Here is a 72,089-nt window from a genome sequence, read left to right on the forward strand (position 1 = left end):
CATCAGCAGTCAGAGGCACTCGCGGCGGCGTAGAAATAATGTTTTCCACAGAGAGGAAAGGCCCCATGCCAAGTCGAGACCAGACCGGGACAACATGACAGTAGGCAGCGAACAAGTGATCTGACGTTTCGTGGTCCTGACAGGAGGCACAGGTTGGCGAAGGAGCACAATTCTTGGTGAAAAAATTAGCCTGAGTGCTCAGCCAGTTGCCGACTAGCAGACAAGCAAAGATCTTGATTTGTTGGGGAGGCGGGACCCCCAAATGTCGACGGAAGACTGATCCACGACACTATTAGGTGACAATACATGGCCCTAGGGCCAGGGTCCACTGTACCTCCATGGTCCTAAAGCCATCGAAGACGGGACAGACCGGTGACAACGTTAACGGGAGGCAGGAAACCCTAAGCTTCTTTCTTTCTTTGAGAGGAGGCGGCGGCTACATTGCGTGTGTTAGGAATATCTTGTTATTAGAGATAAGACTAAAAAACAACATGTTGTACATCAGCTTTTATTGTCTTCTCTTGATTATATGATGGGTTTAAGACAAGATGGTCTTCCCGACCATTATACATGCCTTTAGCAATGGCCGGCGTATGTTTTTTTCCTTCATTATAAAAGCCTTCCAACTTTATTTTACTCCTGCAACTTCACACCATCTATTCGTCCACCTCTTCTCCATCTTAGCTCTTCCTCGTATTCAGAGACTTCTCTGCAGCATGAAAATCTCCCATCGCCATCTGCATCTTCCAGGGGCGGAATTGGGCCTGGGGCAACTGGGGCTATAGCCCCAGGCATGGCCCATCTAATAGGTTATATATACAGCAAGTCTTCCATTTTCGAAGACTTGGAGAGGCCCAGCCCTAGGCCTCAGCCCACCGAGCTCTTCAGCGCCACAAGCCCAGTTTGGTCGATGGCTGCAGAAATTGGTAGCGCCTCGACCGGATCGCTCCATAAATCGCCACCAGGCTCTAAAAAAAATCGCCACCAAGCACGATGCACGATCGCTCCCATCCTCTAACGCCTGTCTCTCCATATCTACCCCCAAAAAATTTCTCATGCTGCGCCGCCAACTCTCCCTGTCTCATCGACTACTCGATCCACTAGACGCGCGCGGAGGCGGCCGGTGCTGCGAACCACGGATCTCTCGCATTGTTGGAGTAGCCCGCTTCACGCTCCTGTTCTGCTCTGTGTTCCATCAGTACATCTCCAGATCTCCACAACCGGCTGAAAGGTAGTACTAACATTTTCCCATAGTTCTTTTTGTCAGCCAAAACCAACGACTTCGTAATTGCATTGCTTTAGTCAATTTGTTTCGTTGTTATTTGTTAGCAGAAAAAAAATAGAAAATCAAGATGAAGAGGACCTGGACAGTTCATATGGTCTTGTTTTCCAAAATGGCAAATGAACAGTCGACTTGGTTTATCTCTATTTCTTGATTTTAAATACTGATTTTTATGTTTAGAACTCCAGGTCCTTCTACTATTGCCGATGAAGAAATTATCTGTCTCAAATGAAGCAAGCCTTCATTTATTTGGTATCACGGTTTGCAATGATGCACTTTGTTAGATCGATGGCATGTTTATTGAAATTGCTCTTGTGGCAATAAGGAATTAATGTTTTACTCTTTATCAGAATTTATGGTGTACTTCTAACATTCAATTGTATGTGTTATTTTCGGCGATTTTTTGTAGGTTGTGGTATTGATGTTATTTATAGCCGCTTAGCTTTAGCCCTAGGCTTCGAGAAATCCTAATTCCGCCTCTGGCATCTTCCGTTCAAGCGCGCGACAACCAACTCTGGTCACGGTCCTGACAACCATTATGTTGTCCCCCTGATGACAATCCAGGAGAGTACACATTGTTGATGAGAAGTGTAAAGATTAGGTTTGTGGGAAAACTGCACGACACCATAATGCGGGTGTGGCTTTTTGTATATATAAAGGTACATATTGTACACAAATACAATATACAGATATACACAGAAGCTTTATACAAAATATAGTCTAACATCCTTCCTCAATCTTAACTGTGGCCTGAAGTACAAAGCAAGTTAAGATTGTGCCTACAACCTTCAAACTGAGGTTGTGGAAGTGGCTTCGTGAAGATGTCAGCAAGTTGGTCTTTGGAGGAGATAAACTTGACATGGAAAAGTTTTTGTGCAACACGTTCCCTCACAAAATGATAGTTAAATTCGATGTGCTTGGTACGAGCATGGAAAACTGGATTAGATGAAAGATATGTCACATCAATATTATCACACCAAAGAACCGGTGGCTGCTCTTGAGAGACTCCCAACTCTTTCAAGAGAGACTGTACCCAAATGAGCTCAGCCGTGGCACTGGCAAACTGCCTTATACTCTGCTTCAGTGCTACTCCGAGAGACTGTGGCCTGCTTGCGCGCACTCCAGGCGATCAAGTTGTGACCAAAGAAGACATCATAGCCCCCCGTTGATCGCCGGTCATCTAGGCTCCCAGCCCAATCAGTATCAGAGAACACCGAGAGAGCATAGCCCCCCGCTGACCACTAACAGAGGTTTATTGACTACACGACTTGACGCAGAAAAAGGAAGCTGATGACTCTAGCCTTGCTGACAGGCATCACAAACTGCATCAACATATTTATTTGACACTACTGGAAGCTCATGACGATGAAGTACATGGCGAACGATGGAAGTGGCAGGATGACCAAGGAGCGCATGCGAATGTGATGGAGACACACAAACACCTCTGAAAACACTAGGAGCTGGTGGCACATCAAGTGCATAGAGACCATTATTACACAGTCGACCTCTAAGGAGTACGTCCCTCGTGTCTCGTTCCTTAACAAAAAAAGGATGAAATTCAGCAAGAACATTATTATCACGAGTAAGTTTAGGAACTAAAAGCAAACTACATGAAACCGTGGGAACACGAAGGACATTAAGAAGACGTAATTGTGTGGATCGACGTGTAAGAAGTGATGCCTAACCAATATGTGAGATGTGCATACCTTCCCCATTAGCAGTGCGAACCTGATCATGTCCACGGTACGGCTCCTGTGTAGAGAGCTTGCCCATGTCACTCGTCAGGTGATTGGTAGCTCCCGTATCCATGTACCAAGATGCATCAACTGGATAGGAAGGAGTATGCCCCTGCTCATGACTCGCATGGGCAACCTGCTTCTCATTAACCTTGCCATTGTTCCCGATCCCCAAGAAATCCTGATCGAAGCGACGATGACATCGGGAGGCAAGGTGACCATCAAGTCCACATAGCTGGCAGGGGACCTGAGCATCACATGAAGGACAGCAGGCACGGACTCGATCTCCCGTCGAGGTAGTGGTGTTCCGTGAGTTAGGCGTGGTCGGCGGAGGTTTGTCACCAGTTGGTGGCTTGTAGGGCTTGCCCTTCCCACACGTTGCAGCGTTGGTGGAAGAGAAACTCGGCGTAGAGCGAGGAGTCTGGATGCGCTGCTCCGTAGCGAGGAGACGTGCGTACAACTCACATGGCTGAATGGGAGTGGCACGACCATTGATATTCTCCACCAAATTATCATAGTCGTCACTCAGTCTATTGAGCACATAGGATGTGAACTCCTCCGGACCAAGCGCCTTGCCAATGGAGGCAAGTGTGTCAGCTATACCCATCACCTTGTTGAAGTAGACGATGACGGTGAGATCATGAAGGTTCACCTCCCCAAGCGCAGTGCGAATGGCGTGAGCCCACGTCTGAAACTGCGAAGCAAAGCTGGTATGAAGGGCCGTCCACGCGTCCCGAGACGTAGCGGCGAAGATGATCAGTGACGAGGCCCTCACATAAAAAGAGGACTGGATAACAGAGAGGATGGCTTGATCCTGAGCCACCAAACATGATACGCCGGATGATATGGCGGAGGGCACGACAGTGTGCCGTCAACATAACCCTCCAAATAGTGATTGCGGAGAAGCGGCAACACCTGCGCCCGCCACCACACATAGTTATCCCTCGTGAGTTTCACCGGGATGAGGTGCGCGAAGTAGAACGGTGCAGCGGCGGCGGCATTGATCTGGCAGAGGCGGCGCGTGGTAGCCCTGATGCGGGACCACCACCAGGCGTCGGCGAGACGTGGGCCAGCTCCGTCGAAGAAGCCACAGCCGGCAGAGGATACGGTGTCGGGGAAACACCATAGGACGGAGCAGACGCGGAGGAGCCGGCTGGTACCCACTGTTCGCCGGTGCATTGGATGGCGTCGCAGGTATGTTGCAGAGAGCCGCGGACGGCGTACTGGACGAAGCCCCAGGCGCGACCACGTAGTGCCCCGTTGGTGACGCGGCGTAGTGCCCAGCTGCGCCCCCGCGGGCGACACGCCGTATTGCATGGCGCCGTAGGCCTGCGGCCGTGGCCATGCAGTGGCGGCGGGGCAAAACCAGCTGACGAAGCAGCGCTGTGGGTCACCAAATGCGGGAAGGCATCGTAGGAGGCTAGGAGGCGGGAGTTGGAGCTGCTCTGTAGGGCGCTTGCTGAGCGGAGGCGTCGTACAAGCCTGGATGAGGTTGGGCGGATTGAATACTTGGGGCGACCTCTTGTGCAGCAGCAACCATGGAAGCGCCGGACATGGAAGCCAGCGGCCGCGATGCCAAGAACGGGGAGGCCGGGGCGGCATGAGCGGCGGCTGCAGCCGGTACAGAGGCCATCGTGTGATCGGGACAGATGCGGAAGCGGACGATCGTAGACCTAAACTGATACTACCATGTAAAAATTAGGACACCCTAATATGGGTATGGTTTTTTGTATATTTAAGGATACATATTATACACAAATACAATATACGGATATACACGTAAGCTTTATACAAAATACAGTCTAACAAGAAGGCGGTCGCCATTCGCCAGTGAGACTGTTGTGCATGGGTCGCAAGTGGTCGCGAATGGCGTTGCATCACCGGGGTTGCACCGCTCAACCGCCGCCAATGGTCCCACAGCTCGCATGTTCGTGCATTTTAGCTTGAATTTTAAAGCTTTTGATCCAACTTCTTAAAGCCTTTTATTTCGAAAATAGGAATCCCGTGTAACAGTTATTTGTAAGCCTTACTCCAATTTCTGGAAATCCAGGTCTAGATTTGAATTTCTGAAATTTCTCCAAAGATACGTTTGAGCTTGGCACATGTAGTTTTGAAAGCTCACGCATATTTAACTCTGATCCCTGCAAAATGTAAAATTTAACTCTGATCGGATGGCCTCCAATCATCCAAAGCTAGAGCATGTGTTGTTGTTGTCTGACTCGGCATCTCTATTAAAAATTGTAGGGGATCTCAGTCCGTCTCCCCTTGCTCCTTTCATGCGTTGACGGCCCATGGGTCTTGTTGATTTGGACCCTTTTGTTGACGCAAGGTGACGAGCCGGTCGGCCTCGTGGATGGATGTACTAGAAAATACACGAACTTTGGGCGCCCCGGATGATACGTCTCGCTACACTTGTAACTTTGCAGGCGATAGGCAGATGGATGTATCTCCCCCTACACCGTACAAGTCTGCTTTTTTTTTTGGCTTTGCGGGAAACCATACAACTTTGCTGACATGCATCGACATTTTCAAATTTACAACTAATAGAATAAGAAAAGGTAATCGTGCACTTAATAGTTTGGGCTAATCAAATAGCTCTGTCACATCAAAGATAGCGACATATATTGGCCGGCACAGTCCATAATTCACCTACTCTATTCCTAAGCAGATAGTGGCTGGCCGCACTTCGAAATTTCAACGCCTCTTTCAACCCGCGAGTATTTTACCGGGTTTGCTAGCTATAGCACGTGCAACTGAATTCTTTTTGGCGATCAGTCGATTTCGGCAGAAGAAAGGAGCCAACACGAAAGAGACGGCGAGGAGACAGAGGTCACAGGTTTTAAGAGCATCTAAACCCGGACCTCTCAAAGCCCCTTCATACGATTCGGGCGAGCTGCTCGGTCACTTTTTTCGATCTAGACGGACGCCTCAAACGTCCGAGCTGATCGGCATCCCATATCTAACCTAAATATGGGGCGAATATAGAGTGGTCCGGGCACACCGAGCGCGTCCGCCTGATAAGTCTAACCCACCATCGACCCCACGGATATTTCATAAAAAACCTCATCGGCCTCGTCGGCCCAAAACCCTAACTTACTCACTTTCCTTTCTCGCTTCGTTCTCTCCTGTCCTCTCACCGATTCCGATCGAATCCAGCGCAATGTCGAGCTCCGGCGGCCGCTCCGACGACGAGGTGGATCCGGAGTATGAGCTTGCCTCCCGCATCGCCTTGGAGCGGTCCAAGGTGGACACCGGGGGCAGCTCCGGATCTGCAGCTTCGCCGCATCCACCGCTTCCCCGTCGGCGCATCTCGGATGCCGGCGTTAGCCCCTCCCGGCGCATGGGAAACTCTGATAAGCGGCCAGCGCAATCGGCACCTCCCCCATGCCGTCCCATCGCCCCGCCGGCTGTTGCTTCCCCACGCCATCCTCTCGCCCCGTCGGCACCTCGTGGGCAGCGATGGGTGCTTGTGCCCGCCCCGCCGGCCTAGATGCGCACGCCGGAGTCGGAGGCGAGCGCCGCCCGCCGCGAGAGACAACGGGTAAGGGAGAGGGAGGCTATGGAGAGCTCTGTCCGCCGCTGGTGTGAGTTACCGACTGAGCCCGACGAGGACCAGCGGCTCCTCGCGTCGGTCTACCGCCGGTCGCTTACGACGGCGGAGACGGACGCTCGGTGGCTCCGCCGGAGGAACGACAAGGCTCTTCGGCTTGCCATTGAGCAGTCCGAGCGGGAGGCGTTGGAGAAGGCGAAGGGGGCGACTCGGCTGGCCAAGCTTAGGCGGCAGCAGGACCGGGCCGTCCAGCGCCTCAAGGGCCTCGTCATCGTCCACTCCCCCTCCTCCGATGAATCGGACGCTCCTCCACCAGCCGATGACGAGTACAGCTACGCCAGCGACCGAAAGGGGAAAGGGCCAGCCCAAAAGTGGTGAAGTTGATTTTAATTTTAAGTTTTAAATGTAGTATATAGTTGTCTGTCGTTTGTATGAACTTTGATAGATCTTTTGGAGAACTATTGTGCAATTTCTAGGTCCAAAGCTGATCTATATAGTTTGACTGATGTTGCATGCTATAATATAAATATAGAGGTTCGGATATGAACGACGTGATTTGAGGCGTGCCGATCAGTGCCCGCGGACGCAGCATGCGCGGGCATTTGAGGGGCCGGCGGCTATAGATGCTCTAACAAATACAAATTTGGGCGGGAGGCCTCTTCATAGCGACTACCGCTCGGAGATTAGACGAAGCCCATCTGAATTGATCTTGCATCAGATTCGCAACCGAACAAATACATTTATTTTCAAGGGATCCATATCGTCATCATGCAGCTGTTGAATTCACATCAAATGGCTCAGACAGAATCGATTGGAACCTAAAAAACGTTCTCAGTCGCATGCATGTTACTACTACTCCATTGGTTGTACCTTATTCTGCTCATGCAAGTCTGCTCTCGATTAACTAACAACCTCCCTCAAGAGTCAATCAAGACAGATAGTGGTCGGTAGAAGTAGAGACGCTCACACCAGTCGCGCCAGCAGTATGTGCTCCGTTGGTCATGACTCGGCGGGTTGGTTTCGAAGCAACCTCGCTCTTGTCCTTTTTGGATTTGGATGGCACTTTCTCCGTTTCCCTCTCGTCCTCCTCCTTGGCCGCATCCTGCACGTCGTCTTCCTCGGCGTCGGCGGCCTCTGATTCCTTGTCTTCCTCGGCCGCTTTTCTTTCCTTGAGCTGGTCGATCAGGCGAGCGAGGCAGGCGTCGGCGTCGCGCGCGCTGCGCTTGGACGGCATCAGGCACTCGGCCACGTCCGCCGGCGTCATCTCCACGTCGCGCAGCAGCTCCTCCACGGCCCCGAACAGCGGGTGCGCCTCCACTTCCAGGTAGTTATTCGCCAGCGTCTTGAACGCCTTGAAGCCGCAGTAGGACATCTCGATGTGCATGTCCATGCGGCCCCGCCGGATGAGCGCCGGGTCCAGCTTGTCCAGGTGGTTGGTGGTGAAGACGATGATGCGCTCGCCGCTGTGCGCCGACCAGAGCCCGTCGATGAAGTTGAGCAGGCCGGAGAGCGTCAGGATGTTGCGCCTATTGCCGCGCGACTTGTCGTAGCCTGCCTCGGCGGCGTCGTCGAGCGCGGGCGGCGGCGGCAGCATGGTGGCGCGGCTGCCGGTGAGGTCGAGGGAGCAGTCGATGTCCTCGATGACGATGATGGACTTGCCGGTGGTCTCGATGAAGAGCTTGCGCAGGTCGCTGTTGGTCTCCAGGGTGGTGAGCTCGATGTCGTAGATGTCGTACTTGAGGTAGTTGGCCATAGCGGCGATCATGGTGGACTTGCCCGTCCCCGGCGGGCCGTGGAGGAGGTAGCCGCGCTTCCACGCCTTGCCGATCCGGCGGTAGTAGTCCCTGCTGTTGCTGAAGTCGTCGAGGTCGTCCTTTATCATCTGCTTCTTGGCCGGGTCCATGGCCAGGGTGTCGAAGGTGGTTGGGTGGTCGAAGTCGATGTAGCTCCACACCTCGTCCCTCGTAGAGCTGATCAGTCGCCATTAGAAGCTAGAATCAGTGATCTTCTGAACATAAACCAGAGTAGGTAATTTCTTTCTAGCAAGATGAAAGGAGAAATGCTTCACCAGACTACGTAATTTCTAGCAAAACAAAACAACAAAAAAGTTTCACATTTCAGTAGATCGATCGTTCAGAATACAGATGCGCGTTTGCTTTCAGATTATCAGAATAGAAATGAGGAAAATTAAGATGAAGCTAATTGCAGAGGTAATTGATTCATTGATTGATTACGTACTGGTAGCTGAGCTCCTTCTTGTTGGAGTAGAGCCTGCGGGGCCGGTTGCCGAACATGACCTCCTCCCCGGCGCGGCGGACGTGCGGCAGGTACTCGTCGACGACGAGCCGCCGGTGCCGCTCGTGGAACGTGAGGCGGCAGCACCGCCCCGACCCCCGCCACGTCGTCTTCTCCTCCGCCACCGCGGACCACGACATGGTGACGCCCTTGAAGTCGTCCGCCACCACCTGCCCCTCCCGGAGGCTGAGCACGAAGGTGTGGCCCTCGACGGCGCCCTCCGCGCGCAGCTCCCGCGCGTCCCGCGAGCACACCGCGCTCAGGTACGCCAGCACCTCCGCGTACGCGTCGCTCGACTTCACCTTGCCCTGGTACGAGAAGGAGTAGTCCTCCGGCTTGGCCGCGATGTCGATGGTGACGAACGGGTCCAGGAACGGGAGGAGCCGCCGCACGGGCCGCCGGAGGTACTGGTTGAAGTAGGTCCGGAACACCCCGACGGGGGCGCACGCCAGCACCGGCGTCAGGTAGTACCACGCCGACGACCGGAAGTGGTCCAGCACTGCCCCCATCATCTGCATCTCTGCCTCTGCTTCTCCCTCTCTGCTGCGTTACTCTCTTCAGTTCATGCCGCGCTTGGTGTCTTCCCGTTGGCTATATACGTCTTGAAACGGAAGAAAGGAACGGATGATAAGAATGGTGTGAGTGCAAAGAAATTTCTCGGAAATCCACCCCTGGCATCTTTTATTTCACATTCCAGTGACACAATCATTCAAAGAGAATTTCAACAAATCACTTCCACTTTTACTAAAAATTGTAACCAGCGAATACTCGCTCCGTGTATCCCGCTCGCGACTCAATCTACGACAAAAGTCGCCAAGTGCTAATCTCATAGCATCCAAACCGTGCACGAACCAGGCAGCGGTGCAAGGAGCCATGATTACATCTTTTCTCCCATCTACTGTCTATCTCGGAATAATTCCTCCCAGAACCCAATGTCGCAATCAACGCCTCCGCCACGAGCTATCTCTCTCGCGCCACCATCGCCACCTCTATCGCACCTCTTCCGTCAAGATAGACACCACCGCGCACATGGCATAGGGTTGAGTCATCGCCACGGTCTCTGTCCCCTCCTCCATCCAACAACACATGACGTGACGGGCGGCACGGTGTGCGGTTTCTCGTGCTTCGACGCTCCGGTGAGGCACATCACATCCATGTTGACACGTCCACATATTTTTGGGCCGACAATTTCACATGTAAAAAGTGTTATGCATTCGACAATTTATTTATGTTTTGCAATTCTTTCCCACCCCACTAGATGTCATCTTGTTCATAACACAAAACAGACTTTGTGCACATACCATGTGTGTGTGTGTGTTGGTTGGTAACTTTGTACATGACAATCGACCTTCGACCTTTTCAACGCTCTTTGTACATGACGAATGTGTCGAGAAACGGAAGGAGCCGCCCCACAGGCCCCAAAGGTGCTGGTTGAGATACGTCCAGAGCACCCCGATGGGGGTGCACGTTGCGACGATCGGTGTTAGGTAGAACCACGCCAAGGAGCGGAAGTGCTCGAACACTCTCCCCATCATGTGTGCCTTCGTGGTGCGTTCCTCTTCCTTTGTTCATACTGCGTTTGGTGTCTCCATGTCTTTTGTCAATACGGCGGAAAAGGAAGCGACAGAGGTTCATATGGTAACAATGGTGTGAGTACAAAGAATTTTCGAAAATCCATCTGTGGCATCCTTTTATTTCACAGTCTAGTTACACAATCATTCGAAAACAATTTCAACCCTTGGCTCCTTTTATAAAATATTGTAATCAACGAATGCTCGCTCCGTGTATCCCGCTCGCGACTCAATCTGCGACACTAGTTGCCAAGTGCTAATCTCAGAGCGTCCAAACCATGCACGAACCGGGCAGCGGTGCAAGGAGGCATGACTACATCTTTTCTCCCCACTACTGTCTATCTCGGAATAATTCCTCCTAGAACTCAATGTCACAATCAACGCCTCCGCCGCAAGCTATCTCTCTCGTGCCACCATCGCCACCTCTGTCGCAAGCTTCTCTAGGCCGTGCCCTCACCTCTTCCGTCAAGATGGACACCACCGTGCCAAGGCATAGGGCCGAGTCATCGCATCGGTCTTTGTCCCCTCCTCCATCCACAACACATGACGTGATGGGCGGCCCAGCGTGCCGTGTCTCGTGCTTCGACGCTCCGATGAGGCACATCACATCCATGTTGACACGTCCATATATTTTTGGGCCGACAATTTCACATGTAGAAAGTGTTATGCATTCGACAATTTATTTATGTTTTGCAATTCTTTCCCACCCCACTAGATGGCATCTTGTTCATAACACAAAACAGACTTTGTGCACATAACCCCCGCGCGTGCGCGTGTGTGTGTGTGCGTGTGTGTGTGTGTGTGTGTGTTTTGATTGGTAACTTTGTACATGGCGATCGACCTTTTCAACGCTCTTTGTACATGTCGAATGTGTAGAGGAACGGAAGGAGCCGCCGCACAGGCCGCGGAGGTGCTGGTTGAGATACGTCCAGAGCACCCCGATGGGGGCGCACGTCACGACAATCGGTGTTAGGTAGAAGCATGCCAAGGAGCGGAAGTGGTCGAACGCTCTCCCCATCGCGTGTGCCTTCGTGATGCGTTCCTCTTCCTTTGTTTATACTGCGCTTGGTGTCTCAACGTCTTTTGTCATATACGGCGAAAAAGGAAGCGATAGAGGGACATATGGTAATAATGGTGTGAGTGCAAATAATTTTCTCAGAAATCCACCCTGGCATCCTTCTATTTCACTGTCTAGTGACACAATCATTCAAATACAATTTCAACCCTCGGCTCCTTTATATATAAAATTTGTAATCAGCGAATGCTCGCTCCGTGTATCCCGTGCGCGACTCAGTCTAAGCCACTAGTTGCCAAGCGCTAACCTCAGAGCCTCCAACCTCGTGCACCGACCACGCAACATTGCAAGGAGGCATGACCACATCCTTTCCATCCTCGTGTGTCTATCTCAAAACAGTTCCTCCCAGACCCCGACGCCGCAAACTCCGCCTCCACCACGAGCTCATCTCTCTCACGTGGCCACCGCCACCTCCGTCGCAAGCATACCTATGTTGCGCCCCCATCTTTGTCGCCAAGCTGGACACCACTGCGTCGAGATAGTCCGCCAGGGCATAGGGTTGAGTTGTTGCGCCCCCACATCTGTCGCCAAGCTGGACACCACTGCGTCAAGAAAGTTTGCTAGGGCATAGGGCTGAGTCGTCGTCATGTTCTTTGTCTCCTCCTCCATCCAACAACACATGACATGGTGGGCGGCCTAGCATGTTGCACCCCATGCTTCAACGTTCCAATGAGGCACCTGTGTGGTCGATGGCCTAATATATGATGTGTGTTCTTTCTCACCATTGTACAGACGGGGGGAGGGGGGTTCATCGGAGAAAGCAAGATATGGAAAGTTTATGTACGAGAAACACAAAGTAAGTTTAGATAATGTTTACTTTAAAATTGTTGATTGGTAAGTTTGCCAACTTGGAATAAATAGCATGGTTTATCCCTAGCTGGTAAAATTGGATTATTTTTTAGTGGCAACTTATGTACAAGCATAAGGATGATTCATAGAAAGAATGTTAGGTATGATGCCCTACAAATTGTCTTAAAGCAGAAATAAAATTATCCACCTTAAGGTACCAGGGATGAGTGAAAGGTGAAGTTTATCCTCGGGTTGTTTATATGTGCAACAATTTTTGCTAATATGCGGGGAGAACCTGCTAGCTCTCATGTCAGTGGGAAGAGCCTTTCTAAGGAGTTACCAAGCAAATGTTTGCACTCTGGGTGCCATGAGTTTCTACTTCCATACCTAATTAGGAATATTCTTAACCTATGTGGAAACCTGTCTTGGTTGATTGCTACGATTAGCCTCAACATCCTGCAAACAAAGCTTGTAAGTACTTTTATAGTTGCACTTGCCATTATGAGTGAGATCCCAGCACAAAATAGCATTGCTTTCATCCTTGATGAAAAGAGTGTTAATAATAACAGAAGCAATGGGTTCATAAAAGTGTGGTAGATTAGATCATAATTCCACTCTTTTTGGTTAGGTATCCAAAGATCATTTACCTTTACCAGATAGATGAAGTTGGCATCCTGCAAGATAAGATGGTCATACATAGCAGCCTAGGCAGAACAGCAGGGTGAGCTCCAGATAGAAATGCCCCCCATTAATATGATAGAAGGAACGAACTTTTTAATTTAGGCAACATTTTAATAACTGAGGTCCAAAAACTAGATTTTTTGGGATATTACTTGTAGCAGTCCAAATAGAAGAATCCCAAAAATATTTAGCATTAATAATGAAATGAAGATTGGAAGAAGGTGTTGGGGAACGCGGTAATTTCAACAAAATTCCTACGAACACGCAAGATCATGGTGATGCATAGCAACGAGAGGGGAGAGTGTTGTCCACGTACCCTCGTAGACCGTAAGCGGAAGCGTTATGACAACGCAGTTGATGTTGTCGTATGTCTTCATGATTGACCGATCCTAGTACCCAAAGTACGGCACCTCCGCGATCTGCACATGTTCGGCTCGGTGACGTCCCACGAACTCACGATCCAGCAGAGTGTCGAGGGAGAGCTTCGTCAGGACGATGGCGTGATGATGGTGATGATGATGCTACCGGAACAGGGCTTCGCCTAAGCACCTCTACGATATGACCGAGGTGGATTGTGGTGGAGGGGATCAATGATCAACTTGTGGGTTCTAGGGTGCTCCCCTGCTCCCGCATATAAAGGAGCAAGGGGGAGGCCGGCCGGCCTTGGGGCGCGCCAAGAAGGGGGAGTATTCCTCCTCCTAGTAGGAGTAGGACTCCCTCTTTCCTAGTCCAACTAGGAGAAGGGAGGGGAAAGGAAGGAGAGGAAGGGAAAATGGGGCGCCGCCCCCCTCCTTGTCCAATTTGGACTCCCAAGGGGGGGCGTGGCCAGCCCTATGGTGAAGGAAATATGCCCTAGAGGCAATAATAAAGTTATTATTTATTTCCTTATTTCATGATAAATGTTTATTATTCATGCTAGAATTATATTAACCGGAAACATAATACATGTGTGAATACATAGACAAACAGAGCGTCACTAGTATGTCTCTACTTGACTAGCTCGTTGAATCAAAGATGGTTAAGTTTCCTAGCCATAGACATGAGTTGTCATTTGATTAACGGGGTCACATCATTAGAGAATGATGTGATTGACTTGACCCATTCCGTTAGCATAGCACTTGATCGTTTAGTTTGTTGCCATTGCTTTCTTCATGACTTATACATGTTCCTATGACTATGAGATTATGCAACTCCCGTTTACCGGAGGAACACTTTGTGTGCTACCAAATGTCACAACGTAACTGGGTGATTATAAAGGTGCTCTACAGGTGTCTCCGAAGGTACTTGTTGGGTTGGCGTATTTCGAGATTAGGATTTGTCACTCCGATTGTGGGAGAGGTATCTCTAGGCCCACTCGGTAATGCACATCACTTAAGCCTTGCAAGCATTGCAACTAATGAGTTGGTTGCGGGATGATGTATTACAGAACGAGTAAAGAGACTTGCCGGTAATGAGATTGAACTAGGTATTGAGATACCGACGATCGAATCTCGGACAAGTAACATACCGATGACAAAGGGAACAATGTATGTTGTTATGCGGTCTGACCGATAAAGATCTTCGTAGAATATGTGGGAGCCAATATGAGCATCCAGGTTCCGCTATTGGTTATTGACCAGAGACATGTCTCGGTCATGTCTACATAGTTCTCGAACCCGTAGGGTCCGCACGCTTAAAGTTTCGATGACAGTTATATTATGAGTTTATGAGTTTTGATGTACCGAAGGAGTTCGGAGTCCCGGATGAGATCGGGGACATGACGAGGAGTCTTAAAATGGTCGAGACGTAAAGATCGATATATTGGACAGCTATATTCGGACATCGGAAAGGTTCCGAGTGATTCGGGTATTTTTCGAAGTACCGGAGAGTTACGGGAATACGTATTAGGCCTTATTGGGCCATACGGGAAAGAAGGAAAAGGGCCTCAAGAGTGGCCGCACCCCTCCCCTTGGTCTGGTTCGAATTGGACTAGGGAAAGGGGGCGCCCCCTTCCTTCCTTCTCCTTTTCCCTTCCTCTTTTCCTATTCCATATGGGAGGTGGAATCCTACTAGGACTAGGGAGTCCTAGTAGGACTCCACACTTGGCGCGCCCCCTCCTAGGGCCGGCCTCCTCCTCCCTTGCTCCTTTATATACGGGGGCAGGGGGGCACCCCAAAGACACAACAATTGATCATTGATCTCTTAGCCGTGTGCGGTGCCCCCCTCCACCATAATCCTCGATAATATTGTAGCAGTGCTTAGGCGAAGCCCTGCGACGGTAGAACATCAAGATCGTCACCACGCCATCGTGCTGACGAAACTCTTCTCCGACATTCTGCTGGATCGGAGTCCGGGGATCGTCATCGAGCTGAACGTGTGCTAGAACTCGGAGGTGACGTAGTTTCGGTGCTTGATCGGTCGGGCCGTGAAGACGTACGACTACATCAACCGCGTTGTGCTAACGCTTCCGCTTTCGGTCTACGAGGGTACGTAGACAACACTCTCCTCTCTCGTTGCTATGCATCACCATAATTTTGCGTGTTCGTAGGAATTTTTTTGAAATTACTACGTTCCCCAACAGTGGCATCCGAGCCAGGTTTTATGTGTTGATGTAATATGCACGAGTAGAACACAAGTGAGTTGTGGGTGATATAAGTCATACTGCTTACCAGCATGTCACACTTTGGTTCAGCGGTATTGTTGGATGAAGCGGTCCGGACCGACATTACGCGTACGCTTACGCGAGACTGATTTTACCGTCGTGCTATGCACACAGGTGACTAGCGGGTGTCAGTTTCTCCAACTTTAGTTGAACCGAGTGTGGCTACGCCCGGTCCTTGAGAAGGTTAAAACAGCACTAACTTGACAAACTATCGTTATGGTTTTCGATGCGTAGGTAAGAACGGTTCTTGCTCAGCCCATAGCAGCCACGTAAAACTTGCAACAACAAAGTAGAGGACGTCTAACTTGTTTTTGCAGGGCATGTTGTGATGTGATATGGTCAAGACGTGATGAGATATAAGTTGTTGTATAAGATGATCATGTTGTGTTGAAGTTATCGGCAACTGGCAGAAGCCTTATGGTTGTCCCTTTATTGCATAAGATGCAAGCGCCAAATAATTGCTTTACAATTATCGCTACGCGATAGCAATAGTTGCAAGAGCAATAGTTGGCGAGACGACCATGTGACGACACATTGATATAGATCAAGATGATGGAGATCATGGTGTCATGCCGGTGACGATGGAAATCATGACGATGTTTTGGAGATGGAGATCAAAGGCACAAGATGATGATGGCCATATCATGTCACATATTTTGATTGCATGTGATGTTTATCTTTTATGCATCTTATCTTGCTTTAATTGACGGTAGCATTATAAGATGATCTCTCACTAATTTTCAAGATAAAAGTGTTCTCCCTAAGTATGCACCGTTGCCAAAGTTCATCGTGCCCAGACACCACGTGATGATCGGGTGTGATAAGCTCTACGTCCATCTACAACGGGTGCAAGCCAGTTTTGCACATGCAGAAATACTCGGGTTAAACTTGACAAGCCTAGCATATGCAGATATGGCCTCGGAACACTGGAGACCGAAAGGTCGAGCGTGAATCATATAGTAGATATGATCAACATAATGATGTTCACCATTGAAAACTACTCCATTTCACGTGATGATCGGTTATGGTTTAGTTGATATGGATCACGTGATCACTTATATGATTAGAGGGATGTCTATCTAAGTGGGAGTTCTTAAGTAATATGATTAATTGAACTATAATTTATCACGAACTTAGTCTTGGCTGTATTAGCATATCTATGTTGTAGATCAATAGCTCGCGTTTAGCTCCCCTGTTTTATTTTTGATATGTTCCTAGAGAAAACTAAGTTGAAAAATGTTAGTAGCAATGATGCGGATTGGATCCGTGATCTGAGGTTTATCCTCATTGCTGCATAGAAGAATTATGTCCTTAATGCACCGCTAGGTGACAGACATATTGCAGGAGCAGATGCAGACGTTATGAACGTTTGGCTAGCTCAATATGATGACTACTTGATAGTTTAGTTCACCATGCTTAACGACTTAGAATCGGGACTTCAAAGACGTTTTGAACGTCATGGACCATATGATATGTTCCAGGAGTTGAAGTTAATATTTCAAGGAAATACCCGAGTTGAGAGATATGAAATCTCCAACAATTTCTATAGCTAAAAGATGGAGGAGAATAGCTCAAGCAGTGAGCATGTGCTCAGATTGTTTGGGTACTACAATCACTTGAATCAAGTGGGAGTTAATCTTCCAGATAAAATAGTGATTGACAGAATTCTCTAGTCGCCATCACCAAGTTAGTAGAACTTCGTGATGAACTATAGTATGCAAGGGATGATGAAAACGATTCCCGAGCTTTTCATGATGATGAAATCGATGAAGGTAGAAATCAAGAAAGAGCATCAAGTGTTGATGATTAACAAGACCACTAGTTTCAAGTAAAGGGCAAAGGGAAAGAAAGGGAACTTCAAGAAGAACGGGAAGCAAGTTGCTGCTCAAGTGAAGAAGCCCAAGTCTGGATCTAAGTCTAAGACTAAGTGCTTCTACGGCAAAGGGACTGGTCACTAGAAGCGGAAACACCCCAAGTATTTGGCGGATAAGAAGGATGGCAAAGTGAACAAGCTATATTTGATATACATGTTATTGATGTGTACCTTACTAGTGTTTATAGTATCCCCTGGGTATTTGATACTTGTTCGGTTGCTAAAAATTAGTAACTCGAAACAGGAGTTACAGAATGAACAGAGACTAGTTAAGGGTGAAGTGACGATGTGTGTTGGAATTGGTTCCAAGATTGATATGATCATCATCGCACACTCCCTATACTTTCGGGATTAGTGTTGAACCTAAATAAGTGTTATTTGGTGTTTGCGTTGAGCATGAATATGATTTGATCATGTTTATTGCAATACGGTTATTCATTTAAGTAAGAGAATAAATTGTTGTTCTGTTTACATGAATAAAACCTTCTATGGTCATACACCCAATGAAAATGGTTCGTTGGATCTCGATCGTAGTGATACACATATTCATAATATTGAAGCCAAAAAGATGCAAAGTTAATAATGATAGTGCAACTTATTTGTGGCACTGCCGTTTAGGTCATATTGGTGTAAAGCGCATGAAGAAAATCCATGTTGATGGGCTTTTGGAATCACTTGATTATGAATCAGTTGATGCTTGTGAACCATGCCTCATTGGAAAGATGACTAAGACACCATTCTCCAGAACAATGGAGTGAGCGACAGATTTGTTGGAAATCATACATACTGATGTATGTGGTCCGATGAATACTGAGGCTCGCGGCAGGTATCATTATTTTCTGATCTTCAGAGATGATTTGAGTAGATATGAGTATATCTACTTGATGAAACACAAGTCTGAAACATTTGAAAAGTTCAAAGAATTTCAGAGTGAAGTGGAGAATCATCGTAACAAAATAAAAGTTTCTATGATATGATCGCAGAAGTAAAATATTTGAGTTATGAGTTTGGCCTTCAGTTAAAACAATGTGAAATAGTTTCACTACTCACGCCACCTGGAACACCACAGTGTAATGGTGTGTCCGAACATCATAACCGTACTATTATTGGATATAGTGCAATCTATGATGTTTCTTACCGATTAACCACTATAGTTTTGGGGTTATGCATTAGAGACAGCTACATTCACGTTAAATAGGGCACCATCTAAATCCGTTGAGACGACACCATATGAACTGTGGTTTGGGGAGAAACCTAAGCTGTCATTTCTTAAAGTTTGGGACTGCCATGCTTATGTGAAAAAGTTTCAACATGATAAGCTCAAACCCAAATCGGAGAAGTAAATCTTCATAGGATACCCAAAAGAAAATGTTGGGTACGCCTTCAATCACAGATCCGAAGGCAAGATATTCATTGCTGAGAATGGATCCTTTCTAGAGAAGGAGTTTCTCTTGAAAGAAGTGAGTGGGAGGAAAGTAGAACTTGATGAGGTAATTGTACCTACTCCCTTATTGGAAAGTAGTTCATCATAGAAATCTGTTCTTGTGACTACTACACCAATTAGTGAGGAAGCTAATGATGATGATCATGTAACTTTAGATCAAGTTACTACCGAACCTCGTACGTAAACCAGAGTGAGATCCGCACCAGAGTGGTACGGTAATCCTGTTCTAGGGGTCATGTTACTAGACCATGACGAGCCTACGAACTATGAGGAAGTGATGATGAGCCCAGATTCCGCGAAATGGCTTGAGGCCATGAAATCTAAGATGAGATCCATGTATGAGAACAAAGTATGGACTTTGATTGACTTGTCCATTGATCGGCGAGCCATTGATATTAAATGGGTCTTCAAGAGGAAGACGGACGCTGATAGTAGTGTCACTATCTACAAAAGCTAGAATTGTCGCAAAAAGGTTTTCGACAAGTTCAAGGTGTTGACTACGATGAGAGTTTCTCACTCGTATCTATGCTTAAGTCTGTCCGAATCATGTTAGCAATTGCCACATTTTATGAAATCTGGCAAATGGATAAACAAAACTACATTCCTTAATGGATTTATTAAAGAAGAGTTGTATATGATGCAACCAGAAGGTTTTGTCAATCCTAAAGGTGCTGACAAAATATGCAAGCTCCAGCGATCCATCTATGGACTGGTGCAAGCATCTCGGAGTTGGAATATACACTTTGATAAGTTGATCAAAGCATATAGTTTTATACAGACTTGCGGTGAAGTCTGTATTTACAAGAAAGTGAGTGGGAGCACTACAACATTTCTGATAAGTATATGTGTATGACATATTATTGATCGGAGATAATGTAGAATTATTCTGCAGAGCATAAAGGAATGTTTGAAAGGAGTTTTTTCAAAGAAAGACCTCGGTGAAGTTGCTTACATATTGAGCATCAAGATCTATAGAGATAGATCAAGATGCTTGTTAAGTTTTTCAATGAGTACATACCTTGACAAGATTTTGAAGTAGTTCAAAATGGAACAGTCAAAGAAGGAGTTCTTGCCTGTGTTACAAAGGTGTGAAGTTAAGTAAGACTCAAAACCCAACCACGGCACAAGATAGAGAGAGAATGAAAGTCATTCCCTATGCCTCAGCCATAGGTTCTATAAAGTATGCCATGTTGTGTACCAGACCTATTGTATACCCTGCCCTGAGTTTGGCAAGGGAGTACAATAGTGATCTAAGAGTATATCACTGGACATTGGTCAAAATTATCCTTAGTGGAATAAGGATATGTTTCTTGATTATGAAGGTGACAAAAGGTTCGTCGTAAAAGGTTACATCGATGCAAATTTTGACACTGATCCAGATGACTCAAAGTCTCAATCTGGATACATATTAAAAGTGGGAGCAATTAGCTAGAGTAGCTTAGTGCAGAGCATTGTTGACATAGAAATTTGCAAAATACTTACGGATCTGAATGTGGCAGACCCGTTGACTAAACTTCTCTCACAAGCAAAACATGATCACACCTTAGTACTCTTTGGGCGTTAATCACATAGCGATGTGAACTAGATTATTGAATCTAGTAAACCCTTTGGGTGTTGGTCACATGACGATGTGAACTATGGGTGTTAATCACATAGTGATGTGAACTATTGATGTTAAATCACATGGCGATGTGAACTAGATTATTGACTCTAGTGCAAGTGGGAGACTGAAGGAAATATGCCCTAGAGGCAATAATAAAGTTATTATTTATTTCCTTATTTCATGATAAATGTTTATTATTCATGCTAGAATTATATTAACCGGAAACATAATACATGTGTGAATACATAGACAAACAGAGCGTCACTAGTATGCCTCTACTTGACTAGCTCGTTGAATCAAAGATGGTTAAGTTTCCTAGCCATAGACATGAGTTGTCATTTGATTAACGGGGTCACATCATTAGAGAATGATGTGATTGACTTGACCCATTCCGTTAGCATAGCACTTGATCATTTAGTTTGTTGCCATTGCTTTCTTCATGACTTATACATGTTCCTATGACTATGAGATTATGCAACTCCCGTTTACCGGAGGAACACTTTGTGTGCTACCAAATGTCACAACGTAACTGGGTGATTATAAAGGTGCTCTACAGGTGTCTCCGAAGGTACTTGTTGGGTTGGCGTATTTTGAGATTAGGATTTGTCACTCCGATTGTGGGAGAGGTATCTCTGGGCCCACTCGGTAATGCACATCACTTAAGCCTTGCAAGCATTGCAACTAATGAGTTGGTTGCGGGATGATGTATTACAGAACGAGTAAAGAGACTTGCCGGTAATGAGATTGAACTAGGTATTGAGATACCGACGATCGAATCTCGGACAAGTAACATACCGATGACAAAGGGAACAATGTATGTTGTTATGCGGTCTGACCGATAAAGATCTTCGTAGAATATGTGGGAGCCAATATGAGCATCCAGGTTCCGCTATTGGTTATTGACCAGAGACATGTCTCGGTCATGTCTACATAGTTCTCGAACCCGTAGGGTCCGCACGCTTAAAGTTTCGATGACAGTTATATTATGAGTTTATGAGTTTTGATGTACCGAAGGAGTTCGGAGTCCCGGATGAGATCGGGGACATGACGAGGAGTCTTAAAATGGTCGAGACGTAAAGATCGATATATTGGACGGCTATATTCGGACATCGGAAAGGTTCCGAGTGATTCGGGTATTTTTCGGAGTACCGGAGAGTTACGGGAATACGTATTGGGCCTTATTGGGCCATACGGGAAAGAAGGAAAAGGGCCTCAAGGGTGGCCGCACCCCTCCCCTTGGTCTGGTTCGAATTGGACTAGGGAAAGGAGGCGCCCCCTTCCTTCCTTCTCCTTTTCCCTTCCTCTTTTCCTATTCCATATGGGTGGTGGAATCCTACTAGGACTAGGGAGTCCTAGTAGGACTCCACACTTGGCGCGCCCCCTCCTAGGGCCGGCCTCCTCCTCCCTTGGTCCTTTATATACGGGGGTAGGGGGCACCCCAAAGACACAACAATTGATCATTGATCTCTTAGCCGTGTGCGGTGCCCCCCTCCACCATAATCCTCGATAATATTGTAGCGGTGCTTAGGCGAAGCCCTACGACGGTAGAACATCAAGATCATCACCACGCCGTCGTGCTGACGAAACTCTTCCCCGACATTCTGTTGTATCGGAGTCCGGGGATCGTCATCGAGCTGAACGTGTGCTAGAACTCGGAGGTGCCGTAGTTTCGGTGCTTGATCGGTCGGGCCGTGAAGACGTACGACTACATCAACCGCGTTGTGCTAACGCTTTCGCTTTCGGTCTACGAGGGTACGTAGACAACACTCTCCTCTCTCGTTGCTATGCATCACCATGATCTTGCGTGTGCATAGGAATTTTTTTGAAATTACTACATTCCCCAACATATGGCCCCTCCTCTCTCTCACAAGGCCCATGTTGGCCCATTAGTTCTCCCGGGGGTTCAGATAACCTCCCGGCACTCCGATAATTATCCGTTGACCCCCGGAACTCATTCGGTGTCCGAATATAGTCATCCAAGATATCGATCTTTATGTCTCGACCATTTCGAGACTCCTCGTCATGTCCGTGATCACGTCCAGGACTCCGGACTACCTTCGATACATCAAAACACATAAACTCATAATACCGATCGTCACCGAACGTTAAGCCTGCGGACCCTACGGGTTCGAGAATTATGTAGACATGACCGAGACACGTCTCCGGTCAATATCTAATAGCGGAACCTGGATGTTCATATTGGCTCCCACATATTCTACAAAGATCTTTATCGGTCAAACCGCGTTGTTCCCTTTGTCATCGGTATGTTACTTGCCCGAGATTCGATCGTCGGTATCTCAATACCTAGTTCAATATAGTTACCGGAAAATCTCTTTACTCGTTCCGTAATGCATCATCCTGCAACTAACTCATTAGTCACATTGCTTGCAAGGCTTATATTGATGTGCATTACCGAGAGGGCCCAGAGATACCTCTCCGGCAATCGGAGTGACAAATCCTAATCTCGATCTATGCCAACTCAACAAACACCATCGGAGACACCTGTAGAGCACCTTTATAATCACCCAGTTACGTTGTGATGTTTGGTAGCACACAAAGTGTTCCTCCGGTATTCGGGAGTTGCATGATCTCATAGTCATAGGAACATGTATAAGTTATGGAGAAAGCAATAGCAACAAACTAAACGATCATCGTGCTAAGCTAATGGATGGGTCAAGTCAATCACATCATTCTCTAATGATGTGATCCCGTTAATCAAATGACAACTCATGTCTATGGTTAGGAAACATAACCATCATTGATTCAACGAGCTAGTCAAGTAGAGGCATACTAGTGACATTCTGTTTGTCTATGTATTCACACATGTACTAAGTTTCCGGTTAATACAATTCTAGCATTAATAATAAACATTTATCATGATATAAGGAAATATAAATAACAACTTCGTTATTGCCTCTAGGGTATATTTACTTCAGTCTCACACTTGCACTAGAGTCAATAATCTAGATTACATTGTAATGATTCTAACACCCATGGAGTCTTGGTGTTGATCATGTTTTGATCGTGAGAGAGGCTTAGTCAACAGGTCTGCAACATTCAGATCCATATGTATCTTGCAAATCTCTATGTCTCCCTCCTTGACTTGATCGCGGATGGAATTGAAGCGTCTCTTGATGTGTTTAGTTCTCTTGTAAAATATGGATTCCTTTGCCAGGGCAATTGCACTAGTATTGTCACAAAAGATTTTCATTGAACCTGATGCACTAGGTATGACACCTAGATCGGATATGAACTCCTTCATTCAGACTCCTTCATTTGCTGCTTTTGAAGTAACTATGTATTCCGCTTCACACGTAGATCCCGCCACGATGCTCTGCTTGGAACTGCACCAACTGACAGCTCCACCATTTAATAAAAACATGTATCCGGTTTGTGACTTAGAGTCATCCGGATCAGTGTCAAAGCTTGCATCGACGTAACCGTTTACGACGAGCTCTTTGTCACCTCCATATACGAGAAACATACCCTTAGTCCTTTTCAGGTATTTCAGGATGTTCCTGACTGTTGTCCAGTGATCCACTCCTGGATTACTTTGGTACCTTCATGCTAAACTGATAGCAAGACACACATCAGGTCTGGAACACAGCATTGCATACATGATAGAGCCTATGGCTGAAGCATAGGGAACACCTTTCATTTCCTCTCTATCTTCCGCAGTGGTCGGGCATTGAGTCTGACTCAACTTCACACCTTGTAACACAGGCAAGAACCCTTTCTTTGCTTGATCCATTTTCAACTTCTGCACGACGGCGTGGTGGTGGTGGAGGAGCGCGGAACTCTAGCAGGGCTTCCCCAAGCACTACGAGAGACGAGGAGGGAGAGGGGTAGGGCTGCACCAACAGGGGAAGAACCTCGTGTGTTGGGCTGCCCCTTTGCCTCCACTATATATAGGGGAGAGGAGGGTTGCGCCCCCACCTAGGGTTCCCACCCCAAGGGGTGCGGCAGCCCTAGATCCCATCTAGGGTGGCGGCCACAAGGGGGAGAGGGGGAGGCGCACCTGGGATGGGCCTTAGGGCCCATCTGCCCTAGGGTTTGCCCCCTGCCCTTCTTGGAGGCGCCTTGGGCCTTGGTGGGAAGCGCCCCAGCCCACCTAGGGGCTGGTCCCTTCCCACTATTGGCCCATGTAGGCCTCCGGGGCTGGTGGCCCCTCTCGGTGGACCCCCGGACCCCTCCGGTGGTCCCGGTACACTACCGGTGATGCCCGGAACACTTCCGGTGGCCAAAACCATACTTCCCATATATAAATCTTTACCTCCGGACCATTCCGGAACTCCTCGTGATGTCCGGGATCTCATCCGGGACTCCGAACAACATTCGGTAACCGTGTACATACTTTCCCTATAACCCTAGCGTCATCGAACCTTAAGTGTGTAGACCCTATGGGTTCGGGAGTCATGCAGACATGGCCGAGACAACTCTCCGGTCAATAACCAACAGCGGGATCTGGATACCCATGTTGTCTCTCACATGCTCCACGATGATCTCATCGGACGAACCACGATGTCAAGGATTCAACCAATCCCGTATACAATTCCCTTTGTCTATCGGTACGATACTTGCCCGAGATTCGATCGTCGGTATCCCGATACCTTGTTCAATCTCGTTACCGGCAAGTCTCTTTACTCGTTCTGTAACACATCATCCCGTGATCAACTCCTTGCTCACATTGTGCACATTATGATGATGTCCTACCGAGTGGGCCCAGAGATACCTCTCCGTTTACACGGAGTGAAAAATCCCAGTCTCGATTCGTGCCAACCCAACAGACACTTTCGGAGATACCTGTAGTGCACCTTTATAGCCACCCAGTTACCTTGTGACGTTTGGCACACCCAAAGCACTCCTACGGTATCCGGGAGTTGCACAATCTCATGGTCTAAGGAAATGATACTTGACATTAGAAAAGCTTTAGCATACGAACTACACGATCTTGTGCTAGGCTTAGGATTGGGTCTTGTCCATCACATCATTCTCCTAATGATGTGATCTCGTTATCAACGACATCCAATGTTCATGGTCAGGAAACCGTAACCATCTATTGATCAACGAGCTAGTCAACTAGAGGCTTACTAGGGACATGGTGTTGTCTACGTATCCACACATGTATCTGAGTTTCCTATCAATACAATTCTAGCATGAATAATAAACGATTATCATGAACAAGGAAATATAATAATAACCAATTTATTATTGCCTCTAGGGCATATTTCCAACAGTTACTGTGGCACCTACACCAATTGAAGTGGAAACATATGATAGTGATCATGAAACTTGAGATTAAGTCACTACCAAACCTCATAGGTCGACAAGGATGTGTACTACATCAGAGTGGTACGTAATCCTGTCTTGGAAGTCATGTTGCTAGACAACAATGAACCTACGAGCTATGAAGAAGCGATGGTGGGCCCGGATTCCGACGAATGGCTCGAGGCCATAAAATCCGAGAGAGGATCCATGTATAAAACAAAGTATAGACTTTGAAAAGAACTACTTGATGGTCGTAAGGCTGTTGGGTGCAGATGGATTTTAAAAGGAAGACGGACAATGATGATAAGTGTCACCATTAAGAAAGCTCGACTTGTCGTTAAGATGTTTCCCGACAAGTTCAAGGAGTTGACTACGATGAGACTTTCTCACTTGTAGCGATGCTAAGAGTCTGTTGCAATTATGTTAGCAGTTACTGCATTATTTATGCAATCTTGCAGATAGGATGTCAAAACACTGTTTCCTCGACATTTTTTTCTTGAGGAAAGGTTGTATGTGATACAACCAGAAGGTTTTGTCAATCCTGAAAGATGCTAACAAGTATGCAAAGCTCCAGCAATCCTTCTAAGGACTGGAGTAAGCATCTCGGAATTGGAATGTACGCTTTGATGAGATGATCAAAGATTTTGGGTTTATACAAAGTTTATGAGAAACTTGTATTTCCAAAGAAGTGAGTGGGAGCACTATAGAATTTTTGATGAGTATATGTTGTTAACATATTGTTGATCAGAAATGATGTAGAATTTCTGGAAAGCATACAGGGTTATTTTGAAAAGTGTTTTTAATAGAAAACCTGGATTAAGCTACTTGAACATTGAGCATCAAGATCTATAAGGATAGATCAAAATCGCTTAATAGTACTTTCAAACGAACACATACCATGACAAAATTTTGAGGAGTTCAAAAATAGATCGGCAAAGAAGGAGTTATTGGCTATGTTATAAGGTATGAGTACTGAGTAAAACTCAAGACCTGACCATGGCAGAATTGAGAGAAAGGACGAAGGTCGTCCCCTATGCTTTAGACGTAGGCTCTAAAGTATGCTATGTTGTGTACCGCACCTGAAGTGTGCCAAGCCATGAGTCAGTCAAGGGGTACAAGTGTGATCTAGGAATGGATCACAGGACAACGGTCAAGGTTATCCTTAGTAACTAGTGGACTAAGGAATTTTCTCGATTATGGAGGTGGTAAAAGAGTTCGTCGTAAAAGGTTAAGTCGATGCAAACTTTGACACTAATCCGGACGACTCTGAGGAGTAAATCGGATTCGTATAGTAGAGCAGTTATTTGGAATAGCCCCAAGTAGCGCGTGGTAGCTGCATATACAAGATGACATAGAGATTTGTAAAGCACACATGGATCTGAAAGGTTCAGACCCATTGACTGATAAACCTCTCTCACAAGCAAGATATGAACACACCCCATGGGTGTTGGATTCTCTACAATCACATAGTGATGTGAACTAGATTATTGACTCTAGTGCAAGTGGGAGACTGTTGGAAATATGCCCTAGAGGCAATAATAAATTAGTTATTATTATATTTCCTTGTTCATGATAATCATTTATTATCCATGCTAGAATTGTATTGATAGGAAACTCAGATACATGTGTGGATACATAGACAACACCATGTCCCTAGTAAGCCTCTAGTTGACTAGCTCGTTGATCAATAGATGGTTACGGTTTCCTGACCATGGACATTGGATGTCGTTGATGACGGGATCACATCATTAGGAGAATGATGTGATGGACAAGACCCAATCCTAAGCCTAGCACAAGATCGTGTAGTTCGTATGCTAAAGCTTTTCTAATGTCAAGTATCATTTCCTTAGACCATGAGATTGTGCAACTCCCGGATACCGTAGGAATGCTTTGGGTGCACCAAACGTCACAACGTAACTAGGTGGCTATAAAGGTGCACTGTGGGTATCTCCGAAAGTGTCTGTTGGGTTGGCACGAATCGAGACTGGGATTTGTCACTCCGTGTAACGGAGAGGTATCTCTGGGCCCACTCGGTAGGACATCATCATAATGTGCACAATGTGACCAAGGAGTTGATCACGGGATGATGTGTTACGGAACGAGTAAAGAGACTTGCCGGTAACGAGATTGAACGAGGTATCAGGATACCGATGATCGAATCTCGGGCAAGTATCGTACCGATAGACAAAGGGAGTTGTATAGGGGATTGATTGAATCCTTGACATCGTGGTTCATCCAATGAGATCATCGTGGAATATGTGGGAGCCAACATGGGTATCCAAATCCCGCTATTGGGTATCGGTCGGAGAGTTGTCTCGATCATGTCTACATGGTTCCCGAACCCGTAGGGTCTACACACTTAAGGTTCGATGACGCTAGGGTTATAGGGAAAGTATGTACGTGGTTACCGAATGTTGTTCAGAGTCTCGATGAGATCCTGGATGTCATGAGGAGTTCTGGAATGGTCCGAAGGTAAAGATTTATATATGGGAAGTCCCGTTTTGGTCACCGGAAAAGTTTCGGGTGCTATCGGTAACGTACGGGACCACCGGGAGGGTCCCGGGGGTCCACCAGGTGGGGCCACCAACCCCAGAAGGCTGCGTGGGCCAAGTGTGGGAGGGGACCAGTCCCAGGTAGGCTGGTGCGCCCCCCCCCCACCAAGGCCCAAGACGCAGGGAGAGTGGGAGGGGGCAAATCCTAGGTCCAGATGGGCCTTAAGGCCCACCCTAGGGCGCCCCCCTCTCTCCCTCTCCCTTCTAGCCGCCACCCTAGATGGGATCTAGGGCTGCCGCCCCCCCTTGGGGAGGGAACCCTAGAGGGGGCGCAGCCCCTCCCCTCCCCTATATATACTTGAGGTATGGGGCTGCCCAACATATGTGATTTGATCTCTCTCTTGGTGCATCCCTACCCCTCTCCCTCCTCGTCTCTCGTAGTGCTTGGCGAAGCCCTGCTGGAATACCGCGCTCCTCCACCATCACCATGTCGTTGTGCTGCTGCTGGACGGAGTCTTCCCCAACCTCTCCCTCTCTCCTTGCCGGATCAAGGCGTGGGAGACGTCACCGGGCTGTACGTGTGTTGAACGCGGAGGCGCCGTTGTTCGGCGCTTAGATCGAAATCGACCGCGATCTGAATCGCTGCGTGTACGACTCCACCAACCACGTTCTTGTAACGCTTCCGCATTGCGATCTTCAAGGGTATGAAGATGCACTCCTCTCTCTCGTTGCTAGTCTCTCCATAGATTGATCTTGGTGACACGTAGGAAAATTTTGAATTTCTGCTACGATCCCCAACATCTTCCAGGGCACATTCTGACTGAGGCCCATGTAGGCCTTTATACACGAGGGCCATGTAGGCTTGTGTACATGTTAGGGACGCCAAAACCCAAATGCCTTTATGGGTTTTAGCCGGCCCAATTAACCTGCTACTCCGTTTGTTTAAGATTCTAGAACGTTCAATCGATCATAATTTAAATTTTTATTTGCATTTTTCAAAGAGTTTAGAATTTCAAAATGTTCACACTTTTCTGAAATTGTTCAGAATTTCAGTAAATGATTGAAATCTCAACAAAAAAATATAGAAATAATTACAAATAATACTTGCATTTTCAAAAGAAAATATTCACAACATTAAAAAATGTTGCACTTCTCAAAGAATCATCACAACATCAAAAAAATGTTGCACTTCTCATATTATTAATACAACTTTTCATGTTTCATACAACCAACTCCCATTGAAATACAGCAACACGCGAAGGATTGTCTAATTTTCCTACTCCTACTACGAGGGGGAAAGGAAGGGGGAGAAGGAGAAGGAAAGGCCCCCACCCCTTCCTAGTCCAATTCGGACCAGAGGTGGAGGGGGCGCGCGACCTGCCCTGGCCGGCCCCTCTCTCTCTCCACTAGGGCCCAACAAGGCCCATTAACCCTCGGGGGGTTCCGGTAACCCCTCCGACATTCCGGTAAAATCCCGATTTCACCTGAAACTCTTCCGATGTCCAAATCTAGGCTTCCAATATATCAATCTTTATATCTCGATCATTTCGAGACTCCTCGTCATGTCCGTGATCATATCCGGGACTCCGAACTACCTTCGGTACATCAAAATATATAAACTCATAATACCGATCGTCATAGAACTTTAAGCGTGCGGAGCCTACGGGTTCGAGAACTATGTAGACATGACCGAGACACGTCTCCGGTCAATAACCAATAGAGGAACCTGGATGCTCATATTGGTTCCCACATATTCTACGAAGATCTTTATCGGTCAAACCGCATAACGACATACGTTGTTCCCTTTGTCATCGATATGTTACTTGCCCGAGATTCGATCGTCAGTATCTCAATACCTAGCTCAATCTCGTTACCGGCAAGTCTCTTTACTCATTCTGTAATGCATCATCCCGCAACTAGCTCATTAGTTGCATTGCTCACAAGGCTTATAGTGATGTGCATTACTGAGAGGGCCTAGAGATACCTCTCCGACAATCGGAGTGACAAATCATATTCTTGATCTATGCCAACTCAACAAGTACCATCGGAGACACCTGTAGAGCACTTTTATAATCACCCAGTTACGTTGTGACGTTTGGTAGCACACAAAGTGTTCCTCTGGTAATCGGGAGTTGCATAATCTCATAGTCATAGGAACATGTATAAGTCATGAAGGAAGCAATAGCAGTAAACTAAAATGATCAAGTGCTAAGCTTACAAAATGGGTCAAGTCAATCACATCATTCTATTAATGATGTGATACCGTTAATCAAATGACAACTCATGTCTATGACTAGAAAACTCAACCATCTTTGATCAACGAGCTAGTCAACGAGCCAGTGGAGCCTGTGACCTGGCTACACCCCTGGGTGGACGACAACATTCACATTGGGTGTAAATCTCCCAAGGTGTTGGTCTCTTTGATGATGCTCAAGATTTGATACTGATGACTCTAGATTACGCAATGCTAGAGTCTTATGTAACACAACCGTCCCTTCGATGCACATCAATATTTTTGTCCCGTTGCAATACATCGACATATGTGATAGTCAAACACAATAAATCTATGTATATTTTGTTCCGGTTCTTTTTTTATAGATTTGCTTGTCATATTATTAATACAACTTTTCATGTTTCATACAACCAACTCCCATAGAAATACAGCAACACGCGAAGGATTGTCTAATTTTCATTATAGCCACGCACATATAATCAAAATCTCATACAACAATGAACTTTGTCTTTGGTGAAAGTTTCCCACCGATGAATGTTGTGGCCATACGGCGGATCTTGGAGAGATTTTCTTTCTCGGCTTCCGAAGCTTGACAAAAGTTTGTTGGAATGAGCTGTCTTCTCGGGTCTACAGTCAAAATTTCGAGAGCAGGGGCATTTTCAAGAATGTGTAGCAGAAGCTCTACTTGACTCTTTTCAGCTCTGAACTGACGAACTGTCAAGCTCTTCAAGCACTTGTATTCGAGTTGACGTCCCTGCAGCAAGTTCCTTAGAGGTCCTTGGCCACCATCCATGTAACATGACATGAAGAAAATGTCCAGGTCCTCAAGCAGCGGGGCAGCCCGTAGAAAATGCGCAATGGAGAGGGTATCGTCGGCGTGTTTATGGCCGATGTTTAAGATCAATTGAAGATGCCTCAAACAGGAAAAGACGGAGGTTTTGTCCAGCCGCGAGGGGAACTCTGGTAGGATACAAAAGCAACACAGCGACAGTCGTTGTGCCATGGGGAAGGCAGCGGGCAGAGAAGTGAGAGCCTGCTGCAGTGTTATTTGGCAGCAGTGGATGTTAACATCGCGAAGCCCTGAAGATCGACGGAGGTTGATGGTAGCCAGTGGTTGACCCTGGAATATGAAGGTTGTGAGGTTGCTGGCGTTGAGTTGAATCTTGGTGGCCCCACAGTTTGACACTCTGAGGTATAGCAGGCGGGGCAATGGCGTGTCCACGTTGAGCTCGTCGTTCAGCTGGACCCTATACAGATCCAGCCACTCCAGGTTAGGGCAGTTCGACAGCACATCTCGCAGATCACCGGCGGACACGACGGACGAGCGCAGGCCGAGCCTTTGAAGCTTCGGAAAACCCATGCGTCGGGAGAAGGGCGGAGCTTTGAGAGACACGCAGGAGAGGTGAAGGTGCTGCAGGCCGGACGCGCCGCCGCCTCCGCCGACGAGCGATTGCAAGGGGAACTCGTACCGGTATAGGCCGTACCCCTGGTCAGGCCGTCGCGACACGTCGAGCGTCACGCTCTTGGTCCGCGGCGAGACCGCGCGGTGAAGCCAGTCGTCCAGGGGGCGAGACAACCGCCCGAGGTATTCGACGTCGAACCGCAGCTCGAGCTGCTCGACCGCGCCGCCGCGGCGCTGGCGCAGTATCATGTCGACGGCGTAGACGAACCTCTCGCGGCGCCGCGCGTCGAGGAACGCGCGGTACTGCTTCTGCCGGGGATCGTCATCGTCCGACCTGTTCTCGTCGCCGCGGCAGGCGGGGGGCATGGGCATGTCGAGGGCCAGCCTGGGGGAGTGCTTCGAGGCGTGCCTCCACGCGGTCGACAGCACGCTGGTCCTCGCGGCCTGCTTCGCGTCCAGCTTCGACGCGATCGTCGCCAGCAGCTCCGCCGGAAGGTCTCCGATCGCCGCCGCTCCCGTTGTCCTGCTGCGTGTCGGCTCGCGACGGCCGGTGCGTGTTGGTGATGGCTCGTCGCGTGGTGGGCTGCAATGGCAGATCAGGCTGGGGTTGCAGCGGCAGGTGATGAGCACGGTGGCCACCCCTTCTGTGCGTGCATCGGCCAAGGTCCGGCGGGGAGGACCGGTCAGATTGTTCCCCATCGATGGATGTCTCCGGCGATCGCTGGCCGAGGTTGTGGTTCAGGTTTCAGCTGTTGGCGACAGGCACGAGGCAAGATCATCGATTTGGACACCAACGGAGCAACGCGTATCTGCCTTATGCTGCCACGATCATCGTCGTTCTGAACTTTTTTTCTAGAGAAGTTCGTTCCGAACTCTGGTTGCGTGTATCCACGGGCCACAGCCCAATTAAGGCCCAATTAAGGCCCACGTAGAACGAGATTTCGGGCCAGAAAGTCGAAGGCCAACATTTCCGGCACGCGAGCACAAACCTAGCAGGCGAGTCCGAGCGGTACCGACCGAGGCGAGCACCTTCGCAAACCCCTCCTCAACCCTCGCCGCCGCCGCCGCCGCCGTGCCGGCCGCTCAGTCCCCGCCGACGCCATGGGCAAGTTCCGGAAGCTCGGGCGCCACGCCGCGCACCGCGTATCCATGCTCAGGTATCTAGTGCTGATCTTCTCTCTCCGCTCGCCGCTGTGATGAATATGTGCTGCGCCGCCGTGCGGCTGACTTTTGTTCCGGATTCGTGTGCTTCGGCAGGACGATGGTGTCGCAGCTGGTGAAGCACGAGCGGATCGAGACCACCGTCGCCAAGGTGCGTCTTTCGATCGGTGTATGCCGGAACGGAATCTGTGGGTCTGTTGTACTGACCCTTTCTGGTGATTGGTGTTTCAGGCCAAGGAGGTGCGGCGCAAGGCGGATCAGATGGTGCAGCTCGGCAAAGATGTAAACCCAGCACCATTTCCCTAGTGCCCAACGTTTTTTCACCTGAAAACATGTGTCTGCAACCATGATGTAGTCAACTGCACACACAGTTTAGAACCAGTTAAATCCAGGAATGTGGCATTCATTGTCCCAGCTCTGTTCTATTAGCAATCAATCCGTTTGCAGTCACTTAGAATCAGACCTTATAACTTTGGGTTGTTTTCGTCATGAGGCTTATGTGTTACTCCCTCCGTCCGAAAATACTTGTCATCAAAATGGATAAAAAGGGATGTATCTAAAACTAAAATACATCTAGATGTGTCCCCTTTTATTAATCTTGATGACAAGTATTTCCGGACGGAGGGAGTATTTCCCAGCAGAATAAAATGTTAAAAGTCTCTCATCAGAGAACTATAAACAATGTGAATGTTTTTCTAGTTTTTGTAAAAAAATAAAATCAGAACAGTCTATTTTTCAGCATAGTGACTAGCGACTGTCAATTTTTTGCCTGCTCAAAATTCATTATAGGGCCAAAGATCCCTTCGATACACTGGGAGTCCTGATTATCACTCTTTTTTGTTGGTTCAACATAAGTTCCTGCTGGTGTTCTGTGTTCTTTCTGTAAAATTATCTCCTTCCGTATGCGACCTCAAGCCTCTTGTTATCTACCCAAGATGTTGCACTGATTTGTTAGTCTTATCAGGTTTCAAATACTGAAACTCATATGCTCTTGTTATCTGATCGAGATTTTTTTTTTGCATTGATTTAGTTAATTAACTATTACATCTATGCTAAAATTCAGAACCTCATGTCATATTGATAAATTATGTAGGGTACACTGGATGCAGCAAGACGTGCTTCTGCTTTTGTTCGCGGAGATGATGTTGTCCATAAGCTATTCACAGAGCTGGCCTACCGCTATAAGTATGTCTTTTTAGCTACCATTGATAAGTTTGATCTAATACAACTGGCAATCCCTTTGATTTACTTTTCAACCTTGCTAAGTACTCCTGCATGCTTAGGATTACTATTTTTCTCATAGAAACTTAACCTTGCTAGACAATGGAGAGGTCTGTCAGGAGGGAGTAGAATACTGCTCCCTCCGACCCAAATTAATTGATGCTGGTTTAGTACAAAGTTAAACCAGCGTCAATTAATTTGGATTGGAGGGAGTAGAATAATGTTTATTTTGAAACAGATGAGAATATCATTTTCAAGCTGAACCTACTGATTTTTTTATTCATTTTATGTTTTATATCCTAGAGATCGAGCAGGCGGATATACAAGACTTTTGCGAACTAGGATACGAATAGGTGATGCTGCACCAATGGCATACATTGAGTAAGTTCCTTTATTCATATATCCTAGCATTTCCTACTATCTGTTACTCACCTTTTATTTCTGTTTGACTTTGCCTTTGTGTTTGCTTGAAGTAGAAGGTCTGACTGGTTGAGAACGAACTTTATTTTCATGGCATGCTTTGTTTTAATGAAATAAGCCACTTCCAGGAATGTTTCCAAATCCATGAATAATCTAGGCTATTAACTGGTGAAGAAAGCTGGTCAGTTCCATGATAGATCTAGAGCTTTTTATGCCAAGTTAGTCCAATATTCTGCTGTGTTTTTGCAAATTTGGCCAAGATTGATGTCCTTGTACCAAAATTTTGCTCCCTAAAATTGTCCAGAAACCATAACTGGTTGTCTTCAGCTTTTGCTGATATTTTTTGTGGATCAACAGGACTTTCCACCCTGCTTTTGCGGATGTTGTATCTAACATGTTCCCTGTGCAGGTTTGTGGACAGAGAGAACGAACTCCGAGAGGCCAAACCTGCAACGCCACCGCCACCTCAGCGAGTTCCACTTGATCCATGGGCCAAGTCTCGAGCTAGCCAACAGTGGGCCGGACCTAAAGTTACCGTGAACTCCAAATCAGAAGGCTTATGAGAGCATTATCCCACTGTGTTTCTTTCTGGTGAATGAGGCTTGTCATGCAGCAGGATTTTTGTGTCAGGGTATAGTTGTCGATAGAATAATTCAACTTAGATTTGCTATCCCTCGAGCGAATACAGATGCGGTGTTGTCCGCGCAAGTATGGTGGTATGGCGCAAGGGTCAAAGATGTGTTAATTTTACCAATTGCTGATGTATCATGAAATGTTTGAAGAATCACCTGGCAAATTCGAGCCTGGATCTCATGCCATCCACGGCCTCCATAAAAGGTCTCTTGGTTAATTGCTTGCTACTGATGTTTGTGTGTGTGTTTACTGCAGCTGGTGGTGTGCTTTTGTTTAGACTGCAAATGCCTTCTTTTCCCATACAAAATGGAAAATTTGCTGATCCGCAATACATATTTCTGTTACGGTGGAATTGCTGCCATTTAACAGATCGCATTGTACCATTTGATGGTTTAGAAAATTCCTAATTATTCCATTCTATGAACCAAACGACCCACATAGAAAATAAAAACCTAACCATCCAAATCCTATAAGCACTTGAGCTCGAACAACTGGAGATTGACGTGCGTGCTTGTCATTTCAAAACATGCATTAACAAGCTCTATAATTTTCAAACTCCGTCTCTGAATTTTACACATCACTTTTACAAACTTAGTCCGGTACTGCTATCTCGGCCCAAGAAGCTCGGCATCCTCAGCACCCAGGGCAAATCTCCCTACACCAAATCCCTGCACCACAAAGACCCACGGATCGTTCCTGCCGGCGACAAAAGGTGCACAAATCGCATGGCGAGCTCCTCGGACCGGCGACAGGGCCGTCCCTGACCCAGCGCATCCAGTCGGCGGCGCTGAACCGGCGCCGCCCCGCGAACCGCACGTAACCTGCTCGACGGAATGCCCTATCGGGACGTCGTCGCGGCGACGGCGGCCATCGGCGCGCTCGCCCGCGGCGGCCGGCACCGCGACGCCGTGGCCCTCTTCTCCCGCGTGCTCGCGGACGGCGTCCCGACGCCGAACGAGTTCACCTTCGGCACGGTCCTCCGTTCGGCCACCGCGCTGCGCGACCCGCGCGTCGGCGCGCAGCTCCACGCCTGCGCCGCCAAGTCCGGCCTCTGCTCCATCGTCTTCGTGGGCAGCGCCCTCGTCGACCACTACGCCAAGATGGGCGCCATGAGGGAGGCCCAGGGCGCGCTCGGGGACACCAGCGAGCCGAACGTCGTCTCCTACACCTCGCTCATCGCGGGGTTCCTGAAGAACGGGATGCCCGAGAAGGCCCTCCGGCTGTTCCGGTGCATGCCGGAGAAGAATGTGGTTTCCTGGAACGCGATGATCGGCGGGTGCAGCCAGGCGGGGCTCAGCGAGGAGGCCGTCGGCCTGTTCCGGGAGATGTGTCGAGAGGGCGCCAGGCCGAACGAGAGCACGTTTCCCTGCGTGCTCACCTCTGTTGCCAACGCAGGGGCGCTTGGCGTCGCTAGAAGCGTCCATGCGTCGGCCATCAAGCACTTGGGCAAGCTCGACGTTTACATCGGCAATTCTCTCGTCAGCTGCTATGCCAGGTGCGGCAGCTTGGAGGACAGTGTGCTGGCATTCACAAGCATGGAGCAGAAGAATGTGGTCTCCTGGAACGCTCTGATCTGCGGGTATGCGCAAAATGGGAGAGGGGAGGAAGCTTTGGCTGCCCACAAGAGGATGATAGCAACGGGCTTGAAGGCAGATAATGTCACTCTTCTAGGACTGCTGTTCGGTTGCAACCATGCCGGTCTGGTCGACGAGGGTTATTCGTTGTTCAAGACAGCCCAGAGAGAGCAACCCGGCATATTGAAGCCTGAGCATTACGCTTGTGTTGTGGATCTCTTGTCTCGTGCCAAACGATTCGATGACGCCAAGAGGTTTCTTGAGGACCTTCCATTTGAGCCAGGCCTTGGGTTCTGGAAGTCAATGATAGGAGGGTGCCTGATTCACTGGAACAAGGACCTCGCTGAGAGCGTCGCCAACCGTATTCATGCACTTGATCCAGAGGACACTTCTTCATACATCCTTCTCTCTAATGTTTATTCTGCAGTTGGAAGCTGGAAGAGTGCGTCAATGATCAGGAGACAGATTAAGGAGAAGGGGCTCAAGAGGATCACTGGCTGCAGCTGGATTGAGGTCCAGGACAAGGCCCATGTCTTCTTCAATGGAGACTCTAAACATCCTCAGAGTGTTGAAATTTACAAGATGCTTGAGGTTTGCCTGGATGCTGGTGAAGATGAACACTGCCTTGCAGTATGATTGTGCAAAACGGTCTAAATGACTGAGCTGAGGGAACAGAAATACTTTGAAAATAGCTACACCGACTGGCTGAGAGTCAATTAGTCATGTTCATCACTCATCTGGTTAGGTAGATATGGATGGACTTTTAACTTGTATGGTAGCAGGAGAATAGGAGTTGGCCTGATAAGGCCAACAGCGAACGGCAACTGCAGAGCACCTGGAGATCAGAAGATGGCCGGACATGGCTCGTCTTCCAAGCAGAGGATGGTGTTGCAAACTTGAAGCTTTCAGGGTGCTACTTGGTTTCAAGCTGCCGAAGATATTTTTTTAAATAACTGTCAAGCTGTTGAGGAATGTCCGACTAGAGAAAGAAATTCTGTGAGCAAACTGCCATGTATTAATGTGGATAAGAAAATAGTTCGTACCAGACTCATTGCAGAGTAGCACATTAAGCTACTGTTTAGACATTTTGGCACTGGGTTCGATTGTGTAAACAGTTACTAGAAAGACGGCTGGCCTTTTGAATTCTTAGAATGAGGTGTGTTTTTTTTAGGGAAGCCATCATGGCGCACTTTATTTCAAGTTGAATAATGATACATCGTTCATTACAGCCGGGACAATAAAGCTAGGGGGATTACCCTCCCAAAACACAAAAGAATTAGAAGTAAAAGCATGTCTAGCTAATGTGTGCGCCACCGTGTTCGCATCCCTGTTGCAATGTTGCGCCGGAATTCTTAGAATGGGTTGAAGCTTGCAATGACATCTTGCCCGTGAGAATAAACTTCAGTAAAAAGTAACCAAATCTGCTCAAATAAAATATTTCCATCCATACAACACCATCTGTAGTCTGTACACCTCCCGACCTCAGTTGGCAGCAAATCATCTCATCAAAAGAATTCAAAACCAAGCATCGTACAGCATATTGCTATAACTGGAATTCAACAGAAAACCAAACATAGTAAAGCATGTTGCTAGAGTTAAATTAAGACCTATGTCAACGGTGTATTCAACGAAATCTTCAAATGCACAAGCATGAGGTTCAGAACCAAAAAGATGCTCGAGCAAATCGCAGAGTTAAAATTCAAACAAATGGCAGCTTCACTCATCAGAACTGAAGCAAGCTGAGGGAAGAGCACTCGACAGTAACTATGTGTTTCTTTGGTGACCGATGAAATCCTTAGAAGATAGCTAGACCGAGTGGCCAAGAGTCACATAGTCATGTTCATCACTCATCAGGTTAAATAGATATGGATGGACTTTAACTTCATGGTATCAGGAGAATAGGAGTTTGGCCTGATAAAACCAACAGCAAACAGCAACTGCAGAGCACCTGCAGATCAGAAGATGACCACAGATGGCTCATCTTCCAGACAGATGATGGTTTGAAGTTGCCGAAGATTTTAAAAACATAATGTCAAGCTGTTGAGGAATGTCTGACTAGAGAACTAGAAATTCTGTGAGCAAACTGCCATTTGTTAACGTGGATAAGAAAATAGTTTATACCCAACTCATTGCAGAGTGGCACATTAAGCTACTGGAGATAGACCGGTCAAGTTATTATCCATATTCCTTTGAAGTTAGACATTTCAGCACTGTGTTCAATTGTGTACACAATTACTAGAAATACGGCTGGCCTTTTGAATTCTTAGAATGAGTTGAAGCTTGCAATGGGATCTTGCCCCTGAAAATAAAATTCAGTAAAAAGTAAACAATACCCAAATAAAATATTTCCATCCATACACCTCCCTTCCTCAGTTGGCAGCAAATCATCTCATCACAAGAATTGAACAGAAAACCAGGCATATACAGCACATTGCTAGAATTAAATCAAGGCCTACATAAATGGTGTTCTACGAAATCTTCAAAGGCAGAAGCACAAGGTTCAGAACAAAACTAAACAAAAATTACTCTAGCAGATAGCAGAGATGAATTCAAACAACTGATATCTTCAAAACTGAAACTTCCTAGAATACGGCAAGACTGACAGGTCGCTGATTGGTTTCAAGCTACCGACGGTTTTATTTCTGAAACTGTTGGACTATAGAACAATGTGTTAACGGGCATAAGAAAAACAGAAAATCGTTCAAATCAAACTCATTGCAGAGTAGCACATTAAGCTACTGTGGCAATCAAAATATCATCCATGTTCCTCTGGAAGTAGACATGTCAGCACTGGGTTGGATTGTGTGCGGAATCACTAGAATACGGCTGGCTTTCTGAATTTTAAAATGAGTAAGCTGTGTTCAAGCTCCCACTGAGATCTTGCCCCTGAAAACAAAATTCAGTATAAAGTTACCCAATCTGGTCTTTCCATCCTTGATCTGTACATCTCCTGTCATCAGTTGGCACCCAAACATTTGATCAAAAGAATTCAACAGAAAAAGTACGGATGTACAGCATGACGCTGGATTTCAACCAAGACCTCCATCAATGGAGGATTAACTGAAATCGTTAAAAGAAGAAGCACAAGGTTCAGAACAAACAAAAAAATCTCGAGCAGATCGCAGAGTTAAAATTCAAACAGCTGACATCTTCAGAAGTGAAGCAAAGCACATTTTTGAAACTAACTAGAATATGGCTGGACTTCTAACATTCTTAGAATGTGCTAAAAGCTCACAATGAAATGTTGCCCTGGAAACAAAAATCAGTAAAAACTTAACAAATCTGATAAAATTAAAACTTGCCATTGGTATAGCAATCGGTAGTCGGTACATATTCTAACTTCAGTTGGCAACAAATCATCTCATCACAAGAATTCAACAGAAAACCAAGTATAGTACAGCATATTGCTTGAATTAAATTAAGACTTATGTCATTATGTCAACGGTGTATTCAACGAAATCTTCAAAGGCAGACGCACAAGGATCAGAACAAAGGAAATGCTCGAGCAGATCGCATAGTTAAAATTCAAACAACTGATATCTTCACTCTTCAAAACTGAAGCAAAGCACATTTGAAACTTACTAGAAAGCGGCTGGACTTTCGGGGTGATGGATGGTTTCAAGCTGCCAACGATTATTATTTTTATTGTTAAGCTGTTTGACTAGAGAACTAGAAATTCAATGTGTTAACGGGGATAAGAAAATAAGAAAATCGTATAAATCAAACTCATTGCAGAGTATTAAGCTGCTCTGGCGATCAAAATATCATCCATGTTCCTCTGGAAGTAGATATTTCAGCACTGGGTTGGATTGTGTACAGAATCACTAGAAGTCTAGAATATGGCTGGCTTTCTGAATTTTTGAACGAGTAAATACTGTTAAGCTCGGAAGAGATCTTGCCCCTGAAAACAAAATTCAGTAAAAAGCAACCTGTACCCTGTGCACCTCCTTTCCTCAGTTGGCAGCAGATCATCTCATCACAAGAACTCAACAGAAAACCAAGCATATACAGCATATTGCTAGAATTAAATCAAGGCCTACGTCAAAGGTGTATTCAACGAAATCTTCAAATGCAGAAGCACAAGGTTCAGAACAGAACTAAACAAAAATTACTCTAGCAGAAAGCAGAGTTAAATTCAAACAGCTGACATGTTCAGAATTGAAACTTCCTAGAATACGGCAGAACTGACAGGTTGCGATTGGTTTCAAGCTGCCGATGGTTTTATTTTTCAAACGGTTGGACTATAGAACAGAAAATATCATCCATGTTAAAAATATCATCCATATGTTAACGGGCATAAGAAAAACAGAAAATGGTTCAAATCAAACTCATTGCAGAGTAGCACATTAAGCTACCGTGGCGATCAAAATATCATCCATGTTCCTCTGGAAGTTGATATTTCAGCACTTGGTTCGATTGTGTGCAGAATCACTAGAATACGGCTGGTTTTCTGAATTTTAGAATGAGTAAACTGTGTTAAAGCTCGCACTGAGATCTTGCCCGTGAAAACAAAATTCAATATGAAGTTACCCGATCTGTTCAAATAAAAACTTTCTATCCTTAGTGTGTACATCTCCTGTCATCAGTTGGCACCCAAACATCTGATCAAAAGAATTCAACAGAAAAGGTATGCATGTACAGCATGACGCTGGATTTAAACCAAGACTTCCGTCAATGGCGAATTCAATGAAATCATCAAAGGAAGAGGCACAAGGTTCAAAACAAAGAAAAAAAATTCTCGAGCAGATAGCAGACTTAAAAACTCAAACATCTGACATCTTCAGAGTTGAAGCAAAAAACATCTGAAACTAACTAGAATACGGCTGGACTTCTAAAATTCTTAGAATGTATTCAAAGCTTGCAATGAAATGTTGCCCTGAAAACAAAATTCAGTAAAAACTTAACAAATCTGATAAAATAAAAAATTTCCATCCGTATGGCAATCTGTAGTCGGTGCGTCTCCTGACCTCAGTTGGCAGCGAATCATCTAATCAAAAGAATTTCTACAGAAAAAGCACATACAGCATGTCGGTAGAATTGGATCAAGGCCTACCCAAACATGGATGTTTGTTCCAGGGATATTAAATTGTTAGAATGGGTTAAAGGTGTTAAAAGCTCGCAATGAAACATTGCCCCTGAAAACAAAATTCAGTAAGAACTTAACAGATCTGATAAATAAAAAACTTCCTCTATAGAAATAATCAAGACCTAAGTTAACAGTTCACTCAACCATGGATGTTAGTTTCAAAGCAGAACACAGGAGTTAAAAAATAAAACAACTGCCATCATCACAAAACAGAAGCAAAGCACGTTTGAAACAACCACTGAATGATTCATTGATTCAGCAGACGACTCATATTACACTGTTCGATTGGGGAATCTAACCCCATGTTGTTGTTGACACACGAACAAACCAGATCATACTAAACAGACTCGGGTGGCAGCAATCTAACACCATCCTTCCTCAGTTGGCAGAAAATCATATCACCAAAAGAATTCAACAGAAAACCAAACATGGTAGTACAATATTGCTAGAACTGACGCAGCAAATCATATCATCAAAATAATTCAACAGAAACCAAGCATAGAACAGCATATTGCTAGAATTAAATTAAGACCTATGTCAACAGTGTATTCACCGAAATCTTCAAAGGCGGAAGCACAAGGTTCAGAACAAAAGAAATGCCTGAGCAGACCGCAGAGTTAAACTTCAAACTACTGACATATTTACTCTTCAGAACTAAGCAAGGCACATTTGAAACTTACTAGAATAAGGCTGGACTTTCATGGTGCTAATTGGTTTCAAGCTGCCGATAATTACTATAAGCTGTTGGACTAGAGAACCAGAAATTCAATGTATTAACAGGGATAAGAAAATAAGAAAACCGTTCAAATCAAACCCATTGCAGAGTACTATTAAGCTACCGTGGCGATCAAAATATCCATGATCCTCTGGAAGTAGACATTTCAGCACTGGGTTGGATTGTGTGTACAGAATCACTGTTATAGGGCTGGCTTTCTGAATTTTCGAACGAGTAAATAGTGTTAAAAGTCGCAATGAGATCTTGCCCCTGAAACCAAAATTCAGCACGAAGTTACCCAATCTGGTCGATAAGAATTACAAGGTTCAGAACAAAGAGAAAAAACTCAAGCAGATTGCAGAGTTAAAATTCAAACAGCTGACATCTTCAGAACTGAAACAAAGAGCATTTGTTTGAAACTAACTAGAATACTGCTGTACTTCTAAAATTCTTAAAAATGTGTTAAAAAGCTTGCAATAAAATGCAGCCCTCAAAGCAAAATTCAGTAAAAACTTACCAAATCTGATCAAATAAGAACTTTCCATTGGTACAGCAATCTGTAGCTGGTACATCTCCTGACTTAGTTGGCAGCCAATCATCTAATCAAAAGAATTTATACAGCATGCCAATGGAATTGGATCAAACCTACGTCGACAGTTTCACTGAATTTTGTTTTCAGCGGCAATGTTTCATTGCGAGCCAACGGCAAATAACAAATCAGATGAAATAAAAATATTACCCTGCGAGATAATGAAGACCTATGCCAACAATTTACTTATCCATGGATGATCAGCAAGATGCAGAAGGTTCAGGGCAAGAAAATTGCTTGAGCACATCAAAAGAGTTTAAAACAATAAAACAACTGCCATCATCATAAAACTGAAGCACAGCACAATTGAAACAACCACTGGGTGATTCATTGATTCAGATAATCCGACTCATTTTACACTGTTTGTATAGGGGATCCTAAGCCCCTGCGATTGTTGACACACGAAGAAACGGAACCAGACTGACAAGAGCCTCGGCGGGCGGCAGGCAATCTAAGAGGAGGTGAACTTGGTGACGGCCTTGGTGCCCTCGGAGACGGCGTGCTTGGCGAGCTCGCCGGGGAGGACGAGGCGCACGGCGGTCTGGATCTCCCGGGAGGTAATGGTGGGCTTCTTGTTGTAGCGAGCCAGCTTGGCCGACTCGCCAGCGAGCTTCTCGAAGATGTCGTTGATGAAGGAGTTCATGATGGACATGGCCTTGGAGGAGATGCCGATGTCGGGGTGCACCTGCTTCAGGACCTTGAAGATGTAGATCTTGTAGGTCTCGACGCTCTTCTTGGCCTTCTTCTTCTTCTTGTCGGCGCCGGCGCCGCCGTCCTTGCCGGGCACGCGCTTCTCGGCCTTGGGCTTCTTCTCCGTCTCCACCGGCTTCTTCTCCGCGGTGGGCTTCTTCTCGGCCTTGGGCGCCATGGCGGTTTCGCCGGAGGTGGAGGCGACGAGGGATCGGGTTGGGGAAGGTTGCGGCGCGCGGGGAGGACTGGAGGTTTGTGTTGGGGTTGTGGGTTTCCCGGCACGGGGCGGTAGGATTATATGGGGGTGCTGGGAGGGGCGTGATTGGTGGAGAGGGTTGGGGTCTGGATCGGTGAGGTGGCGGGATGTGGAGTCGTTGGGTTTGATGGACGGCTGGATTTAGGCGCGCCGCGTGGGGGAATCCGTGTGGGGATGCGTGATCCCACGGTTCAGCGGTGGGTTTAGGCGGGGACCGGAAATTTTGTTAGCGGAATGCGCGCGGGAAGGTTTGGTTTGGAGGCTTCGCGTTTTTTTTAGACAATTTGGAGGCTTCGTGATGGGTTGCGCAAGGATTTTCGCGATGGATCTTGATCTGGGCTAGGCCTTGGCACACCGAAATGGCTCTGGCTGTGCACCGCTATGTTTTCTCTTTGCGGGTGTGCACAGCTATGTTGTTATAGACTTATAGTTTCTCAAAAGAAAACTATGTTGTTATAAAAAAATACATATTTTTATTTATTGTTTGCGGAGAAAACTTTTGACATATCCATCAATTGTCAACACCAGAAGTAAAAAATTACATCAAGTTTCGTAGACCACCTAGCGACAATTATAAGAACCGGAGCGAGCAGCAGGCACGTCGTCGTCATCGCCCTTCCCTCGCTGGAGTCGGACAAATCTTATTGCAGTAGATCGTTGAGAAGTCGTCGTGTCAAGGTCCCATAGGATCGGCGCACCAGAACAACAATTGTTGCCGATGAAGAAAAACATAGACCGAAAGGCAACCTGTAGACACACGAATGCATATTGGATTCAAGCGAATTCACCGAATATAAACACCGACCGAATCCTATGAAATCTAATGGAGACACACCTCCACACGTCCTTCGATAACACTAGAAGCACTATCGGGACATGAGCTAAGCGGGGCGAAGTTTATTCCATCTTCAGGGAGCCACCACTGTCTCGCCTTTCTGAGCAAGACCAAAAAAACCTAAAGATGGAGCTCTTCCGTTGGCAAGAGCCGAGATCCATCATGCACCCGTGTTTCCAGGACCATAAGAGACGAGGTAGATCGAAGACTGCGTTAGCGAGAGGCAAGAGAAACCCAATTGTGAGCGACCTTGGTCGCACGAGCGAAGGGGTACGATCTCATTTACACTAGAATTTGCAGCAATCCTTAAACCAAACTATGACCAATTGCCTAAAAAACTATCATCAATAGTGGATACTCAAACAAACCAATATGTGGTTGGATCATTAGGAGAACTGTGGTATCCCCAACCCATCAGGGTTCAAGTGATAGACTTGACATCGATGCTCACAAAAATTTATATTTATTTGAGGCCTTGCGACGATGTGTGTTTAGTGGGATGTGACGTTTCCGTCGGCTACTATGTGGCGACTTCGTCAATCTCAGGACGACGTACCGGCTCAGTCTCTCGAAGATGTTCATAGGGTAGGATGTGTGTGCATGTGTTCATGGGTGAGTGTAGCGTATGTATGAGCTCATGTGTCTATACTGTGTTAGAAAACAATGGATCCTCAAGTTGGATCAATCTAACTATGTTAACATTTTTCCTCAAAGAGAAATATGGTAACACACCCCCCTAAAATACTATGCTAATGTTTCTAGCAAAGAGAAACTATGCCGGTTCCGCACTAGCAATGCGAATACTCAAGATTAATGGCATGTTTGATTCAAAGGATTTTTATAGAAATTTTGAAGGATTGTAATCCTTCAAAAAATATTCTATGCTAGTTGGTTGATCTGTGGGGTTGAATTCTATATATATTTTTAATGATGGTTCGGTTGTATTATGATCCATAGGGATTTTTCATCCATCCAGGCCTTTCAAAAATAATCATTTTTTTCTGTGATGCAACAAACCAAACAAAACAATGCAGAATTCAAAAGGACATGACATTGCAATCATTTGTCTTTTTCTAATCATGTGTGTTTTGTAATCATATGAATCAAGAAAGCCCTAACAAGTTATGGTTACCAACAGGCAGGATAAAGTCAAAAAATATCGACAACCAAACAGAACACACATATGAGGATGTTATGCTCAAAGAATCCTTGGGAAGATTCTACATCTGTTGGAGAGACCTAGACTTCTACTTTATCTTAGGCCACATAGTTTGAGCTCAAGTGTAGATCTTGAGATGACCTTTGGCCTTCACTAACTTATTAAGGCTGATACACAACCTTACTAGCTCCTAGATGACTCGAATTGTCTAGGGAGTTATCATAACTCCTACAGTAATGAGGACAATGCAAAGCTCATGGCGTCGGAGCAAAATTTCTTAGTTGGATATTGGATGTAGGCTCGAAATATAGAACTTCCCACTTGGTTGTATGCTTGGAGAGAATGAGGCGACCAAGCTCAAAATAATGACGGGTGAGTGAATCCAAAGGTCACCCACTTGTTGGGCATCTAAAACAACTATCGTCACGTTAATGCGCAAGTTGGAAGGTGGCAAACAAGGTTCAAATTCTAGAGACCTAGAGCTTCGACGCACTGCCTTGACTTTGGTTGTCCAAAAGCAAAAATTTATGTCGATATCAAAATCCGGACCTCCAAACTTCACTTTGGATTTTGTGATTTGTCTTGGTCGCCTCAGACCTACGAACTTCGCTTATCCATCCCTTTTCTCGCAAAATTCCAGCAAAGTCCTATTTAGAGTATGGTGTCCTTGTGACCAATGTGTCAGGCATCACTAAAACATATAGGGGCTCTTTGATTTGTCGGATTTTCAAAATGCAGGAATAGGGTGGCATGTCCTATAGTACTCGACAAGATTAGGGAAAATAAAGGAATCGTGCAAAAAAGGTTTGAGTGGTTGGAAATTGTCCTGTAAAATGTAGTACAAATGGATCATAAGGATTTCAATCCTACGAGTCAAACAACCATCACATGAAAATTCCTAAGGGCCCAAATCCTCCAAAAATCATGTTAAATTCTTTGAACCAAAGGAGCCAGTAGAATTGAAAAAACAAGCTTCACCATCTTTTTTTATCTTTTTACATTAGGGGGAGGGGGTTGCATGACAACATGACATCCTCCATTGCAGGGACATTTACTACACACATGTCTCAATATGTTTGTTAGTGCCTTGACTGTATGTTATTGACACCAAAACCCACCCAATGACATGTTGGAAATATGCCATATAGACAAAAAATTGTATTATTATATTTCCATGTTTATAATTAAACATTTATATTCTATGCTATAACTGCTATGATCCTGGAATATGCGATTCAGTGAAAACTAGCTCAAGTGTGGAACAATAAAGGATAAAATATGATTCCTAGTCTCACCTCTAAGACTAGCTCAAGTGTTGTTTATGATCATGTTTTCCGGATCTTGAGATATCGTTAAGTATAACGATAGTCTCAAAACAACATTGAGAATATGATGTTAGAAGAACAATCATATTGAACTGACCCAAATTTATTTGTTATACTTTTAGATACAACTGTTAGAAGTCAATGTTTTTAACACATAGTGTTAACGTGTGATTTAGTTCATTGTACCATGAGAGTATCATAGTCACTTCTCACCGTATGATTAACTTTAGGGTTGATCAAACGTCATCTGTAACACGATGATAATAAATAGAACTTACAGGTTCATCGGAAAGTTTGAAAAGGGACTAGATAGCTCGAGAGTGGGATTTGCTCCTCCGACGATGGAGAAATATTCTTAGGGCCCTCTCAGTGTGACGAAATCCATCATTGTCTGGCCAGACACATGTGACTATGTCATGGGGATGCCGGAACATGTCAACGAGAAAGAAGAACAAAACTGGTAACAAGGAAACCGGTGTAGTGAACATGCTTATGACTCAAGAGGATACCGATATATCTCACCTCGGGTTTTGTAAAGTATCACTAAGTAAAGGGAATAGCATGTGATAACCAAAGGTTCACTCGAATGTCATTTGTGTACTCATAGGATTGATATGGACGTCCGCGGTCCTAGTATCATTGAACAAAAAGGGTTTTGTTCATGTCTATGTTTTACCGAACCTACAGGGTCACAAGCTTAAGGCAATCATGATCTGTTGAGTGTTAGTATGACATGAGTAATGAGGCGATGTCCTACAAGTGCACATGGCTATGTAGCAATTTTGTGAGAAGTAAGGTTTGTCGATGTGTTGTCACTAACCCATGCTCACACACAAACCAGAGTTTGGAAATAGTTCACTTTAAGTAGGTTGCTAGGGAACGGTAAAAAGAGAACTAGACTAAGGTACTAGAGAGAACGAAAAAGTAAATACTAAAAAAAAAAGAAATAAACTAAGAGAGGTGTGTGATGTTTTAAATGAGTTTGCTGACATCTAGGTACGGTCTTGTTTGGTATGGGCACATAATGGAGTTAAGCTTTACGACTATGCCACGTAGTGGCTAAGAAATTACATGCATCATAGGATACGATAATCTACGGATGGTGGGCGGTCCCTGAAGGAAATATGCCCTAGAGGCAATAATAATGTTATTATTTTATTTCCTTATATCATGATAAATGTTTATTATTCATGCTAGAATTGTATTATCCGAAAACATAATACTTGTGTGAATACATAGACAAGCCAAACGTCAATAGTATGCCTCTACTTGACTAGCTCATTAATCAAAGATGGTTATGTTTCCTAACCATAGACATGTGTTGTCATTTGATTAACGGGATCACATTATTAGGAGAATGATGTGATTGACATGACCCATTCCATTAGCTTAGCACCCGATCGTTTAGTATGTTGCTATTGCTTTCTTCATGACTTATACATGTTCCTATGACTATGAGATTATGCAACTCCTGTTTGCCGAAGGAACACTTTGTGTGCTACCAAACGTCACAATGTAACTAGGTGATTATAAAGGAGCTCTACAGGTGTCTCCAAAGGTAAATGTTGGGTTGGCATATTTTGAGATTAGGATTTGTCACTCCGATTGTCGGAGAGGTATCTCTGGGCCCTCTCGGTAATGCACATCACATAAGCCTTGCAAGCATTGCAACTAATGAGTTAGTTGCGAGATGATGTATTACGAAACGAGTAAAGAGACTTGCCGGTAACGAGATTGAACTAGGTATTGAGATACCGACGATCGAATCTCGGGCAAGTAAAATACCGATGACAAAGGGAACAACGTATGTTGTTATGCGGTCTGACCGATAAAGATCTTCGTAGAATATGTAGGAGCCAATATGAGCATCCAGGTTCCGCTATTGGTTATTGACCGGAGACGTGTCTCAGTCATGTCTACATTGTTCTCGAACCCGTAGGGTCCGCACGCTTAAAGTTTCGATGACAGTTATATTATGAGTTTATGAGTTTTGATGTACCGGAGTTAGTTCGGAGTCCCGGATGTGATCACGGACATAATGAGGAGTCTCGAAATGGTCGAGACATAAAGATTGATATATTGGACGGCTATATTCGGACACCGAAAGTGTTCCGAGTGATTTCGGAGAAAACCGGAGAGCCGGAGGGTTACCGGAACCCTACCGGGAGAAGTAATGGGCCATATGGGCCTTAGTGGAGAGAGAGAAGGGCAGCCAGGGTGGGCCGCACGCCTCCTCCCCCCTGGTCCGAATTGGACTAGGAGAGGGGGGCGGCGCCCCCCTTTCCTTCTCCCTCCCCACTTCCTTTCCCCTCCTAGTAGGAGTCCTACTCCTACTAGGAGGAGGACTCCTCCTGGCGCGCCAATAGGGGCCGGCCGGCCTCCTCCCCTTGCTCCTTTATATACGGGGGAAGGGGGCACCCCTAGAAACACAAGTTGATCCATGTGATCATATTCTTAGCCGTGTGCGGTGCCCCCTTCCACCATAATCCTCGATAATATTGTAGCGGTGCTTAGGCGAAGCCCTGCGACGGTAGTACATCAAGATCGTCACCACGCCGTCGTGCTGACGAAACTCTTCCCCGACACTTTGCTGGATCGGAGTCCTGGGATCGTCATCGAGCTGAACGTGTGCTAGAACTCAGAGGTGCCGTAGTTTCGGTGCTTGATCGGTCGGACCGTGAAGACGTACGACTACATCAACCGCGTTGTGCTAACGCTTCCGCTGTCGGTCTACAAGGGTACGTAGATCACACTCTCCCCTCTCGTTGCTATGCATCACCATGATCTTGCGTGTGCGTAGGATTTTTTTTTGAAATTACTACGTTCCCCAACAGTGGCATCCGAGCCTAGGTTTAATGTGTTGATGTTATATGCACGAGTAGAACACAAGTGAGTTGTGGGCGATATAAGTCATACTGCTTACCAGCATGTCATACTTTGGTTCGGCGGTATTGTTGGATGAAGCGGCCTGGACCGACATTACGCGTACGCTTACGCGAGACCGGTTCTCCCGACGTGCTTTGCACAAAGGTGGCTAGCGGGTGACAGTTTCTCCAACTTTAGTTGAACCGAGTGTGGCTACGCCCGGTCCTTGCGAAGGTTAAAACAGCACCAACTTGACAAACTATCGTTGTGGTTTTTATGCGTAGGTAAGATTGGTTCTTGCTTAAGCGCATAGCAGCCACGTAAAACTTGCAACAACAAAGTAGAGGACGTCTAACTTGTTTTTGCAGGGCATGTTGTGATGTGATATGGTCAAGACATGATGCTAAATTTTATTGTATGAGATGATCATGTTTTTTAACCAAGTTATCGGCAACTGGCAGGAGCCATATGGTTGTCGCTTTATTGTATGCAATGCAATTGCGCTGTAATGCTTTACTTTATCACTAAGCGGTAGCGATAGTCGTGGAAGCATAAGATTGGTGAGACGACAACGATGCTACGATGATGATCAAGGTGTCGCGCCGGTGACGATGGTGATCACGACGATGCTTCGAAGATGGAGATCACAAGCACAAGATGATGATGGCCATATCATATCACTTATATTGATTGCATGTGATGTTTATCTTTTATGCATCTTATCTTGCTTTGATTGACGGTAGCATTTTAAGATGATCTCTCACTAATTATCAAGAAGTGTTCTCCCTGAGTATGCACCGTTGCGAAAGTTCTTTGTGCTGAGACACCACGTGATGATCGGGTGTGATAGGCTCTACGTTCAAATACAAAGGGTGCAAAACAGTTGCACACGCAGAATACTCAGGTTATACTTGACGAACCAAGCATATACAGATATGGCCTCGGAACACGGAGACCAAAAGGTCGAGCGTGAATCATATAGTAGATATGATCAACATAGCGATGTTCACCAATGAAAATACTCCATCTCACGTGATGATCGGACATGGTTTAGTTGATTTGGATCACGTAATCACTTAGAGGATTAGAGGGATGTCTATCTAAGTGGGAGTTCTTAAGTAATATGATTAATTGAACCTAAATTTATCATGAACTTAGTACCTGATAGTATCTTGCTTGTTTATGTTTGATTGTAGATAGATGGCCTGTGCTGTTGTTCCTTGAATTTTAATGCGTTCCTTGAGAAAGCAAAGTTGAAAGATGATGGTAGCAATTACACGCACTGGGTCCGTAACTTGAGGATTATCCTCATTGCTGCACAGAAGAATTATGTCCTGGAAGCACCGCTGGGTGCCAGGCCTGCTACTGGAGCAACACCAGATGTTATGAACGTCTGGCAGAGCAAAGCTGATGACTACTCGATAGTTCAGTGTGCCATGCTTTATGGCTTAGAATCGGGACTTCAACGACGTTTTGAACGTCATGGAGCATATGAGATGTTCCAGGAGTTGAAGTTAATATTTCAAGCAAATGCCCGGATTGAGAGATATGAAGTCTCCAATAAGTTCTATAGCTGCAAGATGGAGGAGAACAGTTCTGTCAGTGAGCATATACTCAAAATGTCTAGGTATAATAATCACTTGATTCAATTGGGAGTTAATCTTCCAGATGATTGCGTCATTGACAGAATTCTCCAAACACTGCCACCAAGCTACAAGAGCTTCGTGATGAACTATAATATGCAAGGGATGAATAAGACTATTCCCGAGCTCTTCGCAATGCTGAAAGCTGCGGAGGTAGAAATCAAAAAGGAGCATCAAGTGTTGATGGTCAATAAGACCACTAGTTTCAAGAAAAAGGGCAAAGGGAAGAAGAAGGGGAACTTCAAAAAGAACAGCAAGCAAGTTGCTACTCAAGAGAAGAAACCCAAACCTGTACCTAAGCCTGAAACTGAGTGCTTCTACTGCAAGCAGACTGGTCACTGGAAGCAGAACTGCCCCAAGTATTTGGCAGATAAGAAGGATGGCAAGGTGAACAAAGGTATATGTGATATACATGTTATTGATGTGTACCTTACTAATGCTCGCAGTAGCACCTGGGTATTTGATACTGGTTCTGTTGCTAACATTTGCAACTCGAAACAGGGACTACAGATTAAGCGAAGATTGGCTAAGGACGAGGTGACGATGCGCGTGGGAAATGGTTCCAAAGTCGATGTGATCGCGGTCGGCACGCTACCTCTACATCTACCTTCGGGATTAGTATTAGACCTAAATAATTGTTATTTGGTGCCAGCGTTAAGCATGAACATTATATCTGGATCTTGTTTGATGCGAGACGGTTATTCATTTAAATCAGAGAATAATGGTTATTCTATTTATATGAGTAATATCTTTTATGGTCATGCACCCTTAAAGAGTGGTCTATTCTTATTAAATCTCGATAGTAGTGACACACATATTCATAATGTTGAAGCCAAAAGATGCAGAGTTGATAATGATAGTGCAACTTATTTGTGGCACTGCCGTTTGGGTCATATCGGTGTAAAGCGCATGAAGAAACTCCATACTGATGGGCTTTTGGAACCACTTGATTATGAATCACTTGGTACTTGCGAACCGTGCCTTATGGGTAAGATGACAAAAACACCGTTCTCCGGTACTATGGAGAGAACAACAGATTTGTTGGAAATCATACATACAGATGTATGTGGTCCGATGAATGTTGAGGCTCGTGGAGGATATCGTTATTTTCTCACCTTCACAGATGACTTAAGCAGATATGGGTATATCTACTTAATGAAACATAAGTCTGAAACATTTGAAAAGTTCAAAGAATTTCAGAGTGAAGTTGAAAATCATCGTAACAAGAAAATAAAATTCCTGCGATCTGATCGTGGAGGAGAATATTTGAGTTACGAGTTTGGTGTACATTTGAAACAATGCGGAATAGTTTCGCAACTCACGCCACCCGGAACATGTTGGAAATATGCCCTAGAGGCAATAATAAAAGCATTATTATTATATTTCCTTGTTCATGATAATTGTCTTTATTCATGCTATAATTGTGTTATCCGGAAATCGTAATACATGTGTGAATAATAGACACCAACATGTCCCTAGTAAGCCTCTAGTTGACTAGCTCGTTGATCAACAGATAGTCATGGTTTCCTGACTATGGACATTGGATGTCATTGATAACGAGATCACATCATTAGGAGAATGATGTGATGGACAAGATGAAGGAAATATGCCCTAGAGGCAATAGTAAAGTTATTATTTATTTCCTTATATCATGATAAATGTTTATTATTCATGCTAGAATTGTATTAACCGGAAACATAATACATGTGTGAATACATAGACAAACAGAGTGTCACTAGTATGCCTCTACTTGACTAGCTCATTAATCAAAGATGGTTATGTTTCCTAACCATAGACAAAATAGTTGTTATTTGATTAATGGGATCACATCATTAGTTGAATGATCTGATTGACATGACCCATTCCATTAGCTCAGCACCCGATCGTTTAGTATGTTGCTATTGCTTTCTTCATGAGTTATACATGTTCCTATGACTATGAGATTATGCAACTCCCGTTTACCGGAGGAACACTTTGGGTGCTACCAAACGTCACAACGTAACTGGGTGATTATAAAGGAGTACTACAGGTGTCTCCAAAGGTAGATGTTGGGTTGGCGTATTTCGAGATTAGGATTTGTCACTCCGATTGTCGGAGAGGTATCTCTGGGCCCTCTCGGTAATGCACATCACATAAGCCTTGTAAGCATTACAACTAATATGTTAGTTGTGAGATGATGTATTATGGAACGAGTAAAGAGACTTGCCGGTAACGAGATTGAACTAGGTATTGGATACCGACGATCGAATCTCGGGCAAGTAACATACCGATGACAAAGGGAACAACGTATGTTGTTATGCGGTCTGACCGATAAAGATCTTCATAGAATATGTAGGAGCCAATATGGGCATCCAGGTCCCGCTATTGGTTATTGACCGGAGATGTGTCTCGGTCATGTCTACATTGTTCTTGAACCGTAGGGTCCGCACGCTTAAAGTTACGATGATAGTTATTATGAGTTTATGCATTTTTGATGTACCGAAGTCTGTTCGGAGTCCCGGATGTGATCACGGACATGACGAGGAGTCTCGAAATGGTCGAGACGTAAAGATTGATATATTGGAAGCCTATATTTAGACATCGGAATCGTTCCGGGTGAAATCGGCATTTTTCCGGAGTACCGGGGGGTTACCGGAACCCCCCCGGGGGTTTATTGGGCCTACATGGGCCTTGAGGGAGAAGAGAGAAGGAGGCAAGAGGTGGCCGCGCGCCCTTCCCTTCCTAGTCCGAATAGGACAAGGGAAGGGGGGCGGCGCCCCCCCCTTTCCTTCCTCTCTTCCACCTCTTTCCCCTCTCTCCTTGACCAACTAGGAGTCCTACTCCCGGTGGGAGTAGGACTCCCCCTTGGCGCGCCCACCTTGGCCGTCCGCCCCCTCTCCCTGGCTCCTTTATATACTGAGGCAAGGGGCACCCTATAACACACAAGTTGATCCTCGTGATCGTTCCTTAGCCGTGTGCGGTGCCCCCTGCCACCATATTCCACCTCGGTCATATCGTTGTAGTGCTTAGGCGAAGCCCTGCGTCGGTAGAACATCATCATCGTCACCACGCTGTTGTGCTGACGGAACTCATCCCCGAAGCTTTGCTGGATCGGAGCCCGGGGAGCGTCATCGAGCTATACGTGTGCTAAGAACTCGGAGGTGCCGGAGTAACGGTGCTTGGATCGGTCGGATCTGGAAGAAGACGTACGACTACTTCCTCTACGTTGTGTCAACGCTTCCGTTGCGATCTACAAGGGTACGTAGATCATACTCTCCCCTCTCGTTGCTATGCATCACCATGATCTTGCGTGTGCGTAGGAAAATTTTGAAATTACTACGTTCCCCAACAGTGGCATCCGAGCCTAGGTTTTATGGTTTGATGTTATATGCACGAGTAGAACACAAGTGAGTTGTGGGCGATATAAGTCATACTGCCTACCAGCATGTCATACTTTGGTTTGGCGGTATTGTTGGACGAGACGACCCGGACCGACATTACGCGTACGCTTACGCGAGACCGGTTCTCCCGATGTGCTTTGCACATAGGTGGCTTGCGGGCGACAGTCTCTCCAACTTTAGTTGAACCGAGTGTGGCTACGCCCGGTCCTTGCAAAGGTTAAAATGGAGTCAAATTGACAAACTGTCGTTGTGGTTTTGATGCGTAGGTGAGATTGGTTCTTACTTAAGCCCGTAGCAGCCACGTAAAACTTGCAACAACAAAGTAGAGGACGTCTAACTTGTTTTTGCATGGCATGTTGTGATGTGATATGGTCAAGGCATGATGCTAAATTTTATTGTATGAGATGATCATGTTTTGTAACCGAGTTATCGGCAACTGGCAGGAGCCATATGGTTGTCGCTTTATTGTATGCAATGCAATCGCGATGTAATGCTTTACTTTATCACTAAGCGGTAGCGATAGTCGTGGAAGCATAAGATTGGCGAGACAACAACGATGCTACGATGGAGATCAAGGTGTCGCGCCGGTGACGATGGTGATCATGACGGTGCTTCGGAGATGGAGATCACAGGCACAAGATGATGATGGCCATATCATATCACTTATATTGATTGCATGTGATGTTTATCTTTTATGCATCTTATCTTGCTTTGATTGACGGTAGCATTATAAGATGATCTCTCATTAAATTATCAAGAAGTGTTCTCCCTGAGTATGCACCGTTGCCAAAGTTCGTCGTGCCCAGACACCACGTGATGATCGGGTGTGATAAGCTCTACGTCCATCTACAACGGGTGCAAGCCAGTTTTGCACACGTAGAATACTCGGGTTATACTTGACGAGCCTAGCATATGCAGATATGGCCTCGGAACACGGAGACCGAAAGGTCGAGCGTGAATCATATAGTAGATACGATCAACATAGCGATGTTCACCAATGAAAATACTCCATCTCACGTGATGATCGGACATGGTTTAGTTGATTTGGATCACGTGATCACTTAGAGGATTAGAGGGATGTCTATCTAAGTGGGAGTTCTTAAGTAATATGATTAATTGAACTTAAATTTATCATGAACTTATTCCCTGATAGTATCTTGCTTGTTTATGTTGATTGTAGATAGATGGCTCGTGCTGTTGTTCCGTTGAATTTTAATGCGTTCCTTGAGAAAGCAAAGTTGAAAGATGATGGTAGCAATTACACGGACTGGGTCCGTAACTTGAGGATTATCCTCATTGCTGCACAGAAGAATTACGTCCTGGAAGCACCGCTGGGTGCCAGGCCTGCTGCTGGAGCAACACCAGATGTTATGAACGTCTGGCAGAGCAAAGCTGATGACTACTCGATAGTTCAGTGTGCCATGCTTTACGGCTTAGAATCGGGACTTCAACGATGTTTTGAACGTCATGGAGCATATGGGATGTTCCAGGAGTTGAAGTTAATATTTCAAGCAAATGCCCGGATTGAGAGATATGAAGTCTCCAATAAGTTCTACAGCTGCAAGATGGAGGAGAACAGTTCTGTTAGTGAGCATATACTCAAAATGTCTGGGTATAATAATCACTTGATTCAATTGGGAGTTAATCTTCCAGATGATTGCGTCATTGACAGAATTCTCCAATCACTGCCACCAAGCTACAAGAGCTTCATGATGAACTATAATATGCAAGGGATGAATAAGACTATTCCCAAGCTCTTCGCAATGCTGAAAGCTGCGGAGGTAGAAATCAAAAAGGAGCATCAAGTGTTGATGGTCAACAAGACCACTAGTTTCAAGAAAAAGGGCAAAGGGAAGAAGAAGGGGAACTTAAAGAAGAACGGCAAACAAGTTGCTCCTCAAGAGAAGAAACCCAAGTCTGGACCTAAGCCTGAAACTGAGTGCTTCTACTACAAGCAGACTGGTCACTGGAAGCGGAACTGCCCCAAGTATTTGGCGGATAAGAAGGATGGCAAGGTGAACAAAGGTATATGTGATATACATGTTATTGATGTGTACCTTACTAGAGCTCGCAGTAGTACCTGGGTATTTGATACTGGTTCTGTTGCTAATATTTGCAACTCAAAACAGGGACTACGGATTAAGCGAACACTGGCAAAGGACGAGGTGACGATGCGCGTGGGAAATGGTTCCAAAGTCGATGTGATCGCAGTCGGCACGCTACCTCTACATCTACCTTCGGGATTAGTATTAGACCTAAATAATTGTTATTTGGTGCCTGCGTTGAGCATGAACATTATATATGGATCTTGTTTGATGCGAGACGGTTATTCATTTAAATCAGAGAATAATGGTTATTCTATTTATATGAGTAATATCTTTTATGGTCATGCACCTTTGAAGAATGGTCTATTTTTGATGAATCTCGATAGTAGTGATACACATATTCATAATGTTGAAGCCAAAAGATGCAGAGTTGATAATGATAGTGCAACTTATTTGTGGCACTGCCATTTAGGTCATATCGGTGTAAAACGCATGAAGAAACTCCATACTGATGGGCTTTTGGAACCACTTGATTATGAATCACTTGGTACTTGCGAACCGTGCCTCATGGGCAAGATGACTAAAACACCGTTCTCCGGTACTATGGAGAGAGCAACGGATTTGTTGGAAATCATACATACAGATGTATGTGGTCCGATGAATATTGAGGCTCGTGGCGGATATCGTTATTTTCTCACCTTCACAGATGATTTAAGCAGATATGGGTATATCTACTTAATGAAACATAAGTCTAAAACATTTGAAAAGTTCAAAGAATTTCAGAGTGAAGTTGAAAATCATCGTAACAAGAAAATAAAGTTTCTACGATCTGATCGTGGAGGAGAATATTTGAGTTACGAGTTTGGTGTACATTTGAAAAATTGTGGAATAGTTTCGCAACTCACGCCACCCGGAACACCACAGCGTAATAGTGTGTCGGAACGTCGTAATCGTACTTTATTAGATATGGTGCGATCTATGATGTCTCTTACAGATTTACCGCTATCGTTTTGGGGTTATGCTCTAGAGACGGCCACATTCACGTTAAATAGGGCACCATCAAAATCCGTTGAGACGACGCCTTATGAACTATGGTTTGGCAAGAAACCAAAGTTGTCGTTTCTTAAACTTTGGGGCTGCGATGCTTATGTGAAAAAGCTTCAACCTGATAAGCTCGAACCCAAATCGGAGAAATGTGTCTTCATAGGATACCCAAAGGAGACTGTTGGGTACACCTTCTATCACAGATCCGAAGGCAAGACATTCGTTGCTAAGAATGGATCCTTTCTAGAGAAGGAGTTTCTCTCGAAAGAAGTGAGTGGGAGGAAAGTAGAACTTGACGAGGTAACTGTACCTGCTCCCTTATTGGAAAGTAGTACATCATAGAAAACGGTTTCAGTGACACATACACCAGTTAGTGAGGAAGCTAATGATGATGATCATGAAACTTTAGATCAAGATACTACTGAACCTCGTAGATCAACCAGAGTGAGATCCGCACCAGAGTGGTACGGTAATCCTGTTCTGGAAGTCATGCTACTAGATCATGATGAACCTACGAACTATGAAGAAGCGATGGTGAGCCCAGATTCCGCAAAATGGCTTGAAGCCATGAAATCTGAGATGGGATCCATGTATGAGAACAAAGTATGGACTTTGGTTGACTTGCCCGATGATCGGCAAGCAATTGAGAATAAATGGATCTTCAAGAAGAAGACTGACGCTGACGGTAATATTACTGTCTATAAAGCTTGACTTGTCGCAAAAGGTTTTCGACAAGTTCAAGGGATTGACTACGATGAGACCTTCTCACCCGTAGCGATGCTTAAGTCTGTCCGAATCATGTTAGCAATTGCCGCATTTTATGATTATGAAATTTGGCAGATGGATGTCAAAACTGCATTCCTGAATGGATTTCTGGAAGAAGAGTTGTATATGATGCAACCAGAAGGTTTTGTCGATCCAAAGGGAGCTAACAAAGTATGCAAGCTCCAGCGATCCATTTATGGACTGGTGCAAGCCTCTCGGAGTTGGAATAAACGCTTTGATAGTGTGATCAAAGCATTTGGTTTTATACAGACTTTTGGAGAAGCCTGTATTTACAAGAAAGTGAGTGGGAGCTCTGTAGCATTTCTGATATTATATGTAGATGACATATTACTGATTAGAAATGATATAGAATTTCTGGATAGCATAAAGGGATACATGAATAAGAGTTTTTCAATGAAAGACCTCGGTGAAGCTGCTTATATATTAGGCATTAAGATCTATAGAGATAGATCAAGACGCCTAATTGGACTTTCACAAAGCACATACCTTGACAAAGTTTTGAAAAAGTTCAAAATGGATCAAGCAAAGAAAGGGTTCTTGCCTGTGTTACAAGGTGTGAAATTGAGTAAGACTCAAAGCCCGACCACTGCAGAAGATAGAGAGAAAATGAAAGATGTTCCCTATGCTTCAGCCATAGGTTCTATCATGTATGCAATGCTGTGTACCAGACCTGATGTGTGCCTTGCTATAAGTTTAGCAGGGAGGTACCAAAGTAATCCAGGAATGGATCACTGGACAGCGGTCAAGAACATCCTGAAATACCTGAAAAGGACTAAGGATATGTTTCTCATATATGGAGGTGACAAAGAGCTCATCGTAAAAGGTTACGTTGATGCAAGCTTTGACACTGATCCGGACGATTCTAAATCGCAAACCAGATACGTGTTTACATTAAACGGTGGAGCTGTCAGTTGGTGCAGTTCTAAACAAAGCGTCGTAGCGGGATCTACATGTGAAGCGGAATACATAGCTGCTTCGGAAGCAGCAAATGAAGGAGTCTGGATGAAGGAGTTCATATCCGATCTAGGTGTCATACCTAGTGCATCGGGTCCAATGAAAATCTTTTGTGACAATACTGGTGCAATTGCCTTGGCAAAGGAATCCAGATTTCACAAGAGAACCAAGCACATCAAGAGACGCTTCAATTCCATCCGGGATCTAGTCCAGGTGGGAGACATAGAGATTTGCAAGATACATACGGATCTGAATGTTGCAGACCCGTTGACTAAGCCTCTTCCACGAGCAAAACATGATCAGCACCAAGGCTCCATGGGTGTTAGAATCATTACTGTGTAATCTAGATTATTGACTCTAGTGCAAGTGGGAGACTGAAGGAAATATGCCCTAGAGGCAATAATAAAGTTATTATTTATTTCCTTATATCATGATAAATGTTTATTATTCATGCTAGAATTGTATTAACCAGAAACATAATACATGTGTGAATACATAGACAAACAGAGTGTCACTAGTATGCCTCTACTTGACTAGCTCATTAATCAAAGATGGTTATGTTTCCTAACCATAGACAAAATAGTTGTTATTTGATTAATGGGATCACATCATTAGTTGAATGATCTGATTGACATGACCCATTCCATTAGCTTAGCACCCGATCATTTAGTATGTTGCTATTGCTTTCTTCATGACTTATACATGTTCCTATGACTATGAGATTATGCAACTCCCGTTTATGCAACTCCCGTCTCCAAAGGTAGATGTTGGGTTGGCGTATTTCGAGATTAGGATTTGTCACTCCGATTGTCGGAGAGGTATCTCTGGGCCCTCTCGGTAATGCACATCACATAAGCCTTGCAAGCATTACAACTAATATGTTAGTTGTGAGATGATGCATTACGGAACGAGTAAAGAGACTTGCCGGTAACGAGATTGAACTAGGTATTGGATACCGACGATCGAATCTCGGGCAAGTAACATACCGATGACAAAGGGAACAACGTATGTTGTTATGCGGTCTGACCGATAAAGATCTTTGTAGAATATGTAGGAGCCAATATGGGCATCCAGGTCCCGCTATTGGTTATTGACCGGAGATGTGTCTCGGTCATGTCTACATTGTTCTCGAACCGTAGGGTCCGCACACTTAAAGTTACGATGATAGTTATTATGAGTTTATGCATTTTTGATGTACCGAAGTCTGTTCGGAGTCCCGGATGTGATCACGGACATGACGAGGAGTCTCGAAATGGCCGAGACGTAAAGATTGATATATTGGAAGCCTATATTTGGACATCGGAATCGTTCCGGGTGAAATCGGCATTTTTCCGGAGTACCGGGGGATTACCGGAACCCCCCCGGGGGTTTATTGGGCCTACATGGGCCTTGAGGGAGTAACGGTGCTTGGATCAGTCGGATCGGGAAGAAGACGTACGACTACTTCCTCTACGTTGTGTCAACGCTTCCGTTGCGATCTACAAGGGTACGTAGATCATACTCTCCCCTCTCGTTGCTATGCATCACCATGATCTTGCGTGTGCGTAGGAAAATTTTGAAATTACTACGTTCCCCAACACAAGACCCAATCCTAAACATAGCATAAGATCGTATAGTTCATTTGCTAGAGTTTTTCCAATGTCAAGTATCCTTTCCTTAGACCATGAGATTGTGTAACTCCAGGATACCGTAGGAGTGCTTTGGGTGTACCAAACGTCACAACGTAACTGGGTGACAATAAAGGTATACTACGGGTATCTCCGAAAGTGTCTGTTGGGTTGACATGGATCAAGACTGGGATTTGTCACTCCGTATGACGGAGAGGTATCACTGGGCCCACTCGGTAATGCATCATCATTATGAGCTCAAAGTGACCAAGTGTCTGGTCACGGGATCATGCATTACGGTACGAGTAAAGTGACTTGCCGGTAACGAGATTGAACAAGGTATTGGGATACCGACGATCGAATCTCGGGCAAGTAACATACCGATTGACAAAGGGAATTGTATACGGGGTTGCTTGAATCCTCGACATCGTGGTTCATGCGATGAGATCATCGAGGAGCATGTGGGAGCCAACATGGGTATCCAGATCCCGCTATTGGTTATTGGCCGGAGAACCGTCTCGGTCATGTCTACGTGTCTCCCGAACCCGTAGGGTCTACACACTTAAGGTTCGGTGATGCTAGGGTTGTAGAGATATGAGTATGCAGTAATCCCAAAAGTTGCTCGGAGTCCCGGATGAGATCCCGGACGTCACAAGGAGTTCCGGAATGGTCCGGAGGTAAAGAATTATACATAGGAAGTGAAGTTTCGGCCATCGGGAGAGTTTCGGGGGTCACCGGTATTGTACCGGGACCACCGGATGGGTCCCGGGGGTCCACCAGGTGGGGCCACCCATCCCGGAGGGCCCCATGGCTGAAGTGGGGAGGGGAACCAGCCCATAGTGGGCTGGTGCGCCCCCCAAGGCCCACCCCTTGCGCCTAGGGTTAAAACCCTAGGGTGGGGGGGGGCTCCCCACTTGCCTTGGGGGGCACTCCACCCCCCTTGGCCGCCGCCCCCCTAGGAGATTTGATCTCCTAGGGCCGACGCCCCCCTATATATAGTGGTGGGGAGAGAGGGCTTCTCACCTATGCCTTTGGTGCCTCCCTCTCCCTCTCCAACACCCCCTCCTCCTCCATAGAGCATGGCGAAGCCCTGCTGCGGTGACTGCTGCATCCACCACCACGCTGTCGTGCTGCTGGATCTTCATCAATCTCTCCTTCCCCCTTGCTGTATCAAGAAGGAGGAGACGTCATGCTGACCATACGTGTGTTGAACGCGGAGGTGCCGTCCGTTCGGCGCTAGGATCTCCGGTGATTTGGATCACGTCGAGTACGACTCCCTCATCCCCGTTCTTTGAACGCTTCCGCTCGTGATCTACAAAGGTATGTCGATGCATCCGATCACTCGTTGCTAGATGAACTCATAGATGGATCTTGGTGAAACCGTAGGAAATTTTTTGTTTTCTGCAACGTTCCCCAAGAGTGGCATCATGAGCCAGGTTTATGCGTAGTTCTCTTTGCACGAGTAGAACACAATTTTTTGTGGGCGTAGATGTTGTCAACTTTCTTGCCGCTACTAGTCTTATCTTGCTTTAGCGGTATTGTGGGATGAAGCGGCCCGGACCAACCTTACACGTACGCTTACGTGAGACCAGTTCCACCGACTAACATGCACTAGTTGCATAAGGTGGCTGGCGGGTGTCTGTCTCTCCCACTTTAGTTGGAGCGGATTCGATGAAAAGGGTCCTTATGAAGGGTAAATAGAAGTTGACAAATCACGTTGTGGATTTCACGTAGGTAAGAAAACGTTCTTGCTAGAACCCTATTGCAGCCATGTAAAACTTGCAACAACAATTAGAGGACGTCTAACTTGTTTTTGCAGCAAGTGTTCTGTGATGTGATATGGCCAAAGTTGTGATGAATGATGAATGATATATATATGTGATGTATGAGATCATGTTCTTGTAATAGGAATCACGACTTGCATGTCGATGAGTATGACAACCGGCAGGAGCCATAGGAGTTGTCTTTATTTTTTGTATGACCTACGTGTCATTGAGAAACGCCATGTAAATTACTTTACTTTATTGCTAAACGTGTTAGCCATAGTAGTAGAAGTAATAGTTGGCGAGAAACTTCATGGACACACGATGATGGAGATCATGATGATGGAGATCATAGTGTCATGCCGGTGACAGGATGATCATGGAGCCCCAAGATGGAGATCAAAGGAGCTATGTGATATTGGCCATATCATGTCACTATTATTATTTGATTGCATGTGATGTTTATCATGTTTTGTACATCTTGTTTACTTAGAACGACGGTAGTAAATAAGATGATCCCTAATAATAATTTCAAGAAAGTGTTCCCCCTAACTGTGCACCGTTGCGACAATTCGTTATTTCGAAGCACCACGTGATGATCGAGTGTGATAGATTCCAACGTTCACATACAACGGGTGTAAGACAGATTTACACATGCAAACACTAAGGTTGACTTGACGAGCCTAGCATGTACAGACATGGCCTCGGAACACAGAAGACCGAAAGGTCGAGCATGAGTCGTATAGAAGATACGATCAACATGAAGATGTTCACCGATGTTGACTAGTTCGTCTCACGTGATGATCGGACACGGCCTAGTTAACTCGGATCATGTTATACTTAGATGACTGGAGGGATGTCTATCTGAGTGGGAGTTCATTGAATAATTTGATTAGATGAACTTAATTATCATGAACTTAGTCTAAAATCTTTACAATATGTCTTGTAGATCAAATGGCCAACGTTGTCCTCAACTTCAACGCGTTCCTTGAGAAAACCAAGCTGAAAGATGATGGCAGCAACTATACGGACTGGGTCCGGAACCTGAGGATCATCCTCATAGCTGCCAAGAAAGATTATGTCCTACAAGCACCGCTAGGTGACGCACCTGTCCCACAGAACCAAGACGTTATGAACGCTTGGCAGACACGTGCTGATGATTACTCCCTCGTTCAGTGCGGCATGCTTTACAGCTTAGAACCGGGGCTCCAAAAACGTTTTGAGAGACACAGAGCATATGAGATGTTCGAAGAGCTGAAAATGGTTTTCCAAGCTCATGCCCGGGTCGAGAGATATGAAGTCTCCGACAAGTTTTTCAGCTGTAAGATGGAGGAAAATAGTTCTGTCAGTGAGCACATACTCACAATGTCTAGGTTACATAACCGCTTAACTCACCTGGGAGTTAATCTCCCGGATGACGCAGTCATTGACAGAATCCTTCAGTCGCTTCCACCAAGCTACAAGAGCTTTGTGATGAACTTCAATATGCAGGGGATGGAAAAGACCATTCCTGAATTATTTGCAATGCTGAAATCAGCAGAGGTAGAAGTCAAAAAGGAACATCAAGTGTTGATGGTGAATAAAACCACTAAGTTCAAGAAAGGCAAGGGTAAGAAGAACTTCAAGAAGGACAGCAAGGGAGTTGCCGCGCCCGGTAAGCAAGCTACCGGGAAGAAGCCAAAGAATGGACCCAAGCCCGAGACTGAGTGCTTTTATTGCAAGGGAAGTGGTCACTGGAAGCGGAACTGCCCCAAATACTTAGCGGACAAGAAGGCCGGCAAAACAAAAGGTATATGTGATATACATGTAATTGATGTGTACCTTACCAGTACTCATAGTAGCTCCTAGGTATTTGATACCGGTGCAGTTGCTCACACTTGTAACTCAAAGCAGGAGCTGCGGAATAAGCGGAGACTGGCGAAGGACGAGGTGACGATGCGCGTCGGGAATGGTTCCAGGGTCGATGTGATCGCCGTCGGCACGCTACCTCTACATTTACCTACGGGATTAGTTTTAAACCTCAATAATTGTTATTTAGTGCCAGCTTTGAGCATGAACATTGTATCGGGATCTCGTTTAATTCGAGATGGCTACTCATTTAAATCCGAGAATAATGGTTGTTCTATTTATATGAGAGATATGTTTTATGGTCATGCTCCGATGGTGAATGGTTTATTCTTAATGAATCTCGAGCGTAATGCTACACATGTTCATACTGTGAATACCAAAAGATGTAAGGTTGATAATGATAGTCCCACATACTTGTGGCACTGCCGCCTTGGTCACATAGGTGTCAAACGCATGAAGAAGCTCCATGCAGATGGACTTTTAGAGTCTCTTGATTATGAATCATTTGACACGTGCGAACCATGCCTCATGGGTAAAATGACCAAGACTCCATTCTCAGGAACAATGGAGCGAGCAACCAACTTATTGGAAATCATACATACTGATGTGTGCGGTCCAATGAGCGTTGAGGCTCGCGGTGGCTATCGTTATGTTCTCACCCTCACTGATGACTTGAGTAGATATGGGTATGTCTACTTAATGAAACACAACTCTAAAACCTTTGAAAAGTTCAAGGAATTTCAGAGTGAGGTTGAGAATCAACGTGACAGAAAAATCAAGTTCCTATGATCAGATCGTGGAGGAGAATACTTGAGTCACGAATTTGGCACACACTTAAGAAAATGTGGAATAGTTTCACAACTCACGCCACCTGGAACACCTCAGCGTAATGGTGTGTCCGAACGTCGTAATCGCACTCTATTAGATATGGTGCGATCTATGATGTCTCTTACCGATTTACCGCTATCTTTTTGGGGCTATGCTTTAGAGACTGCCGCATTCACTTTAAATAGGGCTCCGTCGAAATCCATTGAGACGACGCCTTATGAATTATGGTTTGGCAAGAAACCAAAGTTGTCGTTTCTGAAAGTTTGGGGTTGCGATGCTTATGTGAAATAGCTTCAACCTGATAAGCTCGAACCCAAATCGGAGAAATGTGTCTTCATAGGATACCCTAAAGAAACTATTGGGTATACCTTCTACCTCAGATCCGAAGGCAAGATCTTTGTTGCCAAGAATGGATCCTTTCTAGAGAAAGAGTTTCTCTCGAAACAAGTAAGTGGGAGGAAAGTAGAACTTGATGAAGTATTACCTCTTGAACCGGAAAATGGCGCAACTCAAAGAAATGTTCCTGAGGTGCCTGCACCGACTAGAGAGGAAGTTAATGATGATGATCATGAAACTTCAGATCAAGTTGCTACTGAACTTCGTAGGTCCACAAGGACACGTTCCGCACCAGAGTGGTACGGCAACCCTGTTTTGGAAATCATGTTCTTAGACAACGGTGAACCTTCGAACTATGAAGAAGCGATGGCGGGCCCGGATTCCGACAAATGGCTAGAAGCCATGAAATCCGAGATAGGATCCATGTATGAAAACGAAGTATGGACTTTGACTGACTTGCCTCTTGAGCGGCGAGCCATAGAAAATAAATGGATCTTTAAGAAGAAGACAGACGCGGATGGTAATGTGACCATCTATAAAGCTCGGCTTGTTGCTAAGGGTTATCGACAAGTTCAAGGGGTTGACTATGATGAGACTTTCTCATCGGTAGCGAAGCTAAAGTCCGTCCGAATCATGTTAGCAATTGCCGCATTCTATGATTATGAGATATGGCAAATGGACGTCAAAACGGCATTCCTTAATGGTTTCCTTAAGGAAGAATTGTATATGATGCAGCCGGAAGGTTTTGTCGATCCTAAGAATGCTGACAAGGTGTGCAAGCTCCAACGCTCGATTTATGGGCTGGTGCAAGCATCTCGGAGTTGGAACATTCGCTTTGATGAGATGATCAAAGCGTTTGGGTTTACGCAGACTTATGAAGAAGCCTGCGTTTACAAGAAAGTGAGTGGGAGCTCTATAGCATTTGTCATATTATATGTAGATGACATACTTTTGATGGGAAATGATATAGAACTCTTGGACAGCATTAAGGCCTACTTGAATAAGAGTTTTTCAATGAAGGACCTTGGAGAAGCTGCATATATATTAGGCATCAAGATCTATAGAGATAGATCAAGACGCCTCATAGGTCTTTCACAAAGCACATACCTTGATAAGATATTGAAGAAATTCAATATGGATCAGTCTAAGAAGGGGTTCTTGCCTGTGTTACAAGGTGTGAAATTGAGCTCAGCTCAATGTCCGACCACGGCAGAAGATATAGAAGAGATGAGTGTCATCCCCTATGCCTCAGCCATAGGTTCTATTATGTATGCCATGCTGTGTACCAGACCTGATGTAAACCTTGCCGTAAGTTTGGTAGGAAGGTACCAAAGTAATCCCGGCAAGGAACACTGGACAGTGGTCAAGAATATCCTGAAGTACCTGAAAAGGACTAAGGAAATGTTTCTCGTTTATGGAGGTGACGAAGAGCTCGTCGTAAAGGGTTACGTCGACGCTAGCTTCGACACAGATCTGGATGACTCTAAGTCACAAACCGGATATGTGTATATTTTGAATGGTGGGGCAGTAAGCTGGTGCAGTTGCAAGCAGAGCGTCGTGGCGGGATCTACATGTGAAGCGGAGTACATGGCAGCCTCGGAGGCAGCGCATGAAGCAATTTGGGTGAAGGAGTTCATCACCGACCTAGGAGTCATACCGAATGCGTCGGGGCCAATCAAACTCTTCTGTGACAACACTGGAGCTATTGCACTTGCCAAGGAGCCCAGGTTTCACAAGAAGACCAGGCACATCAAGCGTCGCTTCAACTCCATTCGTGAAAATGTTCAAGATGGAGACATAGATATTTGTAAAGTACATACGGACCTGAATGTAGCAGATCCGTTGACTAAACCTCTCCCTAGAGCAAAACATGATCAACACCAGAATTCCATGGGTGTTCGATTCATCACAATGTAACTAGATTATTGACTCTAGTGCAAGTGGGAGACTATTGGAAATATGCCCTAGAGGCAATAATAAAAGCATTATTATTATATTTCCTTGTTCATGATAATTGTCTTTATTCATGCTATAATTGTGTTATCCGGAAATCGTAATACATGTGTAAATAATAGACACCAACATGTCCCTAGTAAGCCTCTAGTTGACTAGCTCGTTGATCAACAGATAGTCATGGTTTCCTGACTATGGACATTGGATGTCATTGATAACGAGATCACATCATTAGGAGAATGATGTGATGGACAAGACCCAATCCTAAACATAGCATAAGATCGTATAGTTCGTTTGCTAGAGTTTTTCCAATGTCAAGTATCCTTTCCTTAGACCATGAGATCGTGTAACTCCCGGATACCGTAGGAGTGCTTTGGGTGTACCAAACGTCACAACGTAACTGGGTGACTATAAAGGTATACTACAGGTATCTCCGAAAGTGTCTGTTGGGTTGACACGGATCAAGACTGGGATTTGTCACTCCGTATGACGGAGAGGTATCACTGGGCCCACTCGGTAATGCATCATCATTATGAGCTCAAAGTGACCAAGTGTCTGGTCACGGGATCATGCATTACGGTACGAGTAAAGTGACTTGCCGGTAACGAGATTGAACAAGGTATTGGGATACCGACGATCGAATCTCGGGCAAGTAGCATACCGATTGACAAAGGGAATTGTATACGGGGTTGCTTGAATCCTCGACATCGTGGTTCATCCAATGAGATCATCGAGGAGCATGTGGGAGCCAACATGGGTATCCAGATCCCGCTGTTGGTTATTGACCGGAGAGCAATCTCGGTCATGTCTACATGTCTCCCGAACCCGTAGGGTCTACACACTTAAGGTTCGGTGACGCTAGGGTTGTAGGGATATGTATATGCAGTAACCCGAATGTTGTTCGGAGTCCCGGATGAGATCCCGGACGTCACGAGCAGTTCCGGAATGGTCCGGAGGTAAAGAATTATATATAGGAAGTGTTATTTCGGCCATCGGGACAAGTTTCGGGGTCACCGGTATTGTACCGGGACCACTGGAAGGGTCCCGGGGGTCCACCGGGTGGGGCCACCTATCCCGGAGGGCCCCATGGGCTGAAGTGGGAAGGGATCCAGCCCAAAGTGTGCTGGGGCGCCACTTCCCCTAGGGCCCATGCGCCTAGGGTGGGGGAAACCCTAAAGGGGGGGCGCCCCCCTTGCTTGGGGGGCAAGCCCCCCACCCCTTGGCCACCGCCCCCCTAGGAGATTGCATCTCCTAGGGCCGGCGCCCCCCCTAGGCCCCCCTATATATAGTGGGGGGGATGGAGGACCTCTTACCTTTGCCTTTGGTGCCTCCCTCTCCAACACATCCTCCTCCTCCATAGAGCTTGGCGAAGCCCTGCCGGAGTACTGCAGCTCCATCACCACCACGCCGTCGTGCTGCTGCTGGAGCCATCTTCCTCAATCTCTCCTTCCCCCTTGCTGGATCAAGAAGAAGGAGACGTCACGCTGACCGTACGTGTGTTGAATGCGGAGGTGCCGTCCGTTCGGCGCTAGGATCTCCGGTGATTTGGATCACGTCGAGTACGACTCCCTCATCCCTGTTCTTTGAACGCTTCCGCTCGCGATCTACAAGGTACATAGATGCATCCAACCAATCGTTGCTAGATGAACTCATAGATGGATCTTGGTGAAACCGTAGGAAATTTTTTGTTTTCTGCAACGTTCCCCAACAGTGGTATCAGAGCCAGGTTTATGCGTAGTTCTCTTTTCACGAGTAGAACACAATTTGTTGTGGGCGTAGATGTTGTCAACTTTCTTGCCGCTACTAGTCTTATCTTGCTTCAGCGGTATTGTGGGATGAAGCGGCCCGGACCAACCTTACACGTACGCTTACGTGAGACCGGTTCCACCGACTAACATGCACTAGTTGCATAAGATGGCCGGCGGGTGTCTGTCTCTCCCACTTTAGTTGGAGCGGATACGATGAAAAGGGTCCTTATGAAGGGTAAATAGAAGTTGACAAATCACGTTGTGGCTTTCACGTAGGTAAGAAAACGTTCTTGCTAGAACCCTATTGCAGCCACGTAAAACTTGCAACAACAATTAGAGGACGTCTAACTTGTTTTTGCAGCAAGTGTTCTGTGATGTGATATGGCCAAAGTTGTGATGAATGATGAATGATATATATGTGATGTATGAGATCATGTTCTTGTAATAGGAATCACGACTTGCATGTCGATGAGTATGACAACCGGCAGGAGCCATAGGAGTTGTCTTTATTTTTTGTATGACCTGCGTGTCATTGAGAAACGCCATGTAAATTACTTTACTTTATTGCTAAACGTGTTAGCCATAGTAGTAGAAGTAATAGTTGGCAAGCAAATACATGGAGACACGATGATGGAGATCATGGTGTCATGCCGGTGACAGGATGATCATGGAGCCCCAAGATGGAGATCAAAGGAGCTATGTGATATTGGCCATATCATGTCACTATTATTATTTGATTGCATGTGATGTTTATCATGTTTTGTACATCTTGTTTACTTGGAGCGACGGTAGTAAATAAGATGATCCCTCATAATAATTTCAAGAAAGTGTTCCCCCTAACTGTGCACCATTGCGACAGTTCGTTGTTTCGAAGCACCACGTGATGATCGGGTGTGATAGATTCCAACGTTCACATACAACGGGTGTAAGACAGATTTACACATGCAAACACTTAGGTTGACTTGACGAGCCTAGCATGTACAGACATGGCCTCGGAACACAGAAGACCGAAAGGTCGAGCATGAGTCGTATAGAAGATACGATCAACATGAAGATGTTCAGCGACGTTGACTAGTTCGTCTCACGTGATGATCGGACACGGCCTAGTTAACTCGGATCATGTTATACTTAGATGACTGGAGGGATGTCTATCTGAGTGGGAGTTCATTGAATAATTTGATTAGATGAACTTAATTATCATGAACTTAGTCTAAAATCTTTACAATATGTCTTGTAGATCAAATGGCCAACGTTGTCCTCAACTTTAACGCGTTCCTAGAGAAAACCAAGCTGAAAGACGATGGCAGCAACTATACGGACTGGGTCCGGAACTTGAGGATCATCCTCATAGCTGCCAAGAAAGATTTTGTCCTACAAGCACCGCTAGGTGACGCACCCGTCCCACAGAACAAAGACGTTATGAATGCTTGGCAGACACGTGCTGATGATTACTCCCTCGTTCAGTGCGGCATGCTTTACAGCTTAGAACCGGGGCTCCAAAAACGTTTTGAGAGACACGGAGCATATGAGATGTTTGAAGAGCTGAAAATGGTTTTCCAAGCTCATGCCCGGGTCGAGAGATATGAAGTCTCCGACAAGTTTTTCAACTGTAAGATGGAGGAAAATAGTTCTGTCAGTGAGCACATACTCACAATGTCTGGGTTGCATAACCGCTTGACTCAGCTGGGAG

General features: G+C 45.7%; 5 protein-coding genes across 5 annotated transcripts; 2 read left to right on the forward strand and 3 right to left on the reverse strand.

Annotated features, from left to right (window-relative positions):
- Positions 1 to 7,271: 7,271 nt before the first annotated feature.
- On the reverse strand, positions 7,272 to 9,563 carry LOC125545239 (AAA-ATPase At3g28540-like). The gene is made up of 2 exons (XM_048709133.2): positions 8,807 to 9,563; positions 7,272 to 8,538 (listed from the first exon to the last, which is right to left on the reverse strand). The coding sequence occupies exons 1-2, from the start codon at positions 9,379 to 9,381 to the stop codon at positions 7,497 to 7,499; spliced, it is 1,617 nt and encodes a 538-aa protein (XP_048565090.1). The 5' UTR covers positions 9,382 to 9,563; the 3' UTR covers positions 7,272 to 7,496.
- A 21,457-nt stretch (positions 9,564 to 31,020) lies between these two features.
- On the reverse strand, positions 31,021 to 32,634 carry LOC147980659 (uncharacterized). The gene has a single exon (XM_087515703.1). It carries the CDS (start codon positions 32,632 to 32,634, stop codon positions 31,021 to 31,023), a length of 1,614 nt encoding a protein of 537 aa, XP_087371829.1.
- A 264-nt stretch (positions 32,635 to 32,898) lies between these two features.
- Positions 32,899 to 35,587, forward strand: LOC125545240 (uncharacterized). Its single transcript, XM_048709134.2, has 6 exons — positions 32,899 to 33,092; positions 33,193 to 33,247; positions 33,328 to 33,378; positions 34,190 to 34,281; positions 34,621 to 34,698; positions 35,147 to 35,587. The coding sequence occupies exons 1-6, from the start codon at positions 33,037 to 33,039 to the stop codon at positions 35,298 to 35,300; spliced, it is 486 nt and encodes a 161-aa protein (XP_048565091.1). The 5' UTR covers positions 32,899 to 33,036; the 3' UTR covers positions 35,301 to 35,587.
- Positions 35,588 to 35,691: 104 nt separating this feature from the next.
- On the forward strand, positions 35,692 to 38,172 carry LOC125528819 (Pentatricopeptide repeat (PPR) superfamily protein). The gene has a single exon (XM_048693254.2). It carries the CDS (start codon positions 36,204 to 36,206, stop codon positions 37,578 to 37,580), a length of 1,377 nt encoding a protein of 458 aa, XP_048549211.2. The 5' UTR covers positions 35,692 to 36,203; the 3' UTR covers positions 37,581 to 38,172.
- A 5,468-nt stretch (positions 38,173 to 43,640) lies between these two features.
- On the reverse strand, positions 43,641 to 44,313 carry LOC147980660 (histone H2B.5-like). Its single transcript, XM_087513441.1, has one exon. The coding sequence runs from the start codon at positions 44,200 to 44,202 to the stop codon at positions 43,786 to 43,788; it is 417 nt and encodes a 138-aa protein (XP_087369567.1). The 5' UTR covers positions 44,203 to 44,313; the 3' UTR covers positions 43,641 to 43,785.
- Between the last annotated feature and the right edge of the window lie 27,776 nt (positions 44,314 to 72,089).

The sequence above is a fragment of the Triticum urartu genome, chromosome 3A (genome assembly GCF_056163025.1).
Source record: "Triticum urartu cultivar PI428250 chromosome 3A, HENAU_Tu73, whole genome shotgun sequence".
NCBI lineage: Eukaryota > Viridiplantae > Streptophyta > Magnoliopsida > Poales > Poaceae > Triticum > Triticum urartu.

Bases quoted from the DNA above. Each gene is read 5' to 3' on its own strand.
- LOC125545239 (XM_048709133.2), bottom strand. From the start codon at position 9,381: ATGCAGATGATGGGGGCAGTGCTGGACCACTTCCGGTCGTCGGCGTGG. The intron at 8,539-8,806 runs GTACGTAATCAA...GCGACTGATCAG, and splicing joins AAGAAGGAGCTCAGCTACCA to CTCTACGAGGGACGAGGTGT.
- LOC147980659 (XM_087515703.1), bottom strand. From the start codon at position 32,634: ATGGGGAACAATCTGACCGGTCCTCCCCGCCGGACCTTGGCCGATGCA.
- LOC125545240 (XM_048709134.2), top strand. From the start codon at position 33,037: ATGGGCAAGTTCCGGAAGCTCGGGCGCCACGCCGCGCACCGCGTATCC. The intron at 33,093-33,192 runs GTATCTAGTGCT...GTGCTTCGGCAG, and splicing joins CACCGCGTATCCATGCTCAG to GACGATGGTGTCGCAGCTGG. The intron at 33,379-34,189 runs GTAAACCCAGCA...TAAATTATGTAG, and splicing joins TGGTGCAGCTCGGCAAAGAT to GGTACACTGGATGCAGCAAG.
- LOC125528819 (XM_048693254.2), top strand. From the start codon at position 36,204: ATGCCCTATCGGGACGTCGTCGCGGCGACGGCGGCCATCGGCGCGCTC.
- LOC147980660 (XM_087513441.1), bottom strand. From the start codon at position 44,202: ATGGCGCCCAAGGCCGAGAAGAAGCCCACCGCGGAGAAGAAGCCGGTG.